The sequence below is a fragment of the Triticum dicoccoides genome, chromosome 2B (genome assembly GCF_002162155.2).
Source record: "Triticum dicoccoides isolate Atlit2015 ecotype Zavitan chromosome 2B, WEW_v2.0, whole genome shotgun sequence".
Lineage (NCBI taxonomy): Eukaryota > Viridiplantae > Streptophyta > Magnoliopsida > Poales > Poaceae > Triticum > Triticum dicoccoides.
The window spans coordinates 492,110,572-492,166,106 of NC_041383.1; the positions used below are offsets into that span (position 1 = coordinate 492,110,572).

The following is a 55,535-nucleotide window of genomic DNA, read 5'->3' on the forward strand; positions in this document are numbered from 1 at the left end:
AGATCCAATCTTTAGGGGGCCGACGCCCCCCCCAGGGCCCCTATATAAAGAGGCGCGAGGGCTGCACACCCCTGCTGCTGGCGCCTCCCTCTCCCTCTGCAACACCTCTCCCTCTCATAGAGCTTGGCGAAGCCCTGCCGAGATCGCCGCTACTTCCACCACCACGCCGTCGTGCTGCTGGATCTCCATCAACCTCTCCCTCCCCCTTGCTGGTTCAAGAAGGAGGAGACGTCTTCCCAACCGTACGTGTGTTGAACGCGGAGGTGCCGTCCGTTCGGCGCTATGATCTCCAGTGATTTGGATCACGACGAGTACGACTCCCTCAACCTCGTTCTCTTGAACGCTTCCATGCGCGATCTACAAGGGTATGTAGATGCAATCCTCTCTCTTGTTGCTAGATGACTCCATAGATTGATCTTGGTGAAGCATAGAAAAAATATATTTTCTGCAATGTTCCCCAACATATAGATCATATATTCAAACCTCCCCCAAGCTTGAGCGATGCTTTCTCCTTCATGAGGCCAAAAATTATTTATATAATTCTGATCACAATGAACTAGATGCATAGGATAAAACTTTTGGTGAAATTCCAATTTCAATCCATTCCAGACCCAAGATCCAATATCATCACATAGCCTATACCATGTCAATGCTTTTCGCCCCAAAGATAAAGGGAAAACCTTCTTCTTAATTTCATCTCCGGCAAACCTGCACGCTTAAATAATCCACAAACTACATCTACGTAGATTAGATGCATATCAGGATGTAGTGTTCCATCTCCTGCATAAGGATTAGCTAGCAGTTTCTCTATATACCCGAAGGAAACTCATAACCAATATTTTCAGTAGGTGTAGTTGGTTGAGGAGAAACTCTTTGTGATTCCGGTCGAGGTGAAGATACCCTGAACAAACCTCTCAAAGGATTGTTTTCCATAGTGACAAGTAACAATAAATTTCAGCATGTAATATAAATTTTTCCTTACCAAAGGCGCTTCACTCCTCAGCAACGACATCAGAAAAGAGTCTTGATGACCCACAAGTATAGGGGATCAATCGTAGTCATTTTGATAAACAAGAGTGTCGAACCCAACAAGGAGTAGAATGAAATGATAAGCGGTTTCAACAAGGTGTTTTCTGCAAGCACTGAAATTGCCGATAACAGATAGTTTGATAGCAAGATAATTGTAACGAGCGAATAATAGTAATGGTAACAAAAGTGCAGCAAGGTGGCCCAATTCTTTTTGTAGCAAAGGACGGGCCGGAACAGTCTCTTATAATGAGCAAAGCATTCTTGAGGACACACAGGAACTTCAACTAGTTGCTTTCATCATGTTTGTTTTATTCGCGTTCGCTACTTTGATAATATGATATTTGGGTGGGCCGGTGCTTGGGTGTTTTTCTTACTTGAACAATCCTCCCACTTATGATTAACCCCTCTCGCAAGCATCCGCAACTAAGAAAGAAGAATTAAGATAAAATCTAACCATAACATTAAACTTATGGATCCAAATCAGCCCCTTACGAAATAGCGCATGAACTAGGGTTTAAGCTTCTGTCACTCTAGCAACCCATCATTTAATAACTACTCCACAATGCATTCCATTAGGCCCAAAGATGATGAAGTGTCATGTAGTGGATGTTCACATAACACCACTAAGGGAATCACAACATACATACCATCAAAACATCGAACAAATATCAAATTCACATGATTACTTATGAGAAGACTTCTCTCATGTCCTCAAGAACAAAAGTAACTACTCACAAAACATATTCATGCTCAGGATCGGAGGGGTATGGAATTGCATAATAGATCCAAACATATAATCTTCCACCAAATAAATCATCTAGCGTCGACTACAAGATGTAATCAACACTACTAGTCACCCACAGGTACCAATCTAAGGTTTTGATACAAAGATTGAACACAAAAAATGAACTAGGGTTTTGAGATGAGATGGTGCTATTGAAGATTGGCCCTCCCATGATGAGAGGGTTGTTCATGATGACGATGGCTTCGATTTCCCCCTCCCGGAGGGAAGTATCCCCGCGGAATCGCTCTGTCAGATAGCAAAAGTGCTCCTTCCCAAGTACCGCCTCGAGACGTCGGTGCTCTGTCCCAAAAGTCCTCTCCTTATTTTTTTCTAGGGAAAATGGGCTTATGTACCAGAAGATGGGCACCGAAGGCTGGCCAGGGGCCCTACTACCCACCAGGGCGCGCCAGGGGGGTAGGCAGGCCCTGGTGCCTAGCAGGCACCTGGGTGGCCCCCTCTGGTATTTCTTTTCTCCAATAATTCTTCAATATTCCAAAATAATTATCCGTAAAATTTCAACTTATTTGGAGATGTGCAGAATAGGTATCTTTGACGTAGCTTTTTCAGGTCCAGAATTCCAGCTGCTGATATTCTCCCTCTTTGTGTAAAACTTGCATATTATGTGAGAAAAGGCATTAGAATTACTCCACGAAGTGTTATATTAAATAAAAACACTATAAATAACAGTAGGAAAACATGATGCAAAATGGACGTATCAAGGGGCGAGTGGTAAGGGGGAGCGACAGGGGGGAGGGCTCGAGGCGCTCAGGGGCGCCCTTATCCCCTGGGCTTCACCAGCGAGGAGGTGTGGTGGCGACCACGGGCGCTTGTACAGGGAAGGCGACCGGGGGGAGGCAGGTATGCTAGCTGGGCTGGCCCAGGTGGGCTAGGCCCGGGGGGAGGGGTTTTCCTTTTTTCTATTTATCTTTTCTGTTTTTCTTTTTAGTTTTATTTTACTTTAGTTTTATATAATATAAACCTAGCCCCTAAATTAGCACTATAAATTAGGCCACTGCCAAAATTAATTTGGCACTTTAAATAAATTAGTTTAGAATTTTTATCAATTGAAAGGCATTTAAATAATTTTTAGCCACTATTTTATTTATTTAGGGCATTTAAAGACTTTATAAAATATAGGTTTCAACATGAAAAATATCCAGGGAATATTTGCAACACTTTGAACACTTTTGTTTTCATGTTTGATAAATTTGAATTTGACTTTAAATTTTGATTTGAATTTGAACTGTGATTGGGATCAAGTGAGGATTAGCAACATTAATGTGATGGCACCATTAACAGGGGATTACTATAGCTTAATAAATAGGGTGTTACACCTTCTTCACAAACTTTAAGACTTGCTCGCACACAAGCTGATATATGAGTCACACACCCTCCAAAAGTAACAGGATATGGTTGTTTGAGAATGAACCCCTTACTCTTGTGCTTCAAAAGATAATCTTCTCAACACTCAAACTCTCAAGATTTGGCTATGGATTTGGAGGACGTTTGAGTGGATTCTCTTTGACGTCAACACAATGAGGTGGAGTTCTCTATTAGAACAAATGACAGGGGTGGAGTTTGCTTTGAGTTGAACTAGTGGGATAGGTGGTGGTACCTTTATACACATCTCGAAGGCTTTGACTAGTTTTGCTCAGTAGCTCTGAGTTGAAAAAAAGTGTAAATTAGGTTGCATTGGTAGGTCTGAATGAATTCGATGGTTTTGCTCGGGATTTTATACATGCTGATAGAAGGTTTGCTACATTGCTTTGATGACTCTGAATGGAATGTTGGAGGCTTCGATTAAACTAGGGTTTGAAACAATAGCTATATTTGGTTGTATCGGTGGCTCCGGGTGAAAATGGTTCGATGGCACCGAATGAAGTTCATTAAGTTGGTATAGTAGAAATTCTTCAAGGAGTTTTGGAATTGATCTTTATGCACATGGATCAAAGAGCTCATTGTCATATCCTCCTTCCCTTTTGATAGTATCGACATGCCTATGGACTCAATGTGATCCTGCACTAAAATGAAAATGAAGAATCATTTTCATTCCTATGTTGTTCACAAAAAGAAATTCTCCTATAATGTACTTGAAGTAAAATTAGTACATCGAGATATACTGGCACGAATTATCAAAATCCACCTCAGGGACTAGATGCACTCTCATTAGGGCCGACTACGGGCATGGGAGCATAGGCAGGGTTAGGCCATCGGGCTAGGGACCGCCAACCTAGGTGAAAGGACATGCGGTGCCCCCATGTGTGGTTTTGGTAATTGATGACATTCTCTATGGACTAATGGTTGCATTGAGTTATATTCGAAGGATTTGTCCATAGGCATTTCTTGAAGTACATGTGTTGGTTTCAAGGGGTTTATGAGTTGACCAAGGTGGTATAAAGGAATTATCCAAAGATTGGTCATAGAGTTGGAAAGAGTCAAGGTTGATCAAGACTAAGTACAGACAGTGATTCAAGTTGATCATCACACAAAGCATAGAAGAAACACCGAGTGGGATCAAGTGATCTCATGGTATGGTAGGCATTGTCCATTGTGCTTTGTGTACTAACTCATGGTCTCTGTGAGAGTTCTATGTGGGGTTAGGTACGTGTTCATGGGCTTGCGTCAAGAGGAAGATATCACTCAACCAATGGAGAGGATGACATCAAGTGGTGATCGTCATCAAGATTGTCGTGCGCAAGTTCAAGTGGAGGATACGAAGAGATCAAGTGCTTGATGATTGACGTCCATTGTGGTGTCAATGGACTTGTGAAGATGTGCCGAAGAGTGGCTCACCCATAGTGGAGTATGGGGGAGCAATCATCTAGTCTTCATCGACCCAACGCAATCAAGAAAGGTGGTCCAACTTGAGGGGGTCAAGATCGTCATCATCTAGCTCAAGTGGACTTCGTGCAAGGCAAAGGTTTGCCCTTGATAGGTTTTATATTTTACTGGTCTCATGGTGATAGTTTGGAGACCGGGTTATAGGATTGATACTCGTACTATCAAGGGGGGCTCTCAAGTGAGTAGCGTGATCGTATCGTTTGTCGAGAGCTCAAACCATTGCATTCTTGCATCATCTTTCTTGATTATTATTTGCATTTTCTTTTGAGGTTTTAGAGCTTGTGTTTATCTTCGTGACAAGCTCTAGTACATCGAAAACGGATTTCATATGCTTCTTCTATCGCATTTTCGGTGTTAGAGGTTATACCGGTCTTTTTAGAGGAAGGGTTCTCACCATTTTCTCTTGGGCATTTTCTAATTTCCTTCTTGTTATTAGTTCTATCAAGATTGTGTTAGCCCTTGTCGCTAGCTTTCCAACAAACTTGGTTTCGTTGAATTCGGAGTCCGTTTGCAGAAGTTGTGGCAGTTTTGGTGTTCTGAAAAGGCTGCAGCAGTACTACCACGGACAGGAGCGGATGTAATTTTTTACTACCGCGGCTACTACAGCGGTAGTACCGCTCCGAACCAAAAACTCGTCACAAGTCCAGCGGTGGTAGGCACGGATGTATTTTTTTAGTACCGCTACCCTTTGAGGTAGTACCGCTACCCCTTGCGGTAGTACCGTGAGGTCGAGCGGTCATACCGCTCTGTGCGGGTTGTGAGCATAACGGTTGGATTTTTTCCCACCTATAAAAGGGGGTCTTCTTCCCCAATGAACTTTATCTCTTGAGCTCGTGTTCTTCCCCCATTGTTGACCTTCTTCGAGCTTCTAACTCTCAATCCCTCTAATGATTCTTGCTAGTTCTTAAGGGAAAAGAGAGAGGAGATCTAGATCCACGTTTCCACCAATCACTTTCTCCTCTAAGTGAGGGGAACCCCTTGGATCTAGATCTTGGAGTTCTTCGTGTTCTTCTTTCGTTCTTCCTCTCATTTTCCTCCCTAGCATTAGTTGCTTTGGTGGGATTTGGGAGAGAAGGTCTTGGGCACTCCGTGTGCCCTTGCCATTGCATTTGGTGCATCGGTTTGAGTTCTCCATGGTGATACGTGGAAGTGAAGTCTGAGAAGCTTATTACTCTTAGGTGTTTGGGCACCCTAGAGCTTATTCCTCTTTGGTGCCTTGGCTCCCTAGACGGTTGGTGTTGTTCGGAGCTCAATCATTGTGGTGTAAAGCTCCGGGCAAGCGTCGGGGTCTCCAATTAGGTTGTGGAGATCGCCCCGAGCAATTTGACGGGTACCGGTGACCGCCCCCAAGGGTTGCCAAAGTGTATGGGTTCGGTGACCGCTCCCAAGGGTTGCCATTTGTACGGGTTCGGTGACCGCCCTCAAGGGTCCCTTAGTGGAATCACGGCATCTTGCATTGTGCGAGGGCGTGAGGAGATTACGGTGGCCCTAGTGGCTTCTTGGGGAGCATTGTGCCTCCACACTGCTTCAAACGGAGATTAGCATCCGCAAGGGTGTGAACTTCGGGACACATCGTCGTCTCTGCGTGCCTCGGTTATCTCTTACCCGAGCCCGTTACTTATGCACTTTACTTTGTGATAGCCATATTGTTTCTTGTCATATATCTTGCTATCACTTAGTTTTTTATCTTGCTTAGCATAAGTTGTTGGTGCACATAGGTGAGCCTAGTTGTTGTAGGTTTGGTGCTTGACAAATTAACCGCTAGGTTTATTCCGCATTTGTTCAAGCCTAAACCGTAATTATTTTAAAGTGCCTATTCACCCCCCCCCCCCTCTAGGCGACATCCATGATCTTTCACTAGGTTAATACATTGTGTCAATTATGTCGCGTTTCACCCAAAAAACATGTATGTTGTGCTGCAAAAGTTTGACCCTCTGTTGTCAAATTGTATCTTGTTGAAAAGGCTAAATCTTACACAATCAATCAGAATATTATCAGTCATATCATTTATCATTTTTATTTATAACACATCGAATATGGATAATAGATATATTCTCTAAAAATAAAATTGTCTTAAAGCATCTCAAGATAATGTAAAATAGTAGTCATACCCAAAAAATATATCATTTGGGACATTCTAGGCCAAAAAACGTTTTCAAATGCCCTATATATGATACCCCAAAAGAAATATATTTCGCCCAAAATTTTGCTAAAAGTGATGCATATTTAGATCACCTCTAGCTGCGGCCCTAGTATAAAAAATGCCTCGACGGGAATCCAACCATCCGCATCTTCCCTCGCACGACCGTCACAACCCCACGCCAATTCTGATAGATTGTTGTCGCCGCATGCTATAACGGTGAGTTCATCGGTCGTCCCTTAGCCTTGTTGCCGCCCGAGAGCTTGGTACGTTCGTCACAACCCCTGTGATAGCCACCGAATTCAAACCATTCCTTGCCCCACCGCTGCAAAAACCGTCACCGATTAGTCACCGCCACGACCACCACTGAGCCGTTCCTCCTTTGGAGCTATCGACGCTCAATGGGCATGGCACCATTGTATTTGGCTCCCCGACTCCCCTCCAGCCCCTTGAGGATCCTAACACCATTTATTGTTGTCCCGGCAACCATCTCAGCCTCAACAACCTCCACCGGCCAAAATTGGACGCCCGACAAATGCGCTTCCTTTCTTCACATCCCATGTTTCAATTTTTTTTCCAATTTCTAGGCACTAACTCCTCCAGAAAAGCAGAAACATTTCTAGAGCAACAATTTTTTTTGCCATTTGTTGGAGATGTTCTAAAATCATCTTGCTTTGCATAAACGGGTCCCCATCCATCTGCAGATAGAATCGATGCTGCTGTCCTATGGGTATCTAAAATTGTAAAAAAAGTTGTTCAGGAAATTGAGATGCCAGCCATGACATTACCACCATGCGAGCCATCCTACACATATTTGACAAGACTTCCAGGGCTTCGTTGCCAAGTGTTCTGCCACACCGATACGGTGCTACGAGGGCAACATCGCAACAATCACATCCGAGATGCAGTGCCCGATAGCCCACTTCCCCATCACATACCTTGCCTTGCCCCTATTCGTTCGCAAGGCCTCCACAACTAGCTTGCTCCCTATGATCGACAAGCTCGCCCGCAAGCTCTCCACTTGGCAAGCTTCCATGTTGTCCAACGGCGACCGCCTTGCTCTCGTATGTCACGTTCTCAGTGCTATCACCACGCACTTCCTCACCGCCTTCGCCCTCAACCAATCCATCCTCAAGAAAGTCAACCGGATCATCCGCAGATTCCTTTGGGTGGGTGGCACCAAAGCCAGTGGAGGCTAGTGTCGTGTCAACTTGCAGCGAGTTTGCCGTCCGATTTCTCTTGGTGGGCTAGGCATCAAGGACATCCAAAGGACCGGCATAGCCCTCCGTGCACGGTGGCTTTGCTTACAACACACCGACCCCTCACAACCCTGGAGCCACTTACACATACCTCATGAACCAGACATGAGTGCCATCTTCAGAGCGTCTACAACCTAGGACCTTGGGTCCGATGACACCTCTAGATTCTGGGCCGGCCACTAGATAGAGGGCAGGTCCATGGCTGAGATCGCCCCTCTAGTCCTCGCCCTCGTCCCTCGATGCCAGCGCCAGACCCGCACCGTTCGCGAGGGTCTCCACCTCAGAATATGGGTGAAGACATCCATGGAGCACTTGGACGGACAGCTGAGATCGCCCCTCTAGTCCTCGCCCTCGTCCCTCAACGCCAGCGGCAGACCCGCACCATTCGCGAGGGTCTCCACCTCAGAACATGGTTGAAGACATCCATGGAGCACTTGGACCGATGGCTATGGTGCAATATGTTGATCTTTGACGTTGTGTTCGCCACATTGACCTCTTTGACGAGCTGGATGCGCTCAAATGGCACTTGACCACCTCTGGCACCTACTAAGCCAACTCGTGCTATAAGGCCCTCTTCATTGACGCTTGCGAGGACCCCCACTAGAAGCTCACATGGCGACCGTGGGCACCGCTGCGTGTCAAGTTCTTTCTCTGGCTGGCTCTTCAAGACCGTTGCTGGACTGCCAACCATCTGGCCCGACATGGCCTAGCACATGATGCGACCTGTGTTCTATGCGATCAGGATTTGGAGACCATGCAACACCTTCTGACTGGCTGCCCTTTCCCAAAACAGGTATGGCATGAGATCCTAAGTTGGGTGAGAGCCTCGGTGGATATACCCAATCCCGACACACCCTTCCACACTTGGTGGACTACTTCGGCTGGCAACACCACCGCCCCAATGAGGAAGGGCCTTTCGACCCTCATCATCCTGACCGTCTGGCGCTTGCGGAAACACCACAACAGTTGCATCTTCGATGGCGACCGGCCATCGATATCCTTCTCCGCCACCATCAAAGACAAGGAACACCTTTGGGCAAAGGCAGGCACCACTAGGTTACAAATCATCATCCCCGACGCTTAGTTAGCCAACTTTCCTAGGGGTTGAGCAACCCCATACTCTATTCTGCTCCAACGCTTTCATTCATGCCACATGCGTACCTGGCCTTGTAAGCAGTTGTAATCTCATTCTAAAACTCTCTTATCCTATCAATGAAAAGATATGCATCTTGCATATTCACAAAAAAATGGAAATTGAGATGCCCGGTGGAGCTGGAATCAGAATGCGAGAAGCTTGTCTGGCTTCTGAAGTCTGGCTACTGATGTCACTTTAGATCTGTGGATGAATAAAGCAGAGCTCATCCCTGCAACTTCAAATGTTCTTGCTTAAGAACAACAATCTGCTTTCTCTGTTTTCCACAATCCCTAGTTGGTTAGGCTTCAGAAGTAGACCCTGAAGGAAATTAAAGGAAAATCTCAAGAAACTTCTCAAGAACAGCGTCAAAGTGAAGCGTATAAGGATTTGTCAGCACGGAAAGTAAGCATCCTAGTTCAGTCGATGCAGCAACACACTCATCTCAAGATAGGGATTCAAAATCAACGCCTGCATCACCAGTGTGTCACACAGCCTCTCAATGCTACTGTTCATAGTCCAAGCGGTGGTTGCACTGCTCCACTACCTACTGCAGTTATTCCTCAGTCAGAGATAGAGCGGTGCAATAAGGCGCCAGACAACGCTATTCAAGTTTCTGACAGACCAGCTCACCTGACGGCCGCCTTGTCGGTCCCGATTCAGCCGGGGGAAGGAAATCAGGCAGGCCCAAGTTTGCACCACCTGATAGACCCACAGTATAACTCTGGACTTGAGGAGAATGTTGGATCAGAAACACATGGGCCACAGTTGGGCCAACAACCTTTTGGTCCTACCCAGGCTAAGCAGGGGCAAACTGGTCCTTTTGTTCCTCCCACCTCCCTTGCCCTTTCGTCTTCAACCCTACATACCACTCGTCAGCATGAACCTGCAAATCCCACTTCTCCCCAATATCTGACTACTCTGGGTTCACAGCCTGCTCCTCTCACTTCTCAAATCTGCTCTTCTACTGCATTCTCTGCCAATATGGAGTATTTTCCTCTGCCAGCTCCTATTACATCTACACACAGACAGAGTCCTTCTCCACCAAGATACTACTCCAAGCGCCCCCTTGCAGCTCTTCCTAATCCCCCTCTGCCACCACCGAAGAGGATCGAGCTGACTGTGGATGGAGTTCAGCCCGACTCCGTCGCACGGGAGGACCCAGTCGGCAGCGCTCGCCCGGATCCGCTCCGAGTTGCCTCTGCGCCGCTTGGTGCTGCCTTCGCTGGCCAGAGCCTCCTTGGAGCGCCTTCGGTCCACGCAGCCCTCTTCTCTTTCACCGTCGACGGAGGTTCGGCTAGATGTGGCCCTCTGGGTCCCTCCCCCCACCTCTCCTCAGGATCTCCAAGAGCTGCGCGCACCAGTGATTCTTCCTCAAGAATCAAATCTGGACCCTCCCCCCACAAGCAACTGATGCATATCAATCGAGGGGTCGTCGCCGACCTGGTACTAGCAGATGGGATGTTCCCTCAATTTGGAGATCTAGAGGTATGTGTGCCGCTCTCAGTCAGTTTCATAGGCGTAGCTATGGTGCTACCACTTGGCACCGTGACAGTGGCACTGGTCCGGTGGTTCCTAGCAGTGCTTTGTGTGGAGGCCACGGCAAATCTATGGCAAGTCTGGGTGTCGCATCGCCTGTTGGCCAAAGCAGATACTCTCAGGAACAGGGCAATGAAGCAGGAGCAAGTTATGATCCTTGGCCGATCAGGACGCCTTCAGACTCTCTTAGTGTGGATGCAGACAGTTCCTATCAAGGTCCTATCTCACCTCCTAGATGGGATCGCCTCCACTATTTGGGTATGGATGTTGGTGGTAGCGCATATGACGCCAGAGGTGAAGCCACAGTGGAAGATCAAGATAACATTAGCTCCACTGGCCAAAGGAATGCAGATCGTCCTAATGAAAGTCAGCAAGCAGCTCGCATTTCTCTCACTTATCAGCAAGCTGAAGGAATGGATTTCACTCTTTCTCGGGCAGCGGTGCAAGGCCCTAACGCGCCTCCTCCACCATGAAAGCCATTGCCTGGAACTGTCGAGGTATAGGCAGGGGCCTTAGCAGTGATAGGATGCTTTACCTTACGAATCTTATGCGGTCCACTAATGCTCAGGTAACTTTTGTTTCAGAAATTAAGTCTTTCAAAGTTCATTCTGTCAATCTTGTCAATAGGTTTGATGTTGCTAATGCCTTTGTTATTCCTTCTAGAGGTTCTTCGGGTGGTCTTTGGCTTATGTGGACCGATGAGCTCAAAGTTTCTGTTCACACTGCTGCATTTCACTATATTCTAGCCAATGTAGTTCATGTTGCATCCCGGGTCAACTTTTGCCTCATCTGTATATATGGCGACCCCTATCATAAACAGACTTATGTTATCTGGGATCAGGTTGAGTCTTTTGTTGATGATAATCTAGGTAAACCCATGGTATGTATGGGAGACTTGAATGATATCATGTATGATGTTGATGGTTGTAATGGTAATATCAACTACTATCGTATGCATGCTTTTCGTTCTCTTGTTAAAAACTGTGGCTTGTTTGATATTGGTTATAGTGGTCCTGCTTATACTTGGCGTGGTAGGCAGAATACTTCCAAACCTATTCATTGTCGTCTAGATCGCTATTTGGTTAACTCCGATTGGTGCTTCCACTATCCTAATACCAAAGTTCTGAATCTCCCCATTATTCTCAGTGATCATGCGCCTATTTTAATTTTGACTGACAGTCAGTTTGTCAAGCCTAAGCAAGCCTTTAAATTTGAAAATTGGTGGCTTACTGAAGATGATTTCCATTCCTTTGCTAAGAATTCTTGGAGAGCTAGCTCTCTCACCTCTTTTGCAGCGTAATCACATTCTTTGGCAGGTTCTCTCAAAACTTGGTGTAAAAAGAAAAGGCCTCTCGAGCAGACTCTGACTCATTTAGAAGCCAAGATCAACGGTTTGCAGCAATTGCCTTTTCATCAACAAGACCATGACTTGGAACGTTCTCTCATTGCTAGGTATGAGTTTACCCTTACTCAGCTGAATCAATACTACAGACAGCGTAGTAAAAAGAATTGGGTCTCAAAAGGTGATCGTAACACGAAGTTTTTTCATCAAGTTGTTCTTAAACGTAGAAAAAGAAACACTATTTGTTCAGTTAAAGATGAAAACAATATCATCCACTTTAAACCTTCTGCTATCATGCAAACCTTTATTAACTATTTCAGATATATTTTCTCTTCTCCTAATGATTCTCTGTGCAGGCCATTTCCTCAACAGAATTCTTTCACTGATAACAATGATCCTACTCATTCCACGCCTGATAAAGATGAGATTTTCCAAATCCTTAAAGATATGAAACTTAATGCTTCCCCGGGACCGGATGGATTCAACGTGGAGTTCTACTTAACCACATGGGATTGGATTGGCGAAGAGGTAACGAACCTGATTTCTACCTTTTATGCTATTGGTATCCTTCCTCCACACATTAATGACACAAATATTGCACTCATTCCGAAAAAGTTGGTCTCTCTTGTTCCCATGGATTATAGGCCGATTAGCATGTGCAATGTCATTTACAAAATTATTGCTAAGTCCTTGGCTAATAGACTTAAACCCCACCTTCCTGACTATGTTGATCCAGCTCGACAAGCTTTTACTGAAGGTAGGCGTATTTCAGACAATATTATTATTGCTCAAGAAATTGCACACTCTTTTTCTCTCAAATCCTGGAAACAAAATGCTTTCATGCTTAAAATTGATCTCGCTAAAGCTTTTGATCGTTTAGAGTGGAATTTCATTATTTCTGCTCTTGCTCGTAAAGGGCTGCATGGTCATTTTATCAACTTGGTGCATGCCTGTATTTCCTCTCCCACGTTCTCTGTTCTCATTAATGGTCAACCTTCCCCTAAGTTTAAAACGCATAGAGGTATCAGACAAGGTTGTCCATGTCTCCTTATCTTTTTGTCCTGGCCATAAATGAACTTTCTATCATGCTTAATGAAGCTCTGCAGGCCAATCATTTGCAGGGAATTTCGCTTGGACCGAATTGCCCTTCTGTTCATTCTCTTCTTTTTGCAGATGATCTCCTGGTCTGTGGTCAGGCTACTTTGCAGGAAGCTCACACTATGTTTGACTTGATCCACCACTTTTGTACCCTCTCGGGTCAAATTCCTAACTGGGATAATCTGCTATTCTCTTTAGCAGCCATGCTACTCAAACTATCATTAATGATATGAAACTTATCTTTCCTATGGCTAACCTTGATGACAGGTTCACTCACCTTGGTCATCCTCTGATTTTACCTCCTAAAAATAGAGCCTTTGCTTATAATTTTGTGCTAGACAAATTCTTAAACAAGCTGCCCTCTTATAAAGTTAATATGCTTTCTCATGCAGCTCGCTTGGAACTTATTCGGTCTGTTTTCTCAGCCATTCTGGTCTACTACATGGCTAAAAAATTATTCTCAAAAAAATTCATTGCAAAACTTACTGACAGGTTCACTCACCTTGGTCATCCTCTGATTTTACCTCCTAAAAATAGAGCCTTTGCTTATAATTTTGTGCTAGACAAATTCTTAAACAAGCTGCCCTCTTATAAAGTTAATATGCTTTCTCATGCAGCTCGCTTGGAACTTATTCGGTCTGTTTTCTCAGCCATTCTGGTCTACTACATGGCTAAAAAATTATTCTCAAAAAAATTCATTGCAAAACTTACTGCTATCATTAGGACTTTTTGGTGGACAGGTGTTAGGGAGGATGGATCCAGGAAAAGTCTCTGTCTCAGAGCTTGGAAGGACATAGCTAATTCCAAAGACGAAGGAGGCTTAGGAATAAGGAATCTTAAAGCTATCAATGAAAGTCTCATCCTTGTTGCGGCTTGGAGGTTGGCAAACAATCCCTCTTCTCATTTATCTTGTGTTCTTCATGCTAAGTATTTTCCTGCTTCGACTATCTGGAGGGCCAATTCTTCTCCTCCTAAATCTGGTTTCTGGGCTTCTATTATAAAAATGCTCCCAAACTTAGACAACATGCTTTTTATCAAATTACTACTGGTAATATTACTTTATGGAGCATGCCTTGGTGTCCTATGTGGAACTCTATTTATGATTTCCTTATTCCACAAAACTCTGGATTTGTTTATCCTGCCTTGGTTAAAGATCTTTGGCTTCCAGGGCAAAGAGCTTGGAATCGTCCTCTCATCTTCGCTTTATTTCAACATACTTTCACTTCTCAGGTTATCAGCACCGAAATTATTGAGGATGACAACGATGATTTACTCTATTGGCCGTTGGCAACTAACGACACATGCTCCGCTAAATCTGCTTACTGCTTGCAGCAGGAGATCCATACCACCCCCTCATCACTTCCTATGCAGGTTTCTTCATATCTTAAAAAGTTCCTTAAATCCGTGTGGAAGGATTGTTACCAAAGGTTCAAACTTTTGCTTGGAGACTACTTAGAAAAGCTTTGCCAACAGGTATGAGAGCAGGTAGGTTCTCCGTTCACATCTCTCAGACCTGCTCTAGATGTGATTTACAGGAGGATGATATTCATTTGTTTTTTCTTTGTGACTTTGCTAGAGCGGCTTGGTTCTCCAAACCTTGGTTCATTAGATCCCACTCTATTGTTCAAGGGCTCAACTCTATGCATCTCATTCTTGCACGTCTTCTTTCCATGAATCATCCTCACGCCCCCCTACATAATGTTCTTAATTTTTATGGTGCATTTGGAAAGTTAGAAATGATTTTCTGTTTGATCGCAAGAATTACCGTCCTCAACAAGTTCACATTATTAATGTTGCTTTCGATCATACATTACAAAATGAATCTTTGTTAAACCCTAATAATCAAATTTGCATCAATAATCAACATGATTCTCAGCACATACCTCCTCAAGGTCAGACTATTACTTCAGATATGATGCTCAAGGGCCCGAAAATCTATACTGATGCTGCTTTCAGAACTAAAAAAGTACCTCGTACCGTCAGAGTAAAACAGGTATTGGTGTTTACTTATGTCTTCCTTTATCTCAGGGTGAACTCAACATTCAGGTTCAAGCTTCAGCTCCTCGAACTTCAACTCCGCTTCAGGCTGAAGTGATTGCTCTTGTTTTTGCAGCGCAGCTTACTAACGTTCTGCACATTCAGCAACCCATTTTCTTAACGGGTCTTAATCTTGCTTTAGTGGTTGCTTCTAGAAATTTATGCACTCTGCTGCCCCTTTTTTAATAAAGGGTGGATTTTATTAACTCAAAATGAAGCATCAAGTGAATACATAGTGAGCACACACCCGGTCTCTGCATAACTAGAATGCACACAACCATCAATAACACGCACACACCCAAAAAACTCACCGACAAATAGCAAAGTCATGAGACCAAAGCTATGCCTAAGCGAGCAAAAAGAAGAAACCCCAAAACGACCAAATCTTCCATCGGCAAACTATAACAAAGACCATATCCACACCATCTCATGACACCACAAGAACAACGAGTTTCATCCACAGCAATGCCTTCTGGAAGGGAGTGGTGCTCGAGCACCACCGTTACCGGATCCAACCACCAAAGGCCGGAGTCTAGGTTTTCACCCTGAAGAACCAATTAAGCATATCCAAGAAACGTCTTCAACAAGATAACGACGCAAAAACATCACCATTGCCAGGTATAGCCAACTCGGGTCAAACCTAGGTTTTCACGTCGGAGCTCGAGACCGGGTACTTGAGAAGTACCATCATCGGAGTCAATTGCATGTTGTCGCCACCATTTTTCCACAATCCTAACAGCTGCATGCGCTGGGTTAGAAACTCCGCGCTGCCACTGCACAACCATATCCATGCGTCAAGCCGTCAATTATAGACTGCATCTCACCTTTGAAGGCAACCACTAAACCTAAAGAGGGTAACCCTCACAAAAAACTTTGAATGGTCATCGCAATCAACAAGAAGGTCGCTACAGTTGGCTGAAGTGGTTACCATGACCAACACCAATTCCAAAGCTCCTCACCGTAGACTGCAACCTTACTGGAGAGATCCCTTTCAAGACCTGTCAGCACAGGGCTGACATGACTAAATATAGAGCACGAAGGGCTGATCTGTTCGCTCGTGAAGAACCAGAGTACCGCAGCCCGCCGGCTGTAGCACCCACGGCCCCAGCCTATCTCCATTGAAGCGGTCAACACCAAGCGTCATCCCTGCAGCAGCCGACCATGATCAGGGGACTAGCCCGTCGAATCGGCGACCTGAAAGGGCAAAATAAGCGCCCATGCACGACGCCCCGGACCGTTGTAGCCTTTTTGGCCTTCCCCAGTGCTGCACTGCCATGCCAAAGCTCGCAGCCGACTAAAGGAGCACACCATTGCCAACCTTTACTGGATTAGAGAGCGGACACCGATGGTTGCAGCCCGCAGCCCTTCACGGACCGAGACGCGCTGGCCAAATCCCCCGCTAGGAGGAGCCTACATCATGGATCAGGACGAACCGTATCAGGGGATCTGACGCATGCGGCGCAGATCAGCAATGGTGCCCGACAGGGCAATGGAGAGATGGGGAGGGAAGGGCAAGGGGGTAAGGAACGGGAACGCCCGCCGCTGCCGTCAGCCCTAATGGCCTCCTCCGGCGGCGGCGGATGGGTTGGAGTGGCGGTGGAGGCGCTTTCTGCTGGCGGCGGGGTGGCCTCCGGAGTCGCTCGACCGAGCAACCCGGGAGGCAGTTTCGCACACTCTGCTGCCCCTTGGAATACTAGAAAAAGGATTAGCTGAAATTCTTAAGATTATTTCTCATATTTCCCGCAACAACAATGGTGTGGCTCATAACCTTGCACAGCAGGTTTATCAAAACAGTTTTGGTCGAGTCTTCGACTGCTCTTCTGCTAATCATACAGCTGCACTATGTCCAATCTTTCAGGATTTCAGATCTTGCTTAGTCCAAATGTCACACGTCAAACATTATCTGCAAGAAACCTCAGGCACAAGGTGAAACAAAGAAAGAACAATCGTATGATGAGTATCTTACTCACATTCAGAATGAGTAGGAGGATTTTATCATCAAATAGATAGGACAACATTTATATTCCTCATCATGCCAGCAACACAATCTCAACAAAATAACTTGAAAAAAGAAACCCAAGCAAAGGATTTGACTAAGCTAATGTTCCCTCAGACAAATGCCTCGATTGTCCACACGGTTTAATAGAATGGATTACATCAGACTCGTCATCTGTTTTCATCATCACAGAGAACCAAGACATACGACATACAGGGGAATAAAAAAAAAGCAGCTTGATGACAGAAAAGGGGATAAAGAAGGGTGTTCTCTCAGACAAATGCCTCGTATTGTCCCCATGGTTTAAGGAATGGATTGTATCGGACATCTAATCAGTGTTGATCATCACCGAGAACAAACAACAAACAAATTCAGAAAATGAGTGAATGTAAGCGGGGGTATAGTAACCGGAAGCTCCTGGTATGGGAGCAGCAAGTGTCACAAAAACCCGTTTCCTTCTCGCTAAAGAGAACAAGCATCAGATACCTCCTGACATCCGTAACGTACAAATCAAAACACAGATCCTATATAAGCAAATCAAAGAAAGATAGGGGATTTTCCAAAACTAGATCAGAGAAGAAATTAAGTGCAATCTCAGTCGAAAGATGGTGATTGTAGTTGAGATAATCACAGAGGAACTCAGCATAATTAAACAATTACATCACCGATTGCAACAAATCGAACAAGAAATCAAAGAAAAACCAAAAAGACAAAGAGAAAGGAAGCAGATGGGTGAGATCAGATGGTAGTGCATGTTGTTTCTCATCATCTGTAGATGCAGAGATTTGGTTATGGATTGATTTATTCTCACTTCAACCCCGGAAAAATGCCTTAAATAAAAGAGAAAGAAAGAAAAATAATTACAAAACGAAGCAAGGTGGGGAGAAGAATCCGAGGTGAGATCAATCCGAGGTGAGATCAGATGGTAGTGCATGTTGTTTCTCATAATATAGGTCGTGTCTATATACATCCATATGTAGTTTGTTTTGAAATACTAAAAGGACTTATATTTAGGAACAGAGGAAGTAATAAGAAGCAAGTAATATAAACTAAAGAAGCAAAGTAATTTGGATGAGAGGTAATACTACGTTTCACATATTTACCGGAACAATTGATAGGAACATACGAAATTTACAAATATAACAAAAGCAATACTACAAATTAACGTGTAAAATTTCACAATAAAAAGAAGTGCAGAATTATTAAACAACACAAACACTACGACCTCATGTCAACTTAAGATAGATCATTCTTAAAAAAAGATGCTCACATGGCGTCCAATGATTCCCGACTCAGACGTTGAATTATTTCTAAAATTGAAAAAGAACATGTGTAAATTTGTTTATCATCGCCATCGCATCTCACTGAGTTCTCTGAATAGTTCCATCTTACAAAAGAATAGCTTCTGGTCGTCTGAATCTTTTCAGGAACAGTCCAGCTGGGTATGGCTGAGAGATCCAAGCAATTAGCAGCATCAACTAAAATTCAGCTCTGTTAAATTTTCACAATTCTTGGAACGTTTCTTAAGTTTCAGAAGCCTATGTTCCAAAGAGGAACAACAGTCAAAAGTACACCATTCAACAGAAGAGGGATGCACAGACCATCCCGTTCTCAAGCCTGGCAGGGCAAAAGCTCTTAGGCGGCATCTGTGAATGTTTTGAGAAACAAGCCTTAGTTCTATCATCACAGCCATTCATTTCACCTATTTTCAATCACGTAACTACAACAAATACAACAGTGTCATGATTAAGTATGCCAAGCAAGAAGTGTAATCACAAAAAACGGATCTGTGTACCAACTGAATCACAGCCACATGTTCCTATGAAATGTGAGATGTCCAAAAACTCACTGTTGGCACAATGTAGCATCTCCGGTCAAGGCTTGTGGCTACAAGAGACATGTTATCAGGCACAAGAAAATAAATTAGAAAGCATTCCAAGTCCGTCAGAGACCAGATGGACACTTACAGCGACAGAGAAGCAGCTGCTGTTTACAGTGTCATACGGCACTTCCTGGTCTAGAGATCTTCACCAAGACGATACAAAATCAGACAGAAAAATACTGAAAACAACTCCATGAGGTCACATAAACCTCAAGCACAGGTTATCCATCTATCTCGCAAACAAAGAACTTGCCTCAAAACAGGAAAAGCTTTGGGACAGAGTGACTAACTGAACAAAAAATCTATCGCATATGCCGACGGAAAGGGCCCGGAAAATCATCGAGTAATCAGATCCAGGTGAGTTGAAAGCCGACTGGGTTTTGAATTTAGCAAGATGGCAGGATGATTTGCCGATTGACTGGACTGATAGTTACGACATCCAGACAAGAAGCTGATCTTGCAAAAAACATTGCACTAACATTCAAATAGATAGATGCATCAGGTTTTTCTGCTATATGGGTACGCTTGCCCAACAGAAGCACAACCACCTGTTTTGGGCGATGAATCAACCAGATGGAAGTGGCAGTCATTAATAAGTCATATCGACAGGGTTGGGGTAGAACAGTGAAAACACTGGCAGCGAAGGGGATTTTGCGCCATCATTCGTTGTAATTAATCCGAAGTCACTGCGTCGAAGGGGATTTGAATTGGCATCTGTCAACACCTAATTTAAGTAAGATTGCCATGTTTATGCTTTTTAATTCAGGTAATGAAATCTAAAGATACCAGATAAACAGATCCATAGCCAATGAACAAGATACCTATTCAAATAACAAAGCCAGTCTACGTTTTGGCTAGGGAGCCATCCGCCACTTCTACTCCATGAAGTGGCACTTTTGTCTAGCGCGCGAGCAAGCCTGCATGCTCTATGCTCAGGCTTCAGGCCTTGTAACTGCACCGCTGCGTGCTTCTTTTGGCCTGTTCTAAAACGCTCGTGACTCCGCGTCGGCGTTGGCCTTGAGCCTCCGTGCTCGTGTTTGTTGTCTAAGACTATGTTTGGTACGCTGCCTAAGTTGTGGGCTTTATTAATTTAATAAAGAATTAATAAAGCCGAACGCGTCCAGCGTCTCCATTCTGAAAAAATTATAACAAAGCTAGAACAGGAAGACATCCGAAGACAGAAACATTTATCGACAACATCGAAGATATGTATGGACAAGTTGAATGTTACCGACAACATCGAAGATATGTATGGACAAGTTGAATGCACAAACCATCTCGAATAATGGTCTGTGCCAGAATCTTAGCCCAAAGATTCATCTCGGCAACGTACAGCGCTGAATTACGCTATTAAGAAGCGCACCAGAGACTCTAATTTATTGCCTTCAAAAGGCTGTAAATCGAATCTATCTAAAAACAAAACAATGACAACAAAACGAATAGAGGAGATCGCATTAGACTCACGAAAACTTGGGTGTAATCGACACAGTATCGATTCAGAGTTTGATGGTAAGTTGAAAAAATCATCATCGTCTAATGCCACGATCTAGATGCTCCGTGGAGAAGAGAAATCGCGAAGAAATAAGTATATAATCAACTAATCAGCAAAGAGAAAAAACGGAACGCAAAAGAAGCAGAACCCAACTGACTGGCGGCGGAGGATAGATGAGGGTTTGGGCGATGCCAGGTGCTGTTATATATAGGGGTGGCGACGAGGGAGGGCTGCCCTAGCCATCATGAATTGGCGTAATTGCCCCTGTGGATCGCTCTTAGCAGAAAACGATACGCTGCCCTGCGGGCTGCGGCGTTTTGGGCTTGAATAAGTGCAGTTTACCCTCGCACAAGGGCCTAAAACCACACTGCGTGATCAGGCCCACACAAGCCTGTGTGTCTGTGAAGCATTCAGAATGCTTGCGAGATATCCCTAAAAAGAAAAAGAATGCTCTTCTCAAAAAAAAAAAGAATGCTTGCGAGATCACTCATAAGTGTGCTTGACAATTTTTATGCCATATGGGATAGCAGTCCTTTGTTGGTGAAAAAAATTAAGTATAACATTTGGGAGTAAATTTGGCATTTGACCTTTTTTTTTGGTGCACAGGTCAAAATGCATAAGTTTTTCCCCTAGAAAACTTTGCATGTACCATTTAAGTGTGGCAATGAACACATCTATTTTTTAAAAAAAATAACATTTCTTAAATCCTTTTTTTTGCACGCAGGAGCATGTGCTGCCTAGTTAAAATGGATTTCCGACTATGTTAATTATATATTTAAATTAATGGATTTCCGACTCTCGTTCTTCCCTTGTTAAAGTGGTGCATTGGATTTCCGACTATGTTAACATCATTTAAGTGTGGCAATGGATTTCCGACTCTCGTTCTTCCCTTGTTAAAGTGGTGCATTGGTTGTACAACACGTGCCGTTTCCACCATTCCATTTCTTGCACCGAGGTCTTCAAAACTAAAATCTCATATTAATAGGTTTGGACCATTTTTTCCAAGAAAAACAAACAAAATTGAAAAAAATAGAAAAATGGAAGAACAGCTATGCTTCTCATTTTTTGTTTGAAAGCACATTTGTGCTTTTCACTTTTTACGAAGCACAAATGTGTTTTTCACTTTTCAAAAAACACAGTTGTTGGAAGCATAAATGTGCTACAGAGAAAAACATACTTCACGAAAAAAAATACAGTTGTGCTTCACCGAGGAGCACAAATGTGCTTTTTTCACATGGGATGCTTCACACAAGGAAAATAAAAAGACTATAAAAAATATATATATTCATAAAACCTAAGAAAAACCAAGTGAAATGCAAAAAAATAAACATGTGGAAATAGAAAAAACACGCTTCTGCGGTGCGCCCAACAGGCGATATGTGACGTCCGCTGGATGCACCATGCGACGCGCCTCCGCATGCCCTGTGAGCGTCCGCTGGGTTCCCCTCACGGGGGTACCCGCTAACTAGTATATCTCAGCATTCTAAAAAAATAGTCGTAACAATGTTAATAATTCAGGTTCCCGCAAAAAAATGTTAATAATTCACTTGATCATTCAAAGGTTGAAAATATATTATAGCCTTTTCTTTAAAAAAAACGTGCAAGGCACGTTACATTTTTTTTTAGAAAAGGAGGATGACCCCCGGCCTCTGCATCTGGGAGATGCATGCGGCCATTTTATTGATTATTCTTGAGCACCTTACAAAGTACAACAACAATATGGTTGAATCCGCCATCTTGACAACGTCTGCCACTACTCCTATCCATATGATGAAGGGGTGCAAGTCGGGCCACATACCCAGACCTCTCACTGAGTGAGTCCTGAATTAGAGGGTCCTCGGACAGCCGGACTATATATTTTGGTCGGACTATCAGACTATGAAGATACAAGATTGAAGACTTCGTCCCATGTCCGGGTGGGACTCTTCTTTGCATGGAAGGCAAGCTTGGCAATTCGGATATGTAGATTTCCTTCTTTGTAACCGACTCTATGTAACCCTAGCCCCCTCTGGTGTCTATATAAACCGGAGGCTTTAGTCCGTAGGACAACAACGATCATAATCATAGGTTAGCTTCTAGGGTTTAGCCTCTACGATGTCGTGGTAGATCAACTCTTGTAACACTCATGTCATCAAGATCAATAAAGCAGAAAGTAGGGTATTACCTCCATCGAGAAGGCCCGAACCTGGGTAAACATTGTGTCCCCCGCCTCCTGTTACCATTAGCCCTAGACGCATAGTTCGGGACCCCTTACCCGAGATCCGCCGGTTTTGACACCGACATTGGTGCTTTCATTGAGAGTTCCACTGTGTCGTCACGATAAGGGTTGATGGCTCCTTCAATCATCTGCAACAAAGCGGTCTAGGGTGAGGTTTTCCTCCCCGGACAGATCTTCGTATTCGACGGCTTCGTACTGCGGGCCAACTCGCTTGGCCATCTGGAGCAGATCAACAGCTACGCCCCTAGCCATTAGGTCAGGTTTGGAAACTTGAACTACACTACTGACATCCGCGGAGACTTGATCTTCGACGGATTCGAGTCCATGTCAGGTGCGCCGAACAGTCACGTCGAGCATGACTTAGATCTACCATCGGACGGGGTTTGGGAGATCACACCTAGGCTGCTCCAGCTCTTAATTCGGAGCAGATTGTGCCATTCGAGGACGGGTGGATAGACCCCGCCACGGAGACCGCACACTCATCGGCGCTAGAGCCGAACACAGTCTTCACCTCCAAAGAGATCTGTGTCATCGGACCCTCAGACTCGTCTCCGGCCATAGGATCCGGACCGCGTGCGTCCGTGCATATCGAATCTGATTGGGCACCGATCATGTAGTTTACCTCCACGGATATAATTCAGCACTCGCCGTTGGGCGACGTGCTAAATTCATTGAAATCTCTCTCTCTCTGTCAAGAGACTCTTGGCCGAACTATGTCCGGCTTGAGTGGGAAGCGGACGACGAAGGAATTCGTTCCCCACCCACCACCCACTTAATAGCCACTATCGATGACTTAAACCGACACGCTCGACTTCGACTCCGAATACATCGGCGGTATGGACAACGATACTGGAGATGAACAGGAACCACCGCCTATGGGGCGCTGGACAGCCACCTCATCATACGATATATACATGGTGGATACACCCAAAGAAAACAATGGCGGGGAACGGAAGGATGCAACGGAGGATAATCCCCTCGAGCAGAAACCAAAGCAACGATGTAGGCGCCGCTCTAAATCCCGCCACGGCAAAAACAGCATAACAACGCAAGAAAGAATAACACCCCGATCGACTCCAAAGGAAACGATGACCCCATGCACCCAGCGATGGAGCAGGATGCGCCAGGGGACGGTGAACATAGTCCGGAGCCGATGTCCGATGACGGCGATCCCGAGGGTAAAACTCATCAACCTGTCTCCGGAGAGGAGAACAGTCCGGACGACGATGCACTCATCATCCCGGAAAAACACTTGGAACAAGAGAACCTCCATAGAAGGCTTATTGCCACCGTGAGGAGCTTGAAGAAGCAGAAGCAAAGGCTTAAGGCCGCACAGGATACGCTCAACCGTAGATGGAACAAAGTGCTCGACACTGAAGAAAAATACGGCGGCGATCGCCACACAAAGAGCTACCCAAAGCGCAAGCTGCTGCCCGAATTCGACGACGAGGCTATAGAGCCCATTCAGCCGAGAAATAAAACGATAGATCAGCCGGACCAACCACCCCGTGGCCGCGACAGGGCGGCTAATGATGTCACACACAAGTCAGCACACGATTTACGTGAGCTCCTGGACAAAAAAGCTGGTATGGCCAGGTCCATCTATGGATCTAGGAAGCGTGCTCCGGCTCAGGATCACAGCCACCAAAACAACCATATTGATCGAATACCAACTCGGAATCAACACCAAACACAACAACCGTCGACAGCATGCCATGACACATCCAAATACAGGGGTGCCGCGCACCCCCTGTGCTTCACCGATGAGGTGTTGTATCATGAATTTCTAGAGGGATTTAAACCCGTGAATATAGAGGCATACGACGGAACGACAGACCCTGTGGTCTGGATTGAGGACTTTATCCTTCACATCCACATGGCTCATAGAGATGATCTCCACGCCATTAAATACTTGCCCCTCAAGTTGAAAGGACCAGCTCGGCATTGGTTGAAAAGCCTCCCCGAAAACTCAATTGGAAGTTGGGAGGAACTTGAGGATGCTTTCAGGGCCAATTTTCAAGGGACCTATGTTCGACCTCCGGATGCAGACGATTTAAGTCACATAATCCAACAACCCGGAGAGTCGGTCCGTAAGCTTTGGAACAGATTTTTCACCAAGAAGAATCAAATCGTCGACTACGCGGATGCCGAAGCCTTAGCGGCTTTCAAGCATAGTATCCAAGACTAATGGCTTGCCAGACACCTCAGCCAAGAAAAGTCAAGGACAATGGCAGCCCTAACAAGCCTTATGACCCACTTCTGCGCGGGGGAGGACAGCTGGTTGGCCCATAGCGGCACCAGCGACCCAGGCACATCCGAAGTCAGGGATGGCAACGGGAAGCCGCGACGCAATAAAAACAAGCGTCAAAACAATGAAGACAACCCAGATAACACGGCGGTCAATGTCGGATTCATGGGCTCTCGACCCGGTCAACGGAAAAAGCAATTTAAAGGCAGCAGAGATGGACCATCCAGCCTAAATAAGATTCTAGACAGATTATGTCAGATTCATGGCACCCCCGAAAAACCTGCAAATCACACCCACAGAGAATGCTGGGTTTTCAAGCAGGCCGGCAAGCTAAACGCCGAACACAAAGGAAGGGAGACGCCAAGTGAAGACGAGGATGAGCCTCGCTAGCCGAACACTGGGGGACAGAAAAAAATCCCACTAGAAGTCAAAACAGTGAATATGATTTACGCAACTCACATACCAAAGAGAAGGCGCAAACGTGCACTCCGAGACGTATACGCTTTAGAGACCGTCGCCCCCAAGTTCAATCCTTGGTCGGCCTGCCCGATCACTTTTGATCGCAGGGATCATCCGACTAGTATCGGCACGGAGGATCGGCTGCCTTGGTGCTCGGCCCAATAATTGACGCATACCATCTCACCCGAGTCCTTATGGACGACGGCAGTAGTCTTAATCTAATATATCAGGACACTGTCCGCAAAATTGGGATAGACCCGTCAAGAATCAGCCAAAGCAATACTACCTCTAAAGGAGTAATACCAGGCGTCGAGGCCCACTGCACGGGCTCTCTAGTACTAGAGGTTGTATTCGGTTCTCCTGACAACTTCAGAAGCGAAGAATTAATCTTCGACATCGCTCCATTCCGAAGCGGCCATCATGCACTACTCGGAAGAATGGCCTTCGCTCGTTTCAATGCAGTACTGCACTACACTTATCTTAAACTTAAGATGCCCGGTCCACGTGGCATCATCACAGTTAGCAGAAATACAGAGCGTTCCTTACGTGTGGAAGAATATGTGGCGGGTCTAGCAGCCGAACACTGAACGGCCTCTCCAACTAGAATAAATGATCGGTCGTCAAGACCACGAACACGGTTAGACGAGTCCGGCGCACCACCAGTTGTAACAACCTATATAAACCTGAGCTTGGGTCGACCGATATACCCCCATAGGTGGTGCTAGGGTCTGCCCGCATGTAAAAAAGCCCATAGCTCGGCTTGACCCTATTAATACAATAACAGATTGCATTTTCATGGTTTGTTCAGAATAACCAACTTTTCGCACGAAGTCTTTCACCTGGGTTTTTCCTTTTTTACAAATGATCATCGTGCTACACCCTTCTAGGATACGACACAACAGAGACAAAGGCACAGACGTGCAGCAGGGCCCCGCTCGAATGTTTCTTTTTAGATTAAGACCCTGCATAAACCTTTTTAATGTCTCTTGTTGCTTCACACCCTTCGGGCAGTCAACGCAACCGAGAGGGATGCTGGCGTTCTTGGCATTTCGTCACGCCAGACTAATGCATGTATCTAGAAATTCAAGGCTCATTATCGAGGGCGTTACTCAGCCCAGTATATGTTGTAAAAGTTCGAATACCTTCGAGAGTGTTCGGCGTCGCGAGTTTGGCCTTATATGCATCAGCTCCGGATCATGTCTTTGGCCAATAGTTGGGTTTGCCCGGCTCCCGTGTTTTGGTACCTTATGTTCTGCTCTATCGGCTAAGGCGACACCGGGAGAACTACTGCGATTGTGCCCTAGTTCATCTGGATGAGCACCTCAGTAGAGAAAGCCGAAAACTGACTGTCATGATATAGCACAAGACTCGTCAACTACTCGATGACTTAGCAGAATCTTCGCGATTCCTCCACATTAACAAGGGACTGGTTTCCCAGTCATGTACGTACGCGCATCGTATTCGGATGAATGCGGAAGTACTGGGGGCCATATAGTAGCCCCACCGTCAAACTCCTATGGCTAAGTGAAAGTGTTAAAGCTATATAGTCCGATTGCCTGGTTCGCCGTGCTATCACCTCCTTAATGGACCAAGACGTTGGATCAAGTGTGATTACGCGCTTTTTCGAACACCCCCGCATTATATGCGTGGGGGCTGAAGCCGACGACTGCAAACTTTCAGGTTATATACATACATAAACGGCCGCACAGGAGGCACTATAATACTTTCGGGCAAAAGTATAAACACAGCCTTTATAATCAAAATAGCATTGTTTTTACAATTCAGATACATGTCACTCGAACATGGTGCTCTTCGAGCACTGAGCCTCTATTAAATGGGCGCCTTCTAGGACTTCTTCAAAATAGTGCTTGGCTGGGTCCTGGCCTCCCGCCGGACCCCGGGTTGCAATAGCGGTGGCCTCCATCCCTGCCCAATATGTTTTAACACGGGCAAGAGCCATCCGTGTACCCTCTATGCACGCCGACCTCTTCACGGCGTCGATATGTGACACAGCACCAAGGAATCGTTGCACTAAACCAAAATAACTGTCCAGCCTTGGTCCCTTCGACCAAAGATGATCCACGACATACCTCATAGCAAGCTCGGACAACCTATGGAGCTCGGCCCACTCGACCATTCGTTCATTCAACGGCAGCGGACGCGTCGAAGCACTGAACTGCGACCAGAACAACTTTTCCACCTCATGATCTTTCTGATCTTTGAAAAACTCAGTCGCATCAGCAGCACTCTTTGCCAAGTCCGAATACGCATCTGCAGCACTCCATAATTGATCCAGAGGGGCATACTTCGGATCTCCGAATTTCATCCGCAACAAAAAGGGCCTCCCAGCCGCGATATCTCCGGCTTCACGAAGCTCCTCCCTCACCCCTCTAATTTCAGAGCGAGTTTCCTTGGCTGCTTCCAAGGCCTTCTTCAGGTCAGCCGCTTTCTCTTGGCTTTCCTTTTCAAGGAGCTCATATCGGCCGGTGGCATCTTTCAGCTCAACAGCTATCTTGGCTATTTTATCTTTGCTCTAGCGATGAGCACTCCGCTCGGCTCTTAACTCTTTGGCCGCCTTTAGTGCGGCCGCATCACTTCTCCTGGCTTGATCCTTGGCTTGGGAAAGTTCCGCCCGAAGGGTCTCCACAGCGGTAGCTCCATCTACAGTCACAACATATTATAGATACTAGCATCATGCTCCTCTTAATATTTGCTGACAATTCGAAAATACATACCCTGTGCCTCGTCAAGCTGCTTGTTCACAAGCGCGATGTCGGCATCCGCCCGTCAAAGCTGCCGCCTCAGTTCGGCAAAATCAGCAGTCCGGTCAGCCGCCAGACCCTCAGCCGCCTGCACATAACGCAGCGTGATCATTACCTGGGACTATGATCCTCCGTTTGACGCCTCGGGACGGCAACCAGAGTCTCAGGGGTTACTATCTATACAGAGCACACCTAGCGTGTGCGGTACCGTCAAATATACATATATTACTTTGCGTACCTCAAAGCCTCTTAGCAGGCTCATAAAAGCTTCATTCAACCCGCTTTTGGCAGATGAAATCCTCTCAACCACCGTACCATTAAGGTACGATGCGCCTCCGAGATAGCCGCTTGCTCCAGAAGACCCATCAGTGTGTCCGGTTGTGTGCCGGACAATCGCGGACTCTTTCTGTTGCTCTCCTTGGGAGCCGAATACTCCCGACTTCGGGCAGCCGAAGTGTTAACTTCTGACCTTGGCGGATCAGGAGAAATCCTTTGTGACGACACCTCAGGGTCGTCAGCCCCATGTGGCGGGGAGGCAGGAGGAGGCATTTCTCTCTCCATCATCTTCGGAAGAAGATCCCCGAAGACGAACTCTGTGGCGAAGGGCTACGAGCTAGACTGCAAGATATATGTCTCGGTTATTATTCTCAGAGATAAAGCAGGATACATTTACCAAAGTACTTTTGTTCGCTTACAGCTCGGTTGAGGGCTGGCCCCCTTGTGGGCGCTGTGCGGTGAGGACGCCCTCTGGGGCATGGCCCCTTGGTGAAGGTTTCTTCCCTCGTTTGGAAACCTCCGTTTCCAAGTCTTCCAAGGCGACCCTTTTCTTCCCATGAGGAGAGGGGATTCTAGATTCACCTCCCCGATGATCCTCCTTCGCGGAGGCACTTACTCCCCCGGTTTTGATGTGTAAGGTATGAAGCCCGCTTGGCTTCTTTATTCCTCCCCTCATCTTCTCCTGGTGGCACCTGGTAGGGTGCGCGCTCAAGCATCCTGGTTAGTACAGGATCCGGCGAGCCTTCAAGAAGGGGGGCCAAACACCTGATCCTCTTCGCCTTTCTTATCCAGTCCTGGCCGAGAGCAATTTTTTAGGATGATGTTGTGACAAATATAAAAATGGCATGTTCAGTCACGGAATTACTTACTTGGGTATCTGGACGGTTGCAGTTGAGACCCGCATCCTCGGTGGTGTACGAACACTTTATTCGTGACCCGAAGAACAATCCATACATCTCTTCGAGTGTTATGCTGAAGAATTGTTGAATAGTTCGCGGTCCTTCCGGATTGAACTCCCACATACGGAGAGATCGACGTTGGCATGGCAGGACCCGACGAACTAGCATTACTTGCATTACCTTGACAAGACTGACATCCCTCTTAAGGAGGTCTCGGATGCAGCTTTGCAGTGTTAGCACGTCATTAATTGATCCCCAGTCCGGCCCCTTGTTGACCCATGACGACAGTTGAGGCGGAGGGCCCGAGCGGAACGCGGGAGCAGCTGCCCGCTTTGTACCTCGGGGAGTTGTGATATAAAACCACTCCCGTTGCCATAAGTCGGACACCTCCGGGAAGGAACCCTTTGGCCACAGGGTGTCGGCGCCTTTTCTTATTATAACACCTCCACACTCTGCGTGTCGCCCATCGATCATCTTCGGCTTCACATTGAAGGTCTTGAGCCATAAGCCGAAGTGTGGGGTGACACGGAGGAAGGCCTCACACACGATGATAAACGACGAGATGTGAAGGATGGAATCGGGAGCTAGATCATGGAAATATAGCCCATAATAGAACATGAGCCCTCTAACAAAGGGATCAAGACTAAAGCCTGGCCCTCGGAGGAAGTGGGAAACAAATACGACACTCTCGTTGGGTTCGGGAGTGGGGATGACCTGCCCTTGAGCAGGCAGCCTGTGCGGGATTTCAGCGGTCAGATACCTGGCCTCCCTAAGCTTCTTGATGTCCTCCTCTGTAACAGAGGAGGCCATCCACCGGCCTTGAAGGTTGGATCTGGACATGGTTGAAGGTCCGAAGTGCTTAGCCTGAGCCTTGGGTGTTGGAACTCGAGGTGGGGGAAGGGAAGGATCGAGCATGGGAAGAAAAGGACAGGACTTGGCCCCTTTATAAAGGGGGTGAATATCAAGCGTCCTCCGCGTGGCCGTTTGGAACTTGCCTAAAATCAAGGAGTCATACTAACAAGCACGGTTGGGTTACCCACACCCGCATTGATGAGAATCCTGTGATAAGGGGAACATGATCTCTGCTTCGACAAGACGTGCCAATAAATCCGCCTCGCAATGCGTGTAGTGGCAGGCTAGGAAAACGGTTCGTAATGACCGGGCCGCGGCGTGATGTCACGCTATGAAAAGTTGTCAGCAGATTAGATTTGTGGAATATTGTGCTCTCTACGATGGTGAGTGGAAATTATTTTGCAGAGCCGGACACGATCCTCACATTCAAGATCTTCTATGGAGTATTCGGAGAAGGAACCCGCCTTGCAATGCCGAAGACAATCTGCGCGCCAGACTAATCGTCATTGAAGCCTGGTTCAGGGGCTACCGAGGGAGTCCTCGATTAGGGGGTCCTCGGACAGCCGGACTATATATTTTGGCCGGACTGTCGGACTATGAAGACACAAGATTGAAGACTTCGTCCCGTGTCCGGGTGGGACTCTCCTTTGCGTGGAAGGCAAGCTTGGCAATTCGGATATGTAGATTTCCTTCTTTGTAACCGACTCTGTGTAACCCTAGCCCTCTCCGATGTCTATATAAACTGGAGGGTTTAGTCCGTAGGACAACAACGATCATAATCATATGCTAGCTTCTAGGGTTTAGCCTCTACGATGTCGTGGTAGATCAACTCTTGTAACACTCATATCATCAAGATCAATCAAGCAGGAAGTAGGGTACTATCTCCATCGAGAGGGCCCGAACCTGGGTAAACATTGTGTGTCCCCCCCTCATGTTACCATTAGCCCTAGACGCACAGTTCGGGACCCCCTACCCGAGATCCGTCGGTTTCAACATCGACACTCACCTAAACCTAACATCTAAAGCCGGAGGCCCCGACCGAGCCATCTACCCGATCTGGGGCACAAACCGGTCAGGCGCACTCACATGTGTTGTCGCCGCCATCTTCCACTGGTCCATCTTCAGAGCAGATTGAGGTGTCAACCTTAGCAGGTCCTCCGCCATGACGCCACCACAACGCCAAACAACGACCTCCACCTACGCGAGCCTTGGTAGGTCCTCCGCCATGGATGCCACCACGACGCGAAACGACGACCTCCACCTACGCGAGTCCATCTCCAAGCAATGGACGTAGATCCATGCTAGGATAGGTCTGCATCACCGCCGTCGCCCACCACCCACAAGCGCAACCCAACCCCAAGGTTCCCAAAGCTGCGCCTTCAAGAAGGTAACAGTGTCGTGAGCACCGCCACCACCCAACAGAGTTAGGGTTTTCGCCCGGGAGACCTAGGGGAAGGGGAAGTGAGGAGATCAGTCCATACCGATGCCTCCAAGGAGGGGAACGGCGCCCTAGGCGTCGCCATCGACATGGCCGGCCATGGCCTGCCGGGGATTTCGCCTGAACTAGATCCCTGCCACCAGCAGCGCCTCCTGTATAGAACCGGTGACCAAGGGAGGCGCGACCCAACTAGGCTGGCTCACACGCCGAACATGGGAGGAGGGGAGGCGCCAGATCGCGCGCACCGACCGCTCCAGAAGCCGCTGCTAGCCGCCAACGACCACCGGGATCCCGTCGCCCGCGTGGCCAGGACGCCAGATCCACCGCCCGCACGGCTACTCGCCAGAGCCTGTCGTGCCTCGCCAAAGAGTCGCCGCTCCAGATCCGAGACTCCTCACGCAGAGGCAGGGCAATCGAGACCCCGCCGCCACCATCCTTGGTGCCCCAGGCCTGCCCGGCGGCTACCTTGGACAGTGGCGAGGAGGTGGGACGAGGTGGGGAGGGGACCGAGGCGGCGTGGCTAGGGTTCCCCCGCCGTCGATGAGGCGACGAGGGGTCGCAAGAGGGAGGAGGGAGGTCACGGGGGTCACAATGCACGTTAATTTGGAAGTATATTAAGTGCATGCGGATATTAAGTAGGTATTACTTCTGTGTTATTATGTCATTAGCACTATATTTGGCATGAAATTAACTGCATAGTAAACATGTTGAGCGCTCGACATTGAAACAGTCTATGTTGTTGGATTGACATGATTTGATGGCCGAGATTAATTGGATATGCCCCTTTGGGTCTTTTTATATTGGTATAGATATAGATACTTCAACTGTTATACGACAACAAAAACCAGGCCTAGTTACGAATCAAAGGTAGGCTTGCAACTGGTATAAAGAAAACACAAACAAACAACTATGGCCCTAGTTGCGTGTCGAGGGCAGACTTGCAATTGAGACAAAAACAACTTCGTGGCCCAGTTGTGGGTCAAGGGTAGTTTTGCAACTAGAACGAAAACAATTGTGCGACCAGTTGCAAGATAATGATGGGCTTGCAAGTGCGGCACAACACCTACAGGGACTGTCGTGGATTTTTCACGGCAGATGTCCTAGTGAAAGGACTTAGTCGTGGAGCCATCGCCATGGGTTTACTTGAAGGGGTTAAAGCGGACACAAAGACACGAGGGTTTTATACTAGTTCGGCCCCTTCGATGAAGGTAAAGCCTACGTCTAGTTGTGATGGAATTGATATGGTCTCGATGGCTAGGGAGCAAACAAGCTTCGCCCAGGCTCGAGTTGTCGTTGTCTGTCCTGAACCGCCGCCTGGTCGTCCCCTTATATACACGGGTGACGCCCATCGGTCCATAGAGTCCCAACCGGTTCATACTCGTATCCCGGTTGGTATCTCTCTATTCCTAACTTACAATACAAGTTATACATCAGGTCGGTTTACGGCTACAGATTCTAAACCGACTATAGGCCTTGGGCCTTCATCTGCTTATACCACTAATAAAGTTAACCCGACCCAAGTAGGCCGGTTTACGCCTAGTGGTAATATCCCCAACATTAGGCCCCAGATTGATTTGAACTGGTTCATGTCAATCCTTCACAAAATCTTTGTGTCTTGGACATCTTCTGGTAATTGGTAAACCGCCATGTTGTCATCATTTCTGGTTGTTGTAAACCGGCATGACGTCATCATGAAAATTTTCATTTATAACGCCCTCTTTTAACGGTAGCTCCTGGATCCGCGCGCTTGACCTAACTCTGTTGCCTTATAAATAAGACCGAATGGTCATCTCCTTTCTTTTCCCCTCATCTCTTCTTCTTCGTCTTCCTCGCGTCGCCAGCTTTGGAGCTCCGCCGCCACCGTCGACCTCTGCTTCGTCTTGGGCCGCTGCATCAACCTGAGCGCACCAGAGCACTGCGGTATCGTTCCACATCTTCTCCGTTCCCAGTAAGCTTTCTCCTCTTCTTGACCTAGATCTGTTCTTAGGGTTCCATGTTCGTGCTGTGTTCGTCACTTGCTCATACTTGTATTCCGACTCTTGGATGAATCTGTAAACTCCCGCTGTGTTCAGTAGTAATCTTTAAGCATCCGCCTGTTATTTCTTATCTAAGCCCATAGATCTCACGCACATACCCGCTCAATGGTTCACTTCCGTTCCGCCTTACTCTTCGGAATATTTTCTGTTTTTGTGAGCTCGCTGTAGATCCGTGGCTGTAATAAGATCTTGTGAAACCTGTTTCTGTATACCTAGTTGTCCATAGCTTCAATTTCTTCCGATGCTTAGGTCAGGCGGTTTAACTTATCATAGAAAAAAGTTACTAAACCGGTGTATACCATTAGTCCCCTGGTTGAACCGCCAGAATCCACATGATGCCGCATTGTGGAAGACCGGTTTATCGTAGTTTAGATCAACACCTTCTTTTACCCAGCGTGTTCTTGAACCGGATCATCTATTTCTTGTAGATCTCGCCATGGCCAAACAAGTGTATGAGTGCAATTGGGTTCCTTCTCGCGTCACGGAATCACAGTTGGACGATCTAGTCTTGATCGGCGCTTTAGACAGTAAAGATACGATCCACTGGAGGGTTCCTGGAAATGAATGTCCACCTACCCCCCAGGAAGGAGAGGTTGTGGTCTTCGCAGATCACTTGGCCCGGGGCTTCAAACCGCCCGGCTCTAAATTTTACCGGGATGTGTTAGCCAATTTTCAGCTCCGTCCACAGGATATTGGCCCCAACTCTGTTACCAATCTATGCCACTTTCAAGTGCTCTCTGAGGTATACTTTCAAGAGGAGCCTTCAGTCGAATTGTTTAGAGACCTCTTTCATTTAAACCGTCGCACTGAATTCACCGATGGCCCCAACACTGAATTGGGCGGTATGGCCATTCAGAAGAGGAAGGAAATCACTTATCCCCACGTCAAACTCCATACTCACCCCAAGGAGTGGAATGCAACCTGGTTTTATTGCAAGGATACCTCCCCTGACAATGAAAATCCCTTGCCTGGTTTCCGTCCGGAACGGCTCAGCAATACGCACCCTTTTCCACAAAGACTAAGCGCCAAGGAAAGAATTAAATACGCTCCGCAACTGTCCAAGCTCCGAGCTTTTATGGCCAACGGCTTAACGGGAATAGATCTTGCACGCTGTTGGATATCATGGAGCATACTGCCTCTGAGCCGGCGCTCCAATTTGATGTGCAAGTATACTGATAGTGTCGATGACCCACTCCGACACACTAAAATCCAACTCCCCGATGACGAAGTCACAGAATCTGTGAAAAAGATGCTGAATGAACCGGAGCACCTCTGTGCTCAAACCGGTCTGCCTCCTTACTGCACCACCAACAAACCGCCAGCGGTAATATTTTAATGGCTCTATTGTTGAACCGGTTACTGCTTTATATGTTTGACATTTAATTACTGCTGATCCAGGGCGATAATCCGTTTTGGAGCAGGAAACTTCCTCAAGACAAAACGGAGAAAGCAGGGCGGCCAATCCGTCCCAAGACCAAGGTTATTAAGAAGCCAGCTCATAAGAGAAAAACCACCGCTTCATCTGATCCAGCTATTGATGATGATGTGGGTAACCCGGACCTTGAGGTAGAACTTGACTCGCTTGGCTTATTTTTTACACGCCTTATTGATGATGATGCTTGTCAGGATGACGCTGAAGCCAGCAATGCGGAATTCGTTGAGGTAACTATTCTCTCTTCCGATTCAGAAATCTTGCCTTTGCCAAAACTTCGACAGGCAAACCGGAAAGTTAAATTTTCTCATCCTCTTGCTTATTTGGATCCTAAATTTCATATGAAGATTCAGCAACATGAAGTTCGCCGCACAACCCGGCACAGTGGCCAGGTAGTTACCTCCACCGGTTTACCAAACAGTCCGGTTCGAAAACGCCGCTCCGAGGTCTCTGACCTTTTTGTTGATTTACATCCTAAAGCGGGTTTCTTCCGTCAACCTCTTAACCCATCCGACTCCAATTATCAGGTTACTTCTCATTCATCTTCTGGTGAATCGTCGGCCACTCAGCTGCCACCGTTAAAAACGGTTCTTGGGTAAGCTAAGCTGAACATATGCTTCCAGTACACTGTGTAATGGCTTATGCTTTTCCTTGACTCTTTGGTTTTCTTTCAGGGCCAAACCTAAACTGAGCAAGAAAGCCCGCCTGGATAAAGCGGCCGAAGAGGATGTAGCCCAAGAACATGACAAAACGCCAGATCTTGAGGCATTTGCTCCTGAGGATATTCCCAATGATCCTCCTTTACAAGACGATGCTATTCCCGAAGAGAGGCCTATTAATACTTCAGTCTCTGCTGACCCGCCTGTCAGCTCCGTCCGGATTGAGAAATCCCACAGTCCTGTTGACAAACCAATCACACTAACACAAACCGGCGAGTCCAAAGATGATGATGTTGTGATTACCGGTGTAGGCCGCTTTGAACCCGGGAATCCTGTCACCTTAACCAAGCATACCATAAAAGAGGATTTTTCTGCTCTGAATAAAGAAAAATGGGATGTTGAACTGGAGACATATGCTGCTCTGAGCGCCCAAGATCTTCATTCCGGCTATCTAAACCGACTTTATACTAGCCGTGACTGTGAAGCTGGTCTGGTAAAAATGATGAGGGATAAATTTGAGGTAACTTACTTCTTTACTGCCTGCCTTTGCACCAATCCTCCTAGCCCCCAAGGGTCGGTTTGTAGCCTTCGTCAAACCGGGACTTGAATATGATCCTCAACACTTTTGAAATCCATTAATATAGCCCCCAAGGGCCGGTTTAACTTAGCAGAATTAGACCGGGGCTCGGACAGAAAAACTATCCTTAGAACATAATTTGATCAAATAGCCATTAGCCCTCAAGTGCCAAGTTGAATACCTGTATTGAGCTTGGGACTTCGCAATCTAATAACTTGATGAAAATTGAAGGTGCATTAGCCCCCAAGTATCAGGCGTATAACTTTGTTTATGTGGTTGATACTTCAATTTCTTTGGACCGTTTGTTGAAAGCTAAATGCTGTCTGTATGCAGGCTGAGGTGAGAATCAAGGAGGACCGGATTGCCGATTTGCAGGAGGCCTTGAAAACCCAACAGGCTGAAACAGACAAGGCAAAGGAAGAACTAACCAGCGCCTTGAGCACCGCTGAACAGCTGAAGAAGGGCTTCAAGAAAGAGCGGGCTGACTGGGCCACTGAGAAGGCCGCTTTAACCAAAAGAGCGGAAAATGCTGAAGCTGCCCTTAAACCGGTGGTGGATGAACTTACGGCCGTAAAGCAGCAAATACACTCCATGACCGCTGCAATCTTTGGTAAGCTCCTTTTAACTTCTGTGATAATTTGAACCTGCTGTAATGTAAATCCGGTGTGAGACCGTCCCTGTATTGTTGTAGGCACACGCATTGGGCACTTAGGAAATGATGTGCGGAAGAAACTGAAGGTTGCCTACACCTTAGTGGAACAATTATATACCGGAGCCCAACGGATCATCACCACAGCCTCTCATAACAACCCGGCACCTTCTTTAATCCAGGACACTCTTAACAGGTTGTCGATGCTTCCGGCCCGGATGGAGGAGCTGAAGAAATCTGCTGCTCGAACCGGAGCTATTAACGCTTTGATCCGGGCAAAGGCATGGGTGCCAGATTTCGACCCTGTGGAAGCATCTCAAGGCTATCCCAGCCTGAAGGAAGATGGCTCTGAATTTAACGAAGAGGATTTAAGGGCAATAAACCGTGCAGTGCGCCCTCTGGCTTGTCAGCTAGCTGAAGAGGCAGACTTGACGCATTATCAAGCACAACACAATGACCAGAACAAGCGAGTGCCTGCCCCAACTCTTGAAGCGGAGAATCTGATCCCTCCAATCCGTAAGCACACTTACGCTCCTGATATTGAACCGTCTTCCCTAATCCATGAAGAGGCTGTTTTCCAAGCTTTAATGGGAATCGACTGGACCACTGTTGATTTCCAGCCAATGGGTAGAGACGAGGAAGCTGAAGTGGCGGATGATGAGGAGCAGGCTTGAACCGGAAGCCGGTTTGGATAGCTGTCTTTGGCATCTTTCCAAAAGAACAACGATCTTATTTGGGCACCGTGCTGCCTTGTAATAGAATAGTTAATACTTCTGCCTTGAATATGCCTTCGCGCATAAGTACTGAAGCTTTTGTTTGAAAAACTTCAATTCATATTTCCTGCCATGTCTGGGCATGAAGCTGGCTTAGCCAAGCTTGAAGCGGAGGTTTTATAAACCATTACCGTCAATAAGGGGGGAGAAAACAGCTCCCGTAAAAGAAAAGGTAAACCGGGCATACTTCTCCGGATTAAAGGGGAATCAAATCCATCGGCTGAACCGGAAAAAGGGTGTTTGCTGACATAAAAGAAATCCAACAAAAACAAAGAACAAACAAACCATGAAAATAACATGGAAGCAAAGGCAATGATAAAAACCATTTGCAAAAAATATGCTATATTGAGCTGATCAGATGGTGTTACCATGGTCGGACAGGACCAAGCCCCCAATAGGAGTGACAATGATTCAAGTCAGCCAGGTCCCCAAATGATTCGTGGCATATATGCCAGATCAAGAGGCGTGGCAATGGTTCGGGTTCGACCAAGCCCCCAAGTGATTTTGTGGCCTTAGGCCGATCAAGAGGCGTGACTGGTTCAGACGTGACCATGTCCCCAAGTGATCTGGTGGCTGTCGCCTATCAAAAGGTGTCGCGTTGGTTCGGACACGACCAAGGCCCCAAGTGATATATAAAAAACAAATGTCAAGGGGAAAACCGGAGGCCGCTTTAAAAACAGAACCACTCCAGGTAACCACGCATGATAAGAAAGACAGAGACCCCTCTTTAGCTGAGGCTCCGGTTTTATTATATCAAAGATAATATATACACTGTCATGATATGTACATAGATAGAGCCGATAGCTCAAGTGTAGTAAGGCCGAAGATGAGCTATATTCCACGGCCTGTTGGTCTCCTCCTCTGATGTACGTGAGTCTTTATCCTCTCGAATATCAATCAGATAGTACGACCCATTGTGCAAATTCTTGCTGACCACGAAAGGTCCCTCCCAAGGTGGGGATAACTTGTGCATATCCGTCTGATCTTGGATGAGTCGAAGCACCAAATCTCCTTCTTGAAAAGTTCTGGTTCTAACCCGGCGACTGTGATAGCGACGAAGATCTTGCTGGTAAATCGCCGAACGGGCAGCCGCTATATCACGCTCCTCGTCCAATAGGTCCAAAGCGTCTTGCCGTGCTGTCTCATTGTCCGCTTCAACATAAGCTGCCACACGAGGCGAATCGTGCCGGATATCACTAGGGAGAACTGCCTCTGCTCCATAGACCATGAAAAATGGTGTGTATCCTGTGGACCGGTTTGGCGTAGTATTGATACTCCATAACACAGATGGTAGCTCTTCAACCCAACATCCTGGTGTTCTTTGCAATGGGACCATAAGCCGGGGTTTGATGCCTCGCAAGATTTCCTGATTAGCTCGTTCTGCCTGTCCATTGGACTGGGGGTGTGCCACTGACGACACGTCAAGTCGGATGTGCTCACGTTCACAGAACTCCTTCATAGCGCCCTTGGATAAATTGGTACCATTGTCAGTAATGATACTGTGTGGAAAACCAAACCGGAAAATCACCTTTTTGATGAACTGCACCGCTGTTGCTGCATCACACTTGCTGACAGGCTCCGCTTCAACCCACTTGGTAAATTTGTCAACTGCCACCAAAAGGTGGGTTTTCTTATCCTTGGATCTTTTAAAAGGTCCGACCATATCCAGCCCCCAAGTTGCAAACGGCCACGTTATTGGGATCATCCTTAATTCTTGAGCCGGCACATGAGCACGCCTTGAAAATTTCTGACATCCATCACACCGTTTAACCAAGTCCTCCGCGTCAGCATGCGCTGTCAACCAGTAGAACCCGTGACGAAACGCCTTTGCTACCAGAGACTTTGAACCGGCGTGATGTCCACAATCCCCTTCATGGATTTCTCTTAATATTTCACAGCCTTCCTTAGGAGAAACACAACGTTGAAACGCCCCTGATACACTGCAATGATGCAATTCACCATTAACAATCGTCATAGACTTGGATCGCCGGACTATCTGCCTGGCTAGAATCTCATCCTCTGGTAACTCCCCCCGGTTCATGTACGTAAGATAAGGAACCGTCCAATCCGGAATAGCATGCAGTGCTGCCACCAATTGAGCCTCTGGATCAGGAATAGCCAAATCCGCTTCACCTGGGAGCTGGACTGACGGGTTGTGCAACACGTCCAGAAAGACATTAGGCGGGACCGGTTTGCGCTGAGAACCCAACCGGCTTAAAGCGTCCGCCGCTTCATTCTTCCGACGGTCCACATGATCCACTTGATAACCCTTGAAACAACCCACAATATTATCCACCTCCCGACGATATGCAGCCATGAGCGGGTCCTTAGAATCCCAAGTGCCAGACACCTGTTGAGCCACGAGGTCCGAGTCACCGAAGCACTTAACCCGGCTTAAGTTCATCTCTTTAGCCATCCGGAGACCATGGAGCAAGGCTTCGTACTCAGCTGCATTATTAGTACAAGGGAACATTAAGCGGAGAACATAACAAAACTTATCACCTCGTGGGGAAGTTAATACGACTCCAGCCCCCGAGCCTTCCAGTTGCCTGGATCCATCAAAATGAATAGTCCAATATGTGTGATCCGGCTTCTCCTCTGGTGCTTGTAACTCCGTCCAATCATTGATGAAATCAACAAGTGCTTGAGACTTCACCGCCGTCCGAGGTACATACTTCAGTCCGTGTGGCCCAAGCTCTATAGCCCACTTGGCAATCCGGCCAGTCGCCTCCCGGTTCTGTATGATGTCACCCAAGGGAGCTGAACTGACCACTGTGATGGGGTGCCCTTGAAAATACTGCTTCAACTTCCGACTGGCCATGAAAACACCATAGACCAGCTTCTGCCAATGCGGATACCTTTGCTTGGATTCAATAAGCACTTCGCTGATATAATAAACCGGCCGCTGAACCGGATACTCCTTGCCTGCCTCCTTGCGTTCCACCACAATAGCCACGCTAACTGCCCGAGCATTGGCTGCTACGTATAATAATAGTGGCTCCTTGTCGACCGGAGCTGCAAGGACAGGCGGATTGGCTAACTGCCGCTTCAAGTCCTCAAATGCTTCATCAGCAGTCGGACTCCAAATGAAATGGTCTGTCTTCCTCAGCATTTGGTACAAAGGAATGGCCTTTTCTCCGAGGCGGCTGATAAACCGGCTTAGTGCGGCGATTCGGCCCACCAAGCGCTGAACATCATTGATGCACTTCGGTTTAGCCAGGGAGGTGATAGCTGTAATCTTCTCCGGATTAGCCTCAATTCCTCTATTAGACACCAGGAAACCTAGTAACTTGCCTGCCGGAACACCAAAGACACACTTGGCCGGATTAAGCATCATCTTGTAAACCCGCAAGTTGTCAAAGGTTTCCTTCAAGTCATCCACCAGCGTCTCCTTCTGCCTTGATTTTACTACAATATCATCCACATAGGCGTGCACATTTCGGCCGATCTGTTTATGCAGGCAATTCTGTACACACCGTTGATAGGTGGCTTGGGCACTCTTGAGTCCGAAGGGCATAGATACATAGCAGAAGGCTCCAAAGGGAGTAATAAACGCTGTTTTCTCCTGGTCCTTAACCGCCATTTTGATCTGATGATATCCAGAGTATGCATCCAAAAAACTCAAACGTTCACAACCCGCCGTGGCATCAATGATCTGGTCAATGCGGGGGAGGGCAAAAGGATCCGCTGGACAGGCCCTGTTAAGATCTGTGTAATCCACACACATACGCCAAGTGCCATTTTTCTTAAGAACCAGCACCGGATTAGCAAGCCACTCTGGATGGAACACCTCAATGATAAAGCCAGCTGCCAAAAGCCTGGCCACTTCCTCTCCAATGGCCTTTCGCCTTTCTTCGTTAAACCGGCGGAGGAATTGCTTCACCGGTTTATACCTAGGATCCACATTAAGAGTGTGCTCAGCGAGTTCCCTCGGTACACCTGGCATGTCAGATGGTTTCCATGCGAAGATGTCCCGATTCTCACGGATGAACTCGATGAGCGCGCTTTCCTATTTGGGATCCAAATTGGCACTCACAGTGAACTGCTTGGACGAATCGCCGGGCACGAAGTCAACAAGCTTGGTCTCAGCTGCCGATTTGAACTTCAGATCCGAATCATGCTCTGTAGTTAGCTTCTTCAAAGGAGTCATATCCGCTGGATCAACATTGTCCTTATAGTACTTCAACTCCTCCGTGGCACAGACCGACTCTGCATAAGCCGCATCACCTTCCTCACATTCCAAAGTGACCCTACAGCTCCCATGAACCGTTATTGTCCCCTTGTAACCCGGCATCTTGAGCTGCAAGTAGATATAACAAGGTCGCGCCATGAACTTGGCGTAAGCCGGCCGGCCAAACAAGGCATGATATGGGCTCTGGATCTTCACCACCTCAAATGTTAGTTTTTCCGACCGGGAGTCGTGCTCGTCCCCAAAAGCCACGTCCAGGGCTATCTTACCAACAGGATATGCAGATTTGCCAGGCACCACACCATGGAACACCGTATTAGACGGTCTGAGATTTTTGTCTGTTAAACCCATGCGACGGAATGTCTCATAGTATAGTATGTTAATACTGCTTCCTCCATCCATGAGTACCTTGGTGAATTTATAACCCCCCACCTGAGGGTCTACCACTAATGCTAGCTGGCCCGGATTATCAACCCGGGGCGGGTGATCCTCTCTGCTCCACACGATAGGCTGTTCCGACCAGCGCAAGTAACGTGGTAAGGCCGGTTCAGCAGAATTCACTGCTCGCTTGTGGAGTTTTTGGTCGCGTTTATCCAAGCTAGTTGTGAAAACATGATATTGCCCATTGTTCAACTATTTTGGCTGGCTCTGATAACCCGACTGCTGCTGCTGCTGCTGGCCGTTCTGATTATTCTGGTGATTGTGACCGCCCTGATTGCGACCTGAACCGGAAGCTCCATCGTGATCCGGCCCACGAAAACCGGATCCTGAACCGCCACCTGACCCGTGATCATACCGGAAGGCATTATAGTTTTTAAACTCCTGCATGATATAACAATCCTTTCAAAGATGGTTAGCCGGCGCCTCCTTCGTCCCGTGCTTCGGGCAAGGCTGATTCATCAAATAACTCAAGCGGCTTGCGTTAGGATTGGGAGCCCCATTACGATTTGCCGCTTTACCTCTGCGTCGCTGCCCCCTGTCCTGTGCATTAGTGTTGGCCACAAAGTCCATGCTGCCATCCGTCTTGCGCTTGCCTCCGTTTCCATGACCCGCCGGTTTATACTGCTGCTGTTTGGAGTTGCTATTCTTCCTTCCCTTCCCTGCTTCATCATCATCAGTCTCGGGATCCTTGGTACTGTCCGAATCAGCATACTTCACTAGAGCGGCCATGAGGGTTCCCATGTCATTACAGAACCGCTTCATGCGTCCCAATTTCAATTTTAAAGGCTCAAACCGGCAGTTGCCTTCCAGGGTTAAGATCGCAGAGTCAGCATTAATCCTGTCGGACGAGTGCAAAATTTCCGAAACGCGGCGCACCCAGTGGGTCGTTGATTCTCCTTCCCCCTGGACACAAGCCACCAGGTCTACTATGGATTTGGGCTGCTTACACGTATCCTTGAAATTCTAGATAAACCGGGCCCGCAACTGGGCCCATGAGCCGACAGAATTGGGCGGTAGGCTCTTCAACCAGGTACGTGCCGTGCCTTCAAGCATCATGGTGAAGTATTTTGCACATGCGGTCTCATCCACGTCTAACATCTCCATGGCCATCTCATAACTCTCTATCCATGCTTCAGGGGATAAATTAGCGGTGTAATTCGGCACCTTGCGTGGACCCTTGAAATCTTTGGGCAGGCGCACATTGCGTAAAGCGGGGATTAAACAAGGCACTCCCAAAGCGGATGCGACTCCTGGTCCGGCGAAGGTGGTAGGGCGAACCGGTGTAAGTTGATCCGCATCATCCTGCGCTGCTAACTCGGCTTCCCTCCGTGCCCGGGCCCGGTCCACCACATCCTGAGCATCGCGAACACCGCCTGCCGGGCTATTGCCATGGGCTGCTTCACGGCCTCGCGCATTGCTCGATATGGCCGGTTCATCCATGCGCCTGCTATAGCTCCGGCTTGGACGGGGCGTAGAGTGAATCCGATCACAGCTGTACGAGTATGCTTCCTGCTGAATCAGCGCGGTCCGGAGAAGCTCCTTAACCCGGCGCGTCTCTATCGCTTGCGGAGAGTCCCCTTCGACTGGGATAGCCTCTAATCGCGCGGCGGCCGCAACAAGGTTGTCCATAGGATTAGAATAATGACCTGGGGGTGTCTGGACCGGTGGAAGAATCACAATGTTCTGCTGAGGAGGTTCCATCAGGCGAGGTTGGACCATCCCCCCTGGTCCTGGTGCCTCAATCCGGTTTGTCTCCAGGTGCCGCGGCGGATTACTGGGTCCAGCTCCTGGAGTGTGAAAGAGATTCCGGGGATCAAACCCTAACGGCAGGCGTGACCTGTGCTTCCGCTTTAAGACCTCCTTTGATGCGTTCTGGTCAAGCATGAGCTTATAAGCCTGGGCATCCAAAGCGGCCCGCTCTGCGGCCATCCTGTCTTTTTCTGCGGCCAGATCCGCTTTGGCTTGCACGATCTGCTCTCTCACCTTTGCAATTTCTGTATTATGGGCCACCTGATCCGCCGGATTGTCCTCTGCCATGAGCGCGGCTAGTGTATCAAATAGATCAGATAGAACTTGAACCGGCGGGCGCACAAGGCCTCCTGCCCCTGCTGATCCGGAGAGTATTGCTGCGGCGGTCGAAGAGTGATTCGCCGCCTGTGTGCCGGCCATGAATATTCCAACCCGGTTGACCTGGCCTGGGGGGTCCGGAATACTGTCGCCATCGGAACAGCCCCTAACCTGGTCGTCTTGTAACTGGTATAGTGATTCGGTCTCTCCGGTCGAGGACTCGTCGCCGGAATAGACGACGGCCTCACTACCGTGTTCTGACTCGTCCTCACGCCCTCCTCCGTGGATGACTCCAACGAAGGCACGCTTCACGGCCGGTTTAGCCTGGGTAGATCTCGCACGCTGAGCCGTCTCGACGAGGTCGATGCAGATGTCCGGCTCAGGCCCCGGCTCACCGATCTTGCCGATGAAAACGTGTATGCCACCAAAGGGGACCCGGTACCCGTACTCCATCGAATCGGCCTCGGGACCACATCCTGCGTCGTCGATGTAGATCTTGCCACGACGACTCTTGGTCATCTGGCCCACAGCATAGCCTTCGAGTCCTTTGAGCTTGCCCTCCAAGATCGTCAAACCATCATGCGATAGCCCCACGGTGGGCGCCAACTGTCGTGGATTTGTCACGACAGATGTCCTAGTGAAAGGACTTAGTCGTGGAGCCATCGCCACGGGTTTACTTGAAGGGGTTAAAGCGGACACAAAGACACGAGGGTTTTATACTAGTTCGGCCCCTTCGATGAAGGTAAAGCCTACGTCTAGTTGTGATGGAATTGATATGGTCTCGATGGCTAGGGAGCAAACAAGCTTCGCCCAGGCTCGAGTTGTCGTTGTCTGTCCTGAACCACTGCCGGGTCGTCCCCTTATATACACGGGTGACGCCCGTCGGTCCATAGAGTCCCAACCGGTTCATACTCGTATCCCGGTTGGTATCTCTCTATTCCTAACTTACAATACAAGTTATACATCAGGTCGGTTTACGGCTACAGATTTAAACCGACTATAGGCCTTGGGCCTTCATCTGCTTATACCACTAATGAAGTTAACCCGGCCCAAGTAGGCCGGTTTACGCCTAGTGGTAATATCCCCAATAGGGACGGTTGAGGAGTCGAGGGTGTGGAGTTGCAACTGGGACAAAAAGCAAAACTACGGGGGCAATTGCATGACTATGATGGGCTTGCAACTAGGACAAGAAACAACTTAACTATGAATTGCAAAGTCGGTGATGTATGGCAACCGAGACAAAAAAACAAAAAACTATGAGCCCAATTGCGAGTCAGGGGTGGAGTTGCAACTAGGAGAAAATAACTACGGACCCAGTTGCGAGTCATTGGTGGACTTGCAACTCGGACAACATAAAACTACAGGGCTAGTTGCGAGTTGAGTGTGGACTTAACTAAGATAAAAAAACAAACTATGAGCTCTGTTGTGAGTTGACGATGAGCTTGCAACTAAGAAAATAACAACTAGATGCCCAGTTGCAAGTCGGGGATGGACTGGCAATTGGGCGGAAAACAACTAAGTGGCCCCGTTGCAGGTCGAGACTAGTATTGCAAGTAGGACAAAAACAATTACATGACCACTTGTTAGTTGAACGATGGGTTTGCAGGTGGGACACAACATCTACATGGCCGGTTGCTAAGTCACACAACCAAGAGTGGTTGCTTGACTATGATGCACTTGCAACTAGCAAAAAAACCAACTAAACTATCAGCCATGAATTGCAAAGTCGACAATGTACTTGCAACTAAGACAAAACTAACAAAAAACCGCGGGCCCCAATTGCGAGTTGAGGAGAGGACTTGCAACTTGGGGAAAAATAATTATGGACCCTTGAAGTCCTAGTTATCGACTAGAGGGGGGTGAATAGGCAATTTTTTATGAAAGTCTTCAAAATACAGTGGCTTTGAAGACAAACAGGTAAACTGAGCCTATATAGTAAGCAGCGGAATGAAGACTACACTAGGCAAGCATTCGTCAAGCATACAATACAGTGAAAGCACGAAGACTAACTGCAACTAGGTAGACATGATCAGTATGGAAGATAGTATGAAGCTAAACAGATAAAAGTCTTTACACAATGAAGTCAAATGAATCAGGCAGGCAAGCAATGACTTCACGAAGGCAAACTATAAAGTAATGAGTGTAGGGGATAGAACCAGTTGCTTGGTGAAGACAAGTTGTCACGCCCAATATGCGACCCTATCCAAAAGGAACTCGAAGGTCCCACCAAGGATAGACCCGCATATTGAAACGCTTTTGCAAGGTGGATATCATTACATCAACATTACATAATAGATGGGGATACATACAAAAGGCATACAATGCCACACCAATACAACATCATCATACATGAGAGTACCATCCGACTACGGATGAAACACAAACAGAAACTCAAACGACATCCACCTTGCTATCCCAGGCTGCCGACCTGGAACCTATCCCCTGATCAAAGAAGACGTAGAAGAAGAACTCCAAAACAAGCAAACATCGCTCTCGCGTCATGATCATCGCATAAACCTGTACCTGCAACTGTTGTTGTAGTAATCTGTGAGCCACGAGGACCCAGCAATCCCATTACCATGGGTATCAAGACTAGCAAAGCTTAATGAGAAAGGAAGGGGTAAAGTGGTGAGGTTGCAGCAGCGACTAAGCATATATGGTGGCTAACATACGCAAATAAGAGCGAGAAGAGAGCAAAGGAACGATCGTGAAGCTAGCAATGATCAAGAGGTGATCCTGAACTCCTACTTACGTCAAACATAACCCAAAAACCATGTTCACTTCCCGGGCTCCGCCGAAAAGAGACCATCACGGCTACACACGCGGTTGATGAGTTTTAATTCGAATCTGGTGTCAAGTTATCTACAACCGGACATTAACAAATTCCCATCTGCCACATAACTGCGGGCACGGCTTTCGAAAGATAATACCCTGCAGGGGTGTCCCAACTTAGCCCATGATAAGCTCTCGCGATCAACGAAGGATATTCCTTCTCCCAGGAAGACCCGATCAGTCTCGGAATCCCGGTTTACAAGACATTTCGACAATGGTAAAACAAGACCAGCAAAGCCGCCCGATGCACCGACAATCCCGATAGGAGCTGCACATATCTCGTTCTCAGGTCAACACCGGATAAGTCAAGCTACAAGTAAAACCAACCCTCAAGTTTCCCCGAGGTGGCCCCGCAAGCTGCTCGTTTCGGACCAACACTTAGAGAAGCACTGGACCGGGGGGGGGCTATAATAAAGATGACCCTTGGGTTAATTACTCCCAAGGGAAAAGTAGGTGGTGGTGAGGCAAATAGTAAAACCAAGGTTGAGCCTTTCTGGAGGAGTTTTATTCAAAGCGAACTATCAAGGGGGTCCCATAAATCACCCAACCGCGTAAGGAACACAAAATCCGGGAACATAACACCGGTATGACGGAAACTAGGGCGGCAAGAGTGGAACAAAACACTTGGCATAAGGCCGAGCCTTCCACCCTTTACCAAATATATAGATGCATTAATTAAATAAGAGATATTGTGATATCCCAACAAAATCCTGTCCACCATGAAGCAATCTTCAACTTCACCTGCAACTAGCAACGCTATAAGAGGGGCTGGGCAAAGTGGTAACATAGCCAAGCAACGGTTTGCTAGGAAGGGTGACAAAGGTTAGAGGTTGATGGCAATTTGGGGAGGCTTGAAGAGCAAAAGGTAGGTAGCGCAGCATAGCGATAGAATGAAGCAACTATCATAGCAATGATAGTAGTGAGATCCAGGGTAGCGGTCATCTTGCCTGAAATCCTGCAAGGAAGAAGAACGAGTCCATGAAGAAGATGAAGCCACGAAGACGAACCAAGCGTAGACGAACGAATCCTCACGATCGCAACGAAAACGGGAACTATCGAGAAGAAGCACACAACATGGTAAACACATCACACATAGACAAGACATGATGCACAACAAGCATGATGCATGACAAAGCTACATGAAGCTACTCATGGCAAGAGACGATGCAAACAAGAGCAACACATCAAAGCAAGTTTAAATGAGGCCGGGAACAACATATAACAATTCCGGTAAGTCCTCATATGCAAATTTCGAAATTGGTCCAGAACTGAATAAACCTTATGTTCAAGTTGTTAAACAGCAAGTTAAGATGCACCAAGATGATCTACACGAGATTCTAGTCAAATTACATATAAAGTTCATTTAATTCGGAGCTACGGCCTAGAAGATATGAGCAAAACAAGTTAAACATGGCATTGATTCAAAATGCATACAAACATCAAGCAAACACCTCAAAACAAGGATGCAACATGATAATATGAAACTTCATGCAAAATCAAGCAAGTTTCATATAGAGCACACTTAAAACGGAGCAACGGTTCAACACACACACATGAAACAAGTTATAATAACAATCTGTCCAAAACAGCAACTGGGCATCTTGCAAGCATCAAAACAACATACTACAACACCCCAACATGAGAACAAAATACATGGACATGATGTACAGGTAAAGCATAACAAAACATGAACACTGAGTTATCTCCAGAAATCACTAGAACATGCTCAAAAACACATGGCAAGATTGCATATATTAACATTTCAGACTTTGCAGAAATAATATCAGGTTGCAATGTTTAGAGCTATCAAACAACATGTTACAGGAACTGATCATGGAAAACAAAGGCAGGGCATGAATCTACTAATTTCATAGAACAAAAGTCCCTTACTGACCATGAGGCAAAAGGGCACAGAAACTATGATGGCACCCTTGTAAACATGGCAAGTTATGTGACAGGTTCATACATGGCAGGAACAACAATAAGTAGGCATGTTGGTGAGCTTGAACCACTCACCACAGAGCAATACATGGCATGGCAAGGCAACCAACAGTAATAATACATGTTTATGATGCTAAGCATGGCAAGAGCAAGTTCATAGGGTGCATGGATCACTAGCAAAACACATGGAAAAACTGAACTTAATGTTAACAGGCTGACAGCAACATTATTTAGCAAGTTTGAGAGCAAGATTACAACAATCAACAGAAGGCTATAAATGCAACCAGGGGAATGGATCGATAGAGCATGACATGTATAACAAAATATCCTTAGTGAACATCTCCAGATTATGCGTAGAATGACTTGTAGCAGCAGGTTTACATAGCATCATGATATTACAGAATCAGACTAGCAAAACAGCAACAACAAGTACCCTACTTAACAAGCTTGATGCGCTCACCACACAACTCACAAAAATAAATGGATAGCACCCCTGTAAATATGGCATGACATAGATCAAAACACATGTAGACACCAATCTCATAAGATGCACACATCAAATGCAACAAAAATGACAAATCATCAAGTTATAACAGTTTCAGCAGATTAACATCATATAGCACTCTTGCAATGATGATTTGGGCATCAAGATGGACTCAAACAAATATGGCACAATGAAGTTAAATGTAGAGCATTTCCTGATGAACAATTTGACATATTATATGCATGAAACGGAGCTATGGTCATGGAGATATGGATCGCAAACAAGGCACCAGAATGTAACAATCTCAGGGACTTAACAGTTTTTTCACCTCGCGAAAAAAAACAGTCACATCGGGGTTGGCTCCTTCTCTCGTACAGAACTGCCATGGCGGAAGTCAACGCCGGCGGCGAGGGGGCGTTGGACTCCGGTGGGCATCGGGAAGGCCGGGAATCGGTGGATCCGAGCATGGGGAATCCATTCCCGGCGACAAGGTGGCTTGGGGCGGCACGGCCGCGTAGATCAGGGCGCCATGGCCGGCGGCGCCATGGAGTTCTCTACACAGCCACGGGAGAGAGAGATGAGTACGGGGGAGAGGAAGGAGAGGGAGTAGGCGAAGGGGAAGGAGGAGTAGGGCAACGGGGGCCGGCCTGGACGGAGGTCTCCGGCGAGAACCCGGTGGAGCTCCGGCGAGCGGCCGCGGAGAAGACGATCGGCGGCGGGGCTTGATCGAGAGGCCAAGCACGCGCGCTCGGGCGCGTGAGATCGGGCGGCTTTGGGCGGATCCGGGCCCGGCGCGGGCTCCAGATGGGCTTTGCGGGCCGACGGCGGCGGGAGGAGAGAGAGGAGGCGCGGGGGACATGTGGTGGAGGCGGAATGGCTGCGGGGGCGGCTGGACGCATCCGGACGGCGGCGGACATGTCCGGCGGCGCGGAGGAAAGTGGAACTAGGGTTTGGACTGCGAGAATTTCGGGGGAGAGGCATATTTATAGGTAGAGGGAGCTAGGAGACTCCAAATGAGGAGCGGTTTTCGGCCACGCGATCGTGATCGAACGACCAAGAACATGGAGAGGGTTTGGATGGGTTATTGGGCCACTTTGGAGGGGTGTTGGGCTGCAACATAAAGTGGGCTTCGGGCTACGCGGTTAACCGTTGGAGTATCAAACGGACTCCAAATGGCACGAAACTTGACACGCGGTATACCGGTGGTGTACCAAGGCCGCTTGGCAAACCTCGAGCCACTCCGAGAAAGTTTAACACCCGCACACGAAAAGAGGCAAAAGGGAAACGCCGGGGACCATAGGAGTGCCGGATTGCAAAACGGACAACGGGGAAAATTCGCGGATGCATGAGACAAACACGTATGCAAAATGAGATGCACATGATGACATGATAAAATGCAACACGCAAGCAAATGACATGGCAACGACGGCGAATAACTGGCGGACACCTGGCGCATCGAATCTGGGGCGTTACAACACTCCTCCACTAACAAGAGATCTCGTCCCGAGATCTTAGGACCGAGACGGAAGGGAAAAGGGATGAGGTGAAACAAGAACTCAAGAGAAGAAGCAAAGAATCGAGAGCACTCGAGAAGAAGAGAGGAACGACGAGAATGACGAGAATCGAAAGCTCACAGAATCAGATAGACTATGAAACCACTCCGGTTTGAACGAGATAAGAAACGAATAAGACTGAAAGGATTTAGGCAGCACTCCGACTGAAACAAGGAATGGATAGAACATGAACTTCACAAGATGGGATGGCACTTGATGAGATGAACAACGCAATGCCTCCGGAAGAATTGAAAGAATTGAATGAAAAGAACTTAGAAGGAAGGATTGAATGGAGTTGTTGAGAAAATCAACAATGAAAGAATAAGCTTGTTGTGGACTTATGAATAACATGTCAAAATTATGAGCTGATCACCGACCTCAAGCAGAAAAGATTAAATAGCTGAGGAGAACGAAGAAATGCAAAACTCCTGTTCAAAAGGATATGGAGGATTAATTGCACTTTGAGATGCAAGAAGGAAGATACTAGAACTCCTTGAACAAGAATGTTGATGAACACTTGAGGAATGAATTAAATCCTGACGAACCACCGTGAAAAAGCTCCATTGACAAATGGATGATGAGATAGAATTGAGGGATGAATATAATAAGATTAGCCTTGTGACGATTTAGATGGGGTTCCGACGAAATGGCCGAGGAAAATTTGAACTCCGGGAAAAAAGATAAGATGAAAGCACTTGTAACTAGAATTTATTCATCCAGAACAAACTCCGAAGGAAGGGATTACTCACTTGGATGAAATAAGAATAAGATTTATTGTATGCTTATCCTTCATAAAATTAAATTGATGACAAGCAATGGATTTTGCATACTACTATTCTTCTTGAAAAAGAATTGAGAAGTGACATATCGCAAACTTGAGAAGGTCTTCATGAACCACCGGTAGGATTGAAAAGAACGAATGGATTAATATGATAAACAAGGAAAAGAATCTTGAACAAACCACCATAAGAATTTGGAAATGACTGATGAAAGAGAATGAATTACCGGGAAGAATTAGAAGAGCCAATAAGCTAGAGGGGATTTAGATGCAAAAGAACAAAGAGATCATGAGCTGATTAAAGAACACTTGAACGAAGCATCGGGATAAATAGAGAACGATAACTGGAATGATGACCTCTGGTGAAAAGAAATGGAAAAACAACTCCTGACATACTCCGGATGGGCAAGAAAGAATATCTGACAAACGGAATAATATGAGAGGATAACGTGAAGCTAGAACCACAAAACTTCGAGAGAACGTGCAAGATTTAGAGGAAAAACTCTTCTTCGATCTTCAACTGATGACGAGAAAAACCACCAAAATTACTGAGATACTCCGGGAGAATGAAAAACAAAGAGGTTGAGCCAACAATGAAATGATTTGAAATCGATCTTGACAAGGCATGTGACTGATGGAATCCATTCTTACGTCACACTTGAAAAGAATTGAGAATAACTCCAGGGGAATTAGAAGAGTCAGGTAAGATCCTGGGAAAAGACCTGTGGGTTAGGGCCCACTGAAGAGATAACACCGTTGCAAAGGTATGTTGAACAGATAGATGATGCACCGGAACAATTGAAATATTTGAATGAGGTGACAACCTCGAATTAATTGGAATACAGACGAATCTCCTAAGATGTCTTCCAAACTCCGGAATGATAAACTGGCGAGAGGCGAACGAGCAGGGAAAACACTTGATCCAAGGAAAAGAATATAATCACTACCGAAAAACTTGAATTGAATCCACCGGAAAAGAAAAAGAGATGAAGAATGACGAACGAAACAAGAATTCACCGATTGAGATAATTGAGGGAAAAAAACTGAAGAGGTTCCGCACGAATGAAATAGCTTCTCGAATAGATGCTCAGACTCCGGGAAGAAAAGGGGTGGGAGGGTGTAACACCCTCAGTGTCATGCTACAGTAATCCCCTATTAATGGTGCCAGGTCACCATGCTTACTGAGCTAATTATCACTTGATGAAAATTCAAATTCAAATTCAAATTCAAATTATGAGGGGGATTCAAAATTTCTCAAACATGAAAACAAAAATGTTCATCATGTGCCAAATATTTCACAACTAATATTGGTGGTGAACAGCATTTTTTTTTGCAAAGGGTTTGAGTGGCCTAAACTACTTAAAACAGTGACCTAAGCAATAAATTAAATGCCCTTTTTAATTTATAAAATTGGCAACTATTCCAAAAGCCTCCCAACCTTTTTGAGGCAGTGCACTTTAATTCTTTGAAATTGTTTTGGCCAGTGGCATAATTTTGCAAAGTCAATTGTGGCTAAAAGAAAATGCAAAAGCTGTTGGAAAAGAAAAGGGAAAAACAACAAAAAGAAAAAGAAAAGGAGAAGTAGAGGGGAGAGAGAGAGGCCCTCTGCCTCACTCAGGCTTCGGCCCACCCGAGCCAGCTGGCCCAACAGGCCAGCCCATACCCCCTGGGTCGTCGCTCTCCCCTCCCCCTGTTCAACTGACCGAGGGCGCGCGCCCACGCGTCGCCGCCGGAACACCTCGCCGTCGACGGGAAAGGATAAGGCCGCCCCGACGCCTCGGCCCCCTCGCCTCCCACTCTCCCACTTGCCCCCCCTCTCTCTCTCGCCCACGCGCTCGCTCCGCCCTCCTCTCCTCCAGATCCGCGGCCCGAGCGCAGTCGCCGCCGCCCTCCGTCGTTGTCGCGGCCACCGGCGGCCCTGCGTCCGCTGACCCTATCGGTGAGCTCCGCCGGGGTCGACTACGTCGACTGGTGGCCTCATCTGGAGCGGGGAGGCACCCCAACTACCGTTCGTCCTCGCCCCCATCTTCGGCCACCGCGACATCGTCGTTGCTCCACCAACACCCCTGCTGCTCCTAAGCCGTCAAGGGCCTACGTGTGAGCCGCGCGGTGAGCTTCTCCGTCTCCTGCTCCTCCTCGTTAATCACCTTGTACGACGTAGCAAGCTCGACGTCTCGCCCGTGAGCCCACCGCCGCAATTCACCTCGCCCCATGGCCACGCTCTCTGTCGTGCTCGCCTGAGCACGGCATCGAGTTCCTGGTGCTTCCAGGAACCCAACGCGCACGCGCACGCTCCCTCCCGTGCCTCCTGGCGCCGTCCCCGATGAGCGCCCGAATGCATCGCTGCGGAGCTTGCCGCCGGCGAGGCTCCGGTGACCTTTTGGTCACGGGCTCAAGCCCGTTGGACGCGCCGCACCACGGGGATCCTCCCCAGCCTTTCCTTTCACTCCGTAGCACGCTGCTTCGCCTTCCCCGTCACACGCCCGAAGCTCGTCGCCGCCACTGCTCAACGCCGGTGTGTTTTTGGCTTCCACCTGCGTGTTCCGACGCCGTAGATGGACACGGTGCGCTCTCCTCGTTCTAACGCAAGCTGCGACGCATGATTTGGTGCACCATACGCGATTTCCTATCGCCTCCGACGAGAGCGCCACCGCGGGAGGCTCGTCGGAGCAACTCCGACGGCTCCGCTGAGCTGGCGTCACGTGGGGTCCACCCCAGGTCACTGCCCGTGGGTCCCCGGGCCCCAGCTAACCATGTTGACCTGGTCAACCATGCTGACTGGGCAGGCCCCAGCCACTGACGTGTGTTGGGGAATGTAGCAGAAATTCAAAATTTTCCTACGTGTCACCAAGATCTATCTATGGAGAGACCAGCAACGAGTACAAAGAGAGTGCATCTACATACCCTTGTAGATCGCTAAGCGGAAGCGTTCAAGTGAACGGGGTTGATGAAGTCGTACTCGTCGTGATTCAAATCACCGATGATCAAGTGCCGAACGCACGGCACCTCCGCGTTCAACACACGTACAGCCCGGTGACGTATCCCACGCCTTGATCCAGCAAGGAGAGAGGGAGAGGTTGAGGAAGACTCCATCCAGCAGCAGCACAACGGCGTGGTGGTGGTGGAGGAGCGTGGCAATCCTGCAGGGCTTCGCCAAGCACCACGGGAGAGGAGGACGACTTGGGAGAGGGGGAGGGCTGCGCCAGAACTTCGTGTATAGCTCCCATGCGCCTCCCCACTATATATAGGGGTGGAGGGGCTGGTTTCTTGCCCTCCAAGTCCATTGGGGCGTTGGCCAAGGTGGGAGGAAAGAAATCTCATTATTTCCTTCCCCACCGATTGTTATCCCCCCTTTTTAGGGATCTTGATCTTATCCCTTCGGGATATGATCTTATTCCTTC

The 55,535-nt window shown here is 47.4% G+C and overlaps 1 long non-coding RNA gene, 5 other non-coding genes and 2 pseudogenes across 6 annotated transcripts; all 8 read right to left on the bottom strand.

Moving 5' to 3' along the window:
• Positions 1 to 17,173: 17,173 nt before the first annotated feature.
• LOC119266237 lies at positions 17,174 to 17,240 on the bottom strand. Its single transcript, XR_005131959.1, has one exon. It is a non-coding gene; the product is annotated as a small nucleolar RNA Z105 (small nucleolar RNA).
• On the bottom strand, positions 17,180 to 20,735 carry LOC119364413. Its single transcript, XR_005174924.1, has 2 exons — positions 19,165 to 20,735; positions 17,180 to 19,084 (listed from the first exon to the last, which is right to left on the bottom strand). It is a non-coding gene; the product is annotated as an uncharacterized LOC119364413 (long non-coding RNA).
• On the bottom strand, positions 17,306 to 17,392 carry LOC119266359. The gene has a single exon (XR_005132022.1). It is a non-coding gene; the product is annotated as a small nucleolar RNA SNOR75 (small nucleolar RNA).
• LOC119266361 lies at positions 17,465 to 17,551 on the bottom strand. Its single transcript, XR_005132024.1, has one exon. It is a non-coding gene; the product is annotated as a small nucleolar RNA SNOR75 (small nucleolar RNA).
• On the bottom strand, positions 17,785 to 17,870 carry LOC119266230. Its single transcript, XR_005131953.1, has one exon. It is a non-coding gene; the product is annotated as a small nucleolar RNA Z196/R39/R59 family (small nucleolar RNA).
• Positions 17,930 to 18,008, bottom strand: LOC119266225 (annotated as a pseudogene).
• On the bottom strand, positions 18,962 to 19,108 carry LOC119266346. The gene has a single exon (XR_005132012.1). It is a non-coding gene; the product is annotated as a small nucleolar RNA snoR2/U65 (small nucleolar RNA).
• On the bottom strand, positions 19,137 to 19,234 carry LOC119266319 (annotated as a pseudogene).
• Positions 20,736 to 55,535: the final 34,800 nt, after the last annotated feature.